The sequence below is a fragment of the Medicago sativa genome, chromosome 8 (genome assembly GCF_051527215.1).
Source record: "Medicago sativa cultivar Bolivia chromosome 8, Bolivia_mono, whole genome shotgun sequence".
Lineage (NCBI taxonomy): Eukaryota > Viridiplantae > Streptophyta > Magnoliopsida > Fabales > Fabaceae > Medicago > Medicago sativa.
Window position 1 is genome coordinate 88,000,895 of NC_140756.1, and position 71,560 is coordinate 88,072,454.

The 71,560-nt window shown below is 33.1% G+C and overlaps 7 protein-coding genes and 1 long non-coding RNA gene across 23 annotated transcripts in view; all 8 read right to left on the bottom strand.

The window, feature by feature from the left end:
- Positions 1–8,951: 8,951 nt before the first annotated feature.
- On the bottom strand, positions 8,952–12,204 carry RAD51 (RAS associated with diabetes protein 51). The gene is made up of 8 exons (XM_085735469.1): positions 11,827–12,204; positions 11,497–11,641; positions 10,887–10,997; positions 10,689–10,780; positions 10,111–10,205; positions 9,917–10,030; positions 9,524–9,653; positions 8,952–9,316 (listed from the first exon to the last, which is right to left on the bottom strand). The coding sequence occupies exons 1-8, from the start codon at positions 11,917–11,919 to the stop codon at positions 9,071–9,073; spliced, it is 1,026 nt and encodes a 341-aa protein (XP_085591595.1). The 5' UTR covers positions 11,920–12,204; the 3' UTR covers positions 8,952–9,070.
- Positions 12,205–13,384: 1,180 nt separating this feature from the next.
- On the bottom strand, positions 13,385–15,679 carry LOC146902877 (Plant invertase/pectin methylesterase inhibitor superfamily). Its single transcript, XM_085732428.1, has 3 exons — positions 14,579–15,679; positions 14,316–14,476; positions 13,385–14,217 (listed from the first exon to the last, which is right to left on the bottom strand). The coding sequence occupies exons 1-3, from the start codon at positions 15,511–15,513 to the stop codon at positions 13,526–13,528; spliced, it is 1,788 nt and encodes a 595-aa protein (XP_085588554.1). The 5' UTR covers positions 15,514–15,679; the 3' UTR covers positions 13,385–13,525.
- Positions 15,680–17,756: 2,077 nt separating this feature from the next.
- On the bottom strand, positions 17,757–20,038 carry LOC146902878 (putative pectinesterase/pectinesterase inhibitor 12). Its single transcript, XM_085734850.1, has 2 exons — positions 18,988–20,038; positions 17,757–18,606 (listed from the first exon to the last, which is right to left on the bottom strand). Exons 1-2 carry the CDS (start codon positions 19,898–19,900, stop codon positions 17,912–17,914), a joined length of 1,608 nt encoding a protein of 535 aa, XP_085590976.1. The 5' UTR covers positions 19,901–20,038; the 3' UTR covers positions 17,757–17,911.
- Positions 20,039–27,851: 7,813 nt separating this feature from the next.
- On the bottom strand, positions 27,852–30,718 carry LOC146902879 (pectinesterase/pectinesterase inhibitor PPE8B-like). 2 transcript variants are annotated; one of them, XM_085738318.1, is made up of 3 exons: positions 30,075–30,718; positions 29,308–29,838; positions 27,852–28,732 (listed from the first exon to the last, which is right to left on the bottom strand). In XM_085738318.1, the coding sequence occupies exons 1-3, from the start codon at positions 30,412–30,414 to the stop codon at positions 28,035–28,037; spliced, it is 1,569 nt and encodes a 522-aa protein (XP_085594444.1). In that variant the 5' UTR covers positions 30,415–30,718; the 3' UTR covers positions 27,852–28,034. The 2 variants fall into 2 exon arrangements, with proteins under 2 accessions (XP_085594444.1, XP_085594446.1); XM_085738320.1 differs by having other exon boundaries at positions 27,852–28,678; positions 30,075–30,557.
- Positions 30,719–33,741: 3,023 nt separating this feature from the next.
- On the bottom strand, positions 33,742–35,438 carry LOC146902880 (uncharacterized). 2 transcript variants are annotated; one of them, XR_015023785.1, is made up of 2 exons: positions 34,857–35,438; positions 33,742–34,511 (listed from the first exon to the last, which is right to left on the bottom strand). It is a non-coding gene; the product is annotated as an uncharacterized LOC146902880 (long non-coding RNA). The 2 variants fall into 2 exon arrangements; XR_015023786.1 differs by having other exon boundaries at positions 33,742–34,755; positions 34,857–35,335.
- An 878-nt stretch (positions 35,439–36,316) lies between these two features.
- On the bottom strand, positions 36,317–39,497 carry LOC146902881 (pectinesterase/pectinesterase inhibitor PPE8B-like). Its single transcript, XM_085738321.1, has 3 exons — positions 39,084–39,497; positions 38,258–38,779; positions 36,317–37,238 (listed from the first exon to the last, which is right to left on the bottom strand). Exons 1-3 carry the CDS (start codon positions 39,421–39,423, stop codon positions 36,541–36,543), a joined length of 1,560 nt encoding a protein of 519 aa, XP_085594447.1. The 5' UTR covers positions 39,424–39,497; the 3' UTR covers positions 36,317–36,540.
- Positions 39,498–49,510: 10,013 nt separating this feature from the next.
- LOC146902882 (uncharacterized) lies at positions 49,511–50,263 on the bottom strand. Its single transcript, XM_085738394.1, has one exon. It carries the CDS (start codon positions 50,261–50,263, stop codon positions 49,511–49,513), a length of 753 nt encoding a protein of 250 aa, XP_085594520.1.
- Positions 50,264–61,975: 11,712 nt separating this feature from the next.
- The window catches only part of LOC146902883 (alpha/beta-Hydrolases superfamily protein), a 16,782-nt gene continuing 7,197 nt past the window's right edge, over positions 61,976–71,560 (bottom strand). For 6 of the 14 annotated variants that reach the window (XM_085739024.1, XM_085739023.1, XM_085739019.1 and 3 more), the window contains 6 exons: positions 67,847–70,450; positions 67,314–67,477; positions 67,070–67,225; positions 65,613–65,844; positions 65,034–65,341; positions 62,121–63,377 (listed from right to left, as the gene is read on the bottom strand). In XM_085739024.1, coding sequence (XP_085595150.1) covers positions 63,077–63,377; positions 65,034–65,341; positions 65,613–65,844; positions 67,070–67,225; positions 67,314–67,477; positions 67,847–70,450 — 3,765 coding nt within the window. In that variant the 3' untranslated portion in view covers positions 62,121–63,076. Of the gene's footprint in view, positions 62,096–62,120; positions 63,378–64,585; positions 64,702–65,033; positions 65,342–65,612; positions 65,845–67,069; positions 67,226–67,313; positions 67,478–67,846; positions 70,451–71,560 lie in introns of those variants that run through there. The other 8 variants (XR_015024094.1, XR_015024093.1, XR_015024092.1 and 5 more) reach the window with 8 other exon arrangements.

Sequence of the window (71,560 nt, forward strand, 5' to 3'; positions counted from 1 at the left end):
TCGTTGTGTCGTGTCGTCATGTTTTCTAGTTAGTAGTTATGTTTTATTATGCGATCATGTTTAACTGACTAACATTGATGTTGTTTTGTGTTTTGTTTGAAGAAACAATAATTAAATTTATTTTCTCTTGTGCTTGAATTTCGAGGACGAAATTCTTTTAAGTTGGGGAGAGTTGTAACGCCCTCCTTTTTATTTAATTATTTTAATTAGTTTTAGAATATATTTATATGATTGGTATGATTTACATGATTTATGTGATATTTTCTTATGTTATATGTTGGTATTTACTAGCATAATATAATTGTTATTTGGTGTAGAAATATATTTGTTATTTGTTATAGATATATTTGTTATTTGGTGTAGAAATATATTTGTTATTTGTTATAGATATATTTGTTATTTGGTGTAGAAATATATTTGTTATTTGTTAGAGATATATTTGTTATTGGTGTATTATTATTATTAAGTGGGGGAGAGATATATTTAATTTAGAAATAAATAAGATTATGAGGAATAGAGTAGTTTTGAGGTGTAAGAGAAATAAGAAGGGGGTTAGAATAGAAAGAAGAATAAGTTGTTGGGCCAAAATAGATTTAGGAAGAGCGTTTAGTATTATAAATAGAGAAACTTAGGTTAGAAAGAGTTTACCGGAAACCGCTTTTTGGAAAAGAGGAGAACAAGAAAGAAGAGAAGAGGAGAGAAAAGTCAAGAGAAGATGAGAAGACCTTAGGAAAGAAGAACGCTGCCGCTGATTCAGGAATTAATCTAAGGTGAGGGTGAGACTATCTTGCATTAATATTAAGTTGTTAAATCATTAGATTGCATCTAACAAGTTGGGGAGAGTTTGTGAGAATTTGAGAATTAGGGTTTTGAGAGAGTTTTGATGATTAGATGATGAAAACTTGTTGAATTGATGTAGAAATTGTATACAGTCCTTAGATAACCCATATGATGATTATTGGATGTAGTTTTGAGGTTAAAACCATGGAATTGGATGAGATGTTGGTGAGTTTAAGAATTAGGGTTTAATAATTGTAATAGGTTGTTAATAGATTTGAGAACCCTTTGAATTTGCATACAGTAAGTTGATGAATGATTAGTGTTCTAATGATAGGGTAATCATAGGGTAAAGATTAGGGTCAAGTTTGGAGAGTATTGGATCGAATAAGAAGTGGAAAAGATTTCCCCAAAGCGAAATCGCAGTTGAACTGCGAATTTGCTGTCAATGTGCAAAACGCGTTTTTATTGTCTCAGTTTGACAAGTTTATGTTCCGAACTGGGTTTAGGTGTAAACACGAAAGTTGTAGGTATGGATGTTAGCTTTCTAATGCCGTTGGTCTCACGTCAATAGGATTTATAGAACTTGAGTTATGGTCAAATTACTGCACGTAGGTCACTGAATTTTTATGGACTTTCAGCACAACTTTTCCGAATTTAAAATAAAAACTGGTATTGATCGGTACAGAATTGGTCTTAGGAGTAAACATGAAAGTTTTAGATAATTTTGTTAGCTTTCTAGTGGCTTTGGTTTGACGTGAAAATGATGTTTGGTCTTTGAGTTATGATTAAAATACTACAGGGAGGTCTTAGCGAAATTGTACGGTGACAACATTCTCTGTTTCATGTTTTTGCGTTTTGTTCATATGTTTCTGTTTTGAATTGATCTTTGTTCTAAACATGAAAGTTGTTGATATTTGTGATATCTTTCCAGTAGATTTGGTTTGACATGAAAATATGTTGTGGATAATTTATTATGTTTTTACAAAGATACATAGTGAATTATTGTCGATGTTTAAATACGATGTTATATGAAGTTGTTTATGATTGATGAATATGATGTTTTAAGATGTTGTTTATTATCATTTGATATTGTTATATTATGATATGACATGAATTATTTATGTGATCCATATGTTGTCAAGATGTTAAGATGTTAAGACGTTAAGATGATAAGAGTTGTTAAGTCGTCGAGTCGTTATGAAGTCATCAAGTTGTTAAGATGTTATGTTGTCAAGATATCAAGATGTTAGGATGTCATAGATGTTCATAAAGCTTCTAAGACGTAAGATGTTGAGTCCATGCATACTCATTTAAAGATGAGGGCTCATGCCCTGGAGCTTTTGCTCAACCACGACGATGGAGCTTTTGCTCAACCACGACGATGGAGCTTTTTGCTCAACCACGACGATGGAGCTTTTTGCTCAACCACGACGATGGAGCTTTTGCTCAACCACGACGATGAGGGCTTATGCCCTAGGAGTATATTTATGCTCAACCACGATGATGAGGGCTTATGCCCTAAAATGGTACCACATGCATTTGCATTTTCATGATGATCAAAGATGGTTTAAGACGTTAAGAGTTGCATAGTCGAGTCTAGATGCATTGTCAGGTCAAGTTGTTAAGATGTCAGGTTATCGAGATGTTAAGATGTTAAGATGTCAAGTTGATGAGCTATTAATGAAGTGCTTTATGAATGATTATGATGCTTAAGATGATGAATGATTATGATGTGTATGATGATTGATTACGAAGTTGCTTATGATGATTGATTATGAAGTTGTTTATGATAAGATGCTATGTGATTTATGATAAGATGCTATGTGATTTATGGTATGATGCTATGTGATTTATGATATGATGCTACATGTTTACTAATGATGATATGTGATGATGTATGTGATATTATTGATAATATAAGATGAAGTATATGACTAATATAGGAAGAATAGTGACACTAGTTAAGAAAGTTTAAGTTGTTAGATATGATTAATGAATTATAAGATGTTTAAGTTGTTGAATGTACTTTATATGATTTATATGCTTTATATTATTGTTTGAGAAATCTCACCCCTCTGCTTGGAAATGTTGCTCTTCGTATGGGTAACTTGCAGGTAACCAGGATTAGTTGCGGTCGTGAGTGGACTCCTCACAAGTGTGTCTTAGGTGCTCTGATACGTAACGGGATGGGATTATGTCTTTACTTTCTGTTCCTTACGTATTACTTTATGAATCTTTCAAGAATTGATGTTGAACTAAGTTTTATGAAACTTTATATTGAGGCCCTTGTGCCAAAGATTATTTAAGTTGTCAAACTATTCCGCTGCGAAGTTTTAAAGATTATGTTGTTATATTTTTGAAGGATAAATTATTATTCCATTTACGTTTTTTTAAGAAATGTGACATTCCGTTTTATGATGAAAAACTCTGATTTTATTTAAGAAATTTTTACGTTGGGAAAACGGGGTGTTACAATTGGTATCAGAGCAGGTCGGTCCGTTCGGCCAAGTAGAAGAGTCGTTGTGTCGTGTCGTCATGTTTTCTAGTTAGTAGTTATGTTTTATTATGAGATCATGTTTAACTGACTAACATTGATGTTGTTTTGTGTTTTGTTTGAAGAAACAATAATTAAATTTATTTTCTCTTGTGCTTGAATTTCGAGGACGAAATTCTTTTAAGTTGGGGAGAGTTGTAACGCCCTCCTTTTTATTTAATTATTTTAATTAGTTTTAGAATATATTTATATGATTGGTATGATTTACATGATTTATGTGATATTTTCTTATGTTATATGTTGGTATTTACTAGCATAATATAATTGTTATTTGGTGTAGAAATATATTTGTTATTTGTTATAGATATATTTGTTATTTGGTGTAGAAATATATTTGTTATTTGTTATAGATATATTTGTTATTTGGTGTAGAAATATATTTGTTATTTGTTAGAGATATATTTGTTATTGGTGTATTATTATTATTAAGTGGGGGAGAGATATATTTAATTTAGAAATAAATAAGATTATGAGGAATAGAGTAGTTTTGAGGTGTAAGAGAAATAAGAAGGGGGTTAGAATAGAAAGAAGAATAAGTTGTTGGGCCAAAATAGATTTAGGAAGAGCGTTTAGTATTATAAATAGAGAAACTTAGGTTAGAAAGAGTTTACCGGAAACCGCTTTTTGGAAAAGAGGAGAACAAGAAAGAAGAGAAGAGGAGAGAAAAGTCAAGAGAAGATGAGAAGACCTTAGGAAAGAAGAACGCTGCCGCTGATTCAGGAATTAATCTAAGGTGAGGGTGAGACTATCTTGCATTAATATTAAGTTGTTAAATCATTAGATTGCATCTAACAAGTTGGGGAGAGTTTGTGAGAATTTGAGAATTAGGGTTTTGAGAGAGTTTTGATGATTAGATGATGAAAACTTGTTGAATTGATGTAGAAATTGTATACAGTCCTTAGATAACCCATATGATGATTATTGGATGTAGTTTTGAGGTTAAAACCATGGAATTGGATGAGATGTTGGTGAGTTTAAGAATTAGGGTTTAATAATTGTAATAGGTTGTTAATAGATTTGAGAACCCTTTGAATTTGCATACAGTAAGTTGATGAATGATTAGTGTTCTAATGATAGGGTAATCATAGGGTAAAGATTAGGGTCAAGTTTGGAGAGTATTGGATCGAATAAGAAGTGGAAAAGATTTCCCCAAAGCGAAATCGCAGTTGAACTGCGAATTTGCTGTCAATGTGCAAAACGCGTTTTTATTGTCTCAGTTTGACAAGTTTATGTTCCGAACTGGGTTTAGGTGTAAACACGAAAGTTGTAGGTATGGATGTTAGCTTTCTAATGCCGTTGGTCTCACGTCAATAGGATTTATAGAACTTGAGTTATGGTCAAATTACTGCACGTAGGTCACTGAATTTTTATGGACTTTCAGCACAACTTTTCCGAATTTAAAATAAAAACTGGTATTGATCGGTACAGAATTGGTCTTAGGAGTAAACATGAAAGTTTTAGATAATTTTGTTAGCTTTCTAGTGGCTTTGGTTTGACGTGAAAATGATGTTTGGTCTTTGAGTTATGATTAAAATACTACAGGGAGGTCTTAGCGAAATTGTACGGTGACAACATTCTCTGTTTCATGTTTTTGCGTTTTGTTCATATGTTTCTGTTTTGAATTGATCTTTGTTCTAAACATGAAAGTTGTTGATATTTGTGATATCTTTCCAGTAGATTTGGTTTGACATGAAAATATGTTGTGGATAATTTATTATGTTTTTACAAAGATACATAGTGAATTATTGTCGATGTTTAAATACGATGTTATATGAAGTTGTTTATGATTGATGAATATGATGTTTTAAGATGTTGTTTATTATCATTTGATATTGTTATATTATGATATGACATGAATTATTTATGTGATCCATATGTTGTCAAGATGTTAAGATGTTAAGACGTTAAGATGATAAGAGTTGTTAAGTCGTCGAGTCGTTATGAAGTCATCAAGTTGTTAAGATGTTATGTTGTCAAGATATCAAGATGTTAGGATGTCATAGATGTTCATAAAGCTTCTAAGACGTAAGATGTTGAGTCCATGCATACTCATTTAAAGATGAGGGCTCATGCCCTGGAGCTTTTGCTCAACCACGACGATGGAGCTTTTGCTCAACCACGACGATGGAGCTTTTTGCTCAACCACGACGATGGAGCTTTTTGCTCAACCACGACGATGGAGCTTTTGCTCAACCACGACGATGAGGGCTTATGCCCTAGGAGTATATTTATGCTCAACCACGATGATGAGGGCTTATGCCCTAAAATGGTACCACATGCATTTGCATTTTCATGATGATCAAAGATGGTTTAAGACGTTAAGAGTTGCATAGTCGAGTCTAGATGCATTGTCAGGTCAAGTTGTTAAGATGTCAGGTTATCGAGATGTTAAGATGTCAAGTTGATGAGCTATTAATGAAGCGCTTTATGAATGATTATGATGCTTAAGATGATGAATGATTATGATGTGTATGATGATTGATTACGAAGTTGCTTATGATGATTGATTATGAAGTTGTTTATGATAAGATGCTATGTGATTTATGATAAGATGCTATGTGATTTATGGTATGATGCTATGTGATTTATGATATGATGCTACATGTTTACTAATGATGATATGTGATGATGTATGTGATATTATTGATAATATAAGATGAAGTATATGACTAATATAGGAAGAATAGTGACACTAGTTAAGAAAGTTTAAGTTGTTAGATATGATTAATGAATTATAAGATGTTTAAGTTGTTGAATGTACTTTATATGATTTATATGCTTTATATTATTGTTTGAGAAATCTCACCCCTCTGCTTGGAAATGTTGCTCTTCGTATGGGTAACTTGCAGGTAACCAGGATTAGTTGCGGTCGTGAGTGGACTCCTCACAAGTGTGTCTTAGGTGCTCTGATACGTAACGGGATGGGATTATGTCTTTACTTTCTGTTCCTTACGTATTACTTTATGAATCTTTCAAGAATTGATGTTGAACTAAGTTTTATGCAACTTTATATTGAGGCCCTTGTGCCAAAGATTATTTAAGTTGTCAAACTATTCCGCTGCGAAGTTTTAAAGATTATGTTGTTATATTTTTGAAGGATAAATTATTATTCCATTTACGTTTTTTTAAGAAATGTGACATTCCGTTTTATGATGAAAAACTCTGATTTTATTTAAGAAATTTTTACGTTGGGAAAACGGGGTGTTACACATTTAAGCCTAAAAAGAATCTCACCTCATCCTTCATTTCTTATTAATTTTGCCAAGCACTTCCTACAACTTTTTTTAAGGGACCTATATAACTTTGTTAACGGCGCATCAATCAACAATTGTAAATTTCATGAGGCTTTTTAAAAACCAGATAAATAATAAATAGGCTAAAATATGCTTTTGGTCCTGTAAATATAGCGAGTTTGAATTTTGGTCCCTGGGAATTTTTTTTTTTAAATTCATCCCTACAAAATTTTTTGTTTTTTGAAATAGTCCTTAAACCCACTTTTTTGCTGATTTGTCCCATTTTTGTCTTTGTGACAGATGCTGACCGTGCAAATTTGACCACGTGACTTCCATGTGTCAATTATGTCATTTAATATATTTAAAAAACATTTTAAAAAATCAAGTAATTTATTTTTTAAATTAAAAAAATCAATTAAGGAGAGAGAGACCCTACCCATCCGAGACCTTCATATTTTCCCGTTTCTTCTTCAAAATTTCATTTTATTCCCTTTCTTCAATTCATCTTTGTAACATAACAATAACAACAAACTCTCTTCACCCAAAATAAACGCCCAAATTCTCATAACCTAACCCTCACGAAAAATCCCAATTTCTCAAAACCTAAACCCTAATTGAATCAAAATCAAATTGAATTGGATATAGATCAAGCAAGGAAAAGCAACTTTTCAATGTTTTTGTTAAGAGACATGATTCACGTTTCTGATCTAGGTGTTTGAAGGCTGTTGTTATTGTTGTTAATGGTGTTGAGGTCAGACCTGAGTTTTCTTAATTTTTCTATTGTTCTGTTCCTTTAGCTGATTGTGTTGTTGTTGGGTTTTCCGTTCTGACGTTTGATGATGTTAAGTGCTGTTTGATTTCCTTGGGAGGAGGGTAGCAACTGAGAATAGTGAGGATGTTTTTTGATGAATTTGATTCGGGATCTTAGTAATAGTGAGTGTATGAATAATGGGTTGATTTGAGAATGGAATCTTGTTGTTATGTGATTGTTGTGGATGCTGATGCTATGGAAGAGGAAGAAGAAGCTGAGATGCAGAAGAACAAGAAGAGGAAATTAATATTCTGTTAAAAAAAGAGGAGATTAATACAAAAAAACAAATAAAAACATTTATAGATTTATTTTATATTTATTTATTTTCAATTAAAATCCACGTGTACAAAATGGTACCGTCAGCAAGTGACACCTAAGCAAAAACCTGCCAAATAAGCAAGAAAGTGGGTCAAGAGACTATTTTAAAAAACAAAAAGTTTTGCAGGGATGAATTTAAAAAAAAAAAAAAAATTACTAGGGACCAAAACCCAAACTCGCTATATTTGTAGAGACCAAAAACATATTTTAGCGTAATAAATATGACAAAGTTCAATTTTAGTGCCCTTAATTCATAACATAGATTTTTAACCATTTCTTTGAATCATAATATTTGTAATGCATGTTTGCTATAACAACAAGTTTGTCAGAATCATGATGAACCACATAATTTTATAGAAGATACAAACTCTACATAAGGAGATGGTTCAATGTAACTATGGCAAACCCACGATTACACCAAACATACATTACTTGTTGAGTGTTTGGATTGACGTTTGCATCATGTTTCTTGCGCCCCAAAGCACTCTAAACGTGATTTTTGTGAAGCTACAATTACAAGCTTCTATGTATTTGCGCGTTTGTGGCCATTTAGACGCAGTTCCAAACAAGGACTTGGTATCTAATCTTTTATTGTGTTAAATGAAGGCAAATGATTAACACCTCATCACTTCTAACATGTTAAACTTAAAACCACATAGCATCTTATGTGGCAAAACAATCCAAAGGTGAAACTCACCAGGTCATTGGGAGGAAAAATGGAAAATGGAGAACCCTGAAGATAAAAGGGTGAAATTACTCAAAATTAGAAGAAAGAATACTTTGCTTCTAATGGCACTGCAGGAATGAAGATTTATGTCCGACTGACACGAGGAAAATTCTAACTTTGATTGAGAGAATGGAGGAAGAGATTTGAAGATACAAGAAGAGAGTAGTTCCCTATTTTGTAAAGAGGTTTATTTTTCTTTATTTTACTAAAATCCTCGTACGAAAGAATATACTGGAAAATAACTTTTAAGATTTTGGAGATTGCAGCCAAACCATAGACCATCACCAAACACAGTTGTTACCTTCATCACCACAGCCAAACTTCTTACAACCATGCACCTGAACCATCATTCCTACTTTTTCAAACCAGCACTAACACAAGTCATTACCTTAGAGCTAAAGATGAAGAGAAACCATTACAGAGAGGGGAAAGAGGATCTCATCTAGATCATTCTAACTTAGCTACACAATCAACCCTGCAACAAACTATCGTTATCACAAAATGCAAAGTGACTGCCAAAACTCAACATTATTGCAGAATTAGACACTAGATACTTGCAAATCATCTTTTACAATTACAACTAGCAAAAGGAAAAAAATCAAACAAAAAAATTATATCATTCAAGGTTCAGACAATGCTAAAATTGGTCAGTCTTTAACATCCGAAACCCCTTCGCCTAAAATCTGAAACCTTGCTTCGGCTTCAGCCAAACAAGGAGAACTAATCACTTTACAGATTCGCTCTTCCCCTCTTCCTTTCCTGAGAGCTAACCTTGTCGTGGTTGCATGAGCCATAATGTTGCCACCAATTGGCTTGGTTTGGGGTCCAGCAAACATTGCAGAACCGTCAACTTGTGAAACTACTTGGTTTGTTAAGACAACAGCCACACCAAACTACAATTACACAATCAAAACAAGTTATTAGCTCCAAACTGATTATGTTTATATGTTTACTAAGAGAACTCAAACATAGTCCTAAATTTACTATCCTAAGCAATATCTTAATCAGCTTATAATCTTAAAAGAAGATATATTTTTTTTTTGAACAAGATCTTAAAAGAAGATATTATGTGCATTACAATAGTGACATGGACTTTTTACCTCATCTGCTAATTTCTGAAGGCTTCTCAGGAATTTCGCTAAATGCATTTGCCGGGCTGAAAGCTCCCCTCTTCCGGAAAAATCTGTCCTATAGAGAGCAGTAGCACTGTCTATTATCATTAGAGCAAACCTGCATATAAGCCATCAAAATGTAAGCCTCAAAAACAATTTCAATATCTGAAGAACATCACCAAATTCAGATCAACCATCACTAGTATAAAAAAATCTTACAATACAACGCAAGGCATAATAAATGGTAAAAAATAAAACCTAGCCTGTTTAACTGGTAATAATGCTAGTCTGTGATTAGCTAAGATGATAAAGCCATATTATAACCTTGGCAATTGCCAGATCTAAACAATACTGAGCAAAAGGAACCAGCAAAAGTCATACCTTGTTTCCACCATCATTGAAGCTGCTTCAAGTAGAAGCCGTGACTGATGATCAGTGTTATACGCTCTAGCATAAGCGACATTTTCCAATACATCAGGACCATTCAGTCCAAACCTGTCGTATTAAGGAACATAAATATTGAATGGACATTTAACAGAAACAGGACAGTAAAATGATATAAAGAGTCATTATACCTATCTGCTATCTGTAAGAGTCGCTGAGGCCTAAATGTTCCCTCGGCATCTATGTACATAGCTTTACCCTCACCTCCTCCTTGATCTAGTGGCAACTACAACATCAACGATGAATTGAATTACTAGGCAATGTTATTAGGCAGTAATGACAAATTGATATGAATAATGAACTTCAACATTTACAAACTGAAAACGTAAGAGAAAGCATTTATTCTGAATGAATATATTCTAATTGCTACAGATAGATCACTGTTATGTCTATTTACATTTCCCCTGGACTATTTTAGTTATTTTGGAACCCAAAAACTTGAATGAACTGTAAGAACACTTTTATTGAGAAAATAAGACAGAATAGGAGAGAAAACTCTCCTCCAAGAATTTCCTCTTCTACAATAGAGTCACTACTTTATTCACAAAAGTTTACAATACTCAATAATGATCTCTATCCTTGTATTCTCCTATATATACAAATACTCAAACTAACTAATTCTCATTTATTCTATCTCCTAACAAGTTACCACTTGGTAGAAAGCACTAGAACAAGAGGTATTGACACAAAAGGGAAACAAACAACATACTTGGCAAGTGACACAGAGAGTGTGACACAACTGAGTCTTCCCAGATCGAAATTCACCATACAACTCGGTGATAGAACCCGTCTCAATTCCACCTGATTGAAACAGCAATATATAAAGTTATTGACACTCAGCAACGAAAATAAGATATCATTTTTCAAACCCACACATAAACAAAGTATTTATGATTGTGAGTCCAACCTTCCAATATCTTGTCAAGCTCTCTTGACCCGGTGGTTATCTGAATAATCGATTCTCGCTGAGCATGAAGCTCACTAGCGCTAGTAAAACCCATAGGCACCAGCTTACCAGCTGTCAATAAACAAACAAAACAAACACCACAGACTCAGAAGACCTTCATCAATGATGGGTATTAAGCAATACTCGAAGAATTACATGAATTGAGTGTTTGGCCAAACAACTTAATAAAGCACTTATAACATAACCATTTATCATATAAGTGGTTATGTATAAGCTATTATTATAACAAAAGATAAAATAAAATCAGATTGTTTCATGAACCATTCTAAAGAGCTTATTAAAATAAGCTGAAAACAGCTTATGGACATGTTATAAGCTATTTAAACTGCCTCACAATTGATTATGTTAATCCAAACAGAGCCTAAAAATAAAGGACCCTGAAAAGAACTTATGTTGTTTTCATGTAAGGACCCTACTAAGTTGAAAAAAGCTTATTGGCATGTCATAAGCTCTTCTAGACAATCGCATAAGTGCTTATGTGAGTAGATAAACTCAAATAAATCAATCCAAATAGACCCTAAAACAAAATTGAAAGTGAATGAATGAATACCTGCTTCAATGATCTTGTCAACCTTGGCATCACTGATACCTTTGATTTGCAAAAGATCTTTCCTAGGAGTATAAGCAACAGATTCAACGGTACAAATACCTGCATCTTTAAGCTTCTTAATGTCAAGTGCCGCTATACCCGATGCCTGAGAATACAATTAAACACAGAACAATCATCAACAACGATAATAGTCAATTGGGTCCTCCATCATCAGAGAAAAAAAGGGTTTTTTTTGCACTTTGAACAATCGGGTCAACCTAAAAAGAAATTAGAAATAATGGGTCACGAAAATTACGAAGAAAAGAGATGAATATAGAGAAACCCATTAACCTGAAGTTGTTCTACGGGTAAAGGACCGTGTTGAATCTCTTCGGTTTCTTGGTCGTGTTGTTGTGCTGTTTTCTCAAGTCGTTGTTGCTCCATGGTTTAAAGATTCGATCTTTTTTCGAAGAGGAATTACGGTGAACAGAAGAAAAAAATAAAAGTGAATTGCGATTTGTACAGTAATTGGGGGTGAAGAAGATGAAGATGAAGATGAAGATTGAAAGAGGGATTCAAAATGCGTCAGAGGCGCGAAAAGTGTTTTCCTTCGCAACTAATAAACCTTTTTTGCTTTATGACGCTACCAAAAAAAAAAGAGAGAGCTACCAACCAAGCTTGCTTCACAAGCTTAGGATATTCATTTTATTCCCAACTAAATTTTAGTTTATTTTTTTTAATATAAATTAATTTCTCCTTGTAATATCATTAAAGTGGAGTGTAGTGTCGTAATTCGACACAATACATAGTTGTTATTGGATATTTGGATGACAGACTAAAATAATTTTACATTATCGGTGAATATACTATTCTTAAAAAAAAAGATATTTAATTTAAAAATATAAAATAAATGTGTTAAGTAATGTGCTAGTGAGATATGATTAATCATCTCTTATTACCACGGAATGCAAGAGTCTCACCCTTTGTCTTGGGAAGCTATGGTTAATTATCTCTTAATACTCACACATAGTTTGTTACATCATTTTTTTTATCACATCTTGAAACAATCATGAAAATATAAGATTTCCAAGATCACATTCTTAAGAAAAAGTTTGTAATATATGAACAATTACTCCTTTGTTCATTTTGGTTAGGATATTATTCCCCTTTTTAGGAAGGTTATTATTCCTTTTGAATTGTAGGTGCGTATAACTTTAAGGATCCTGTTAATCGGGCACATTGATTAATGAATCTAAAACTAGAAAATTTGTTTTAAAAATATAAGCGGTTATTTTTAATCAAGTAATTATTATACCATTTTTAATAAAATCTTGCTTCTTTTGACCGCTTAACCAATGCCCCTAGGACATTTTTAACATTCTCCTTACTTTATCTATGTATAATTTGCTAAATGAGTGAGACTCCTTTGTTATTCATTTTAGAAAAAGTTTGCAATCCATGAACAAACACTCCTTTATTAATTTGATAATTTGATTTAGGTTAGATTTATGTTATAGGATATTAGTTTTCTCTTGTGGATAATTTGTTAATTCTCCACAAACTTTGTATTTATAGCATTTCATGTGCTCATTTATTACTTTTTTAATCAATGTGAAATGAATAGAGTTTTCTCTCTATTGACTTATCAAAATTAATTTTTTTCTGTAAGATCAACCTTGATATCTTTGATCCAGTAATTTGTAACTGTAACAGTAAGAACATAAAATTGCACGTATATAAAAGTCTATATTTACTTGAACATTTGTCATTTGGTGATCATACCAAAACAATCCTAAGCAAGTTTTTTATTAATCCATTATAATTAGTTAATTATTTTACAATATGAAAATTAAACCTTTTTAAGGATAATACCAAAGGTAAAAAAAGAAAAGAAGAAAAAGAAAAAGGATTACAAATAATCCCAGTCAAAATCATTAACTTGAAACATGTGGATTATTACCACTAATAATTATGTTTCACATGTACTCATTGGTTGAATCATGAAACAAACTCACTGAATCAATAATGAAGCAACCAACCAAAATCATTTTTATTTGTACAATCCAAGCTGTGAAGGTACACCTGAGTTTTGAACCCATGTACCTGTCAAGTATGTTCCTACAGTCCATTTACTAGCTTCTGCTTTGTTAATAACTTTGAAAGTAGGCCACTTAACTCTAGCAGTAGTACTAGCACCAGGTCCAGTGTTAGCATACTCAGCATAATACAATGTACTTAAAGCAAAGTTTCCATTCCAAGGTGACCATCCCTCAGGGCTAATAAAATCACCAATTTCACTTTCCATAACAATTGTTCTTGAAAATTGCTTCCAAGGTCTACCAAGGTAACTTTTTACTGTGGCTTTAACAGGAATCAATGCATCATCAGCTTTAATTGTACATTTATGTAGAACAATTGCTGTATTTTGTTTGTTGTCCAATCTTCCTTGTGCTGTCACCGCGTTACTTTGACCTACACTTGGTTTTTTAACAACCAAGATGCAGTTTTGGAATATAACGGCTGCGTCACCAAAGATGAAATCGATTGTTCCTGTTATGATGCAGCTACGGAAGAATTGTCTATGTGCCACTGTGTATAGTGTGTCTTGGAATCCTTCAAAACGGCAGTTGGCAAACACAGCACGGTCTGCTTGGACTCTAGCTGCCACTGCTTGATGTCCTTCAGGACCAGCTGTGTTTCTGAATCCCATTGCTAGACCCAAAAATCCTTCTCCTAGCACCACTGCATATATAGAAAAATAATTCATCAATACAATCTATTTTGAATGATTAAAAATCACTTTTTATATTAATCGAGATCAATTAGTTTTAGACTTTTACCAAAACTTGCGGTGTTGACGGTCGTGACTCCATCCCTAAAGTTTTTACTACCAGTGATGATACTCTTCTGTGATCCATCACCATATATTGTTATATCTTTCATTTTATCTGTTATTGTCACTACCTCATCGTACACTCCTTCTTTAACATAAATCACATACCTGCATAAATATATTAAAAAATTATACATACCATGCAGTGATTTGATATGATGTAAAGTTTTACATTGTCAGTGCATAAAAATGAATCTAATATAAATATACCTTCCACGGAAGTTTGGAGGGATGGCGGCCAAAGCTGCAGAAATGGTTCTAAAGTTACCACTGCCATCTTTAGCAACAACGACATTAGGTTTAGGTCTAATATCAGCAGCCTTCAACACCCTTCTCTCTTCAGATTGAATCCATGAAGGAATACCTTCAGAATCCATAGAAGCAACAGGAGAGTTATCAGACAACAACATACGGGGGGCCCCCATTGTCTGCAATGAAGAAAGGAATGTAGAAACCTGAGACACAATAGCAAGAGAATTGCTAACAAATTCCCTAGAACCCTGAAACAATTTCTGAAGATCAGTCTTCAATTTTCCATCGGGAAAACCATCAACGCAAGTTTCTTGGAAAGTGATAACAGCACTTAACCAACTGTTCAAGTCAGGTGTTTTTGAAGAAAGTTTTTTCATGTCAGCTTCACTAAGTTGATCAATAGAGGTAGCTAAATCATCCTTAGCGTATTGAATCATCTCTTTACAATCCTCAAATGCAGCTTTCTCTTCTTTCGTATTAAATTTGAATGAGTTTGTTTTGTTGAAGGCTTTGTTAACCTCATCCTCTACAGTTTTAAGATAAACTTTGAGAAGGTCTTTAGGGTGTTGAAGTTTAGGATCCTTTTCCACTGCTTTGTTAAGAGGTCCTTCACATTTTTCTTTGTAATCTGCAGAACTGCATACCAATTTCACTACCTTTTCTGAATGTGCAACATGTTTGCTACCACTAGCGGTAGTGTCTTCGGTTTGACGGCTACCACCACCACCACCACCAAAAGGACTGTATTTTGTGGTGGCAACAAAGAATGCGCAACCTATGAGACCGACGAAGACAACGGAAGAAATAACTCCAATGATGATCCTTTTCCTCATTTGTGCTCTCTTCTCACTTTTTCGTCGTTCATTGATGAGGTCGAAATCTTGAAACGCCATTTTTGAAAGAAAATTATTTGTTCTAAGGCAGAGGAGTCTCTGCCTTAGGTATAATCTTCACTCCAGTCACGGGAAAAAAAAGATGGAAATAGAAAGGTTGTGATCAAAGGAGGGTTAGTTTCAACTCCTTATGAACTAATTCTGTTTCATCAACTGCAATTTTAATATTGTTTTTCTGCAAGGAGAAACCAATATTAACAGTGGATGAGAGATCTTTTAGGTGTTCTAATCTTAGAAAGAAAAAAAAAAAGTGGTCAATGTTGTTCCAAATTAATAATAGCAAGCTTATGTTGTTCAATTGTAAGCTTATTTGCCGCAAAATCTTCATACCCTTCACAATGTAACAATAACTTTCAATATCCTTCTCTCTTTTTTCTAAGCAGCTAAAATTAGAATGGAAAAAAAAAAAACAAGGATTAAAAAGTTATTGATATATCATCACAAAAGTAATTAATAATTTGTTTATTTTTATCTTAGTTATTTTAATTCACTCTTAGCTTCCTCCTAAAAATATGACTAGGATTATGTATGTTCATTTTACATCCTGATCCTAAATTTCAGTGAAAACTTCAACATATTAGAAAAACTTGTCTAAAATTACCTTGTATTTTTTTTAGCAGCCTTGGCATTATTGTTCTCTCTTCAAGACAAACACATGCACTATCTATAGCAAGTTCTTTTAGGATTTTGATTCTATGCATTCATGCAATCACACAGTTGCTGACATGATCCGTCAGATCAAAATCGAATGAGTCGTATTTAAACTTTTTATTCTAAAGTCAAATATGAATGTCAAACCGTTTAAAAATGTTAAATGCATGACCCCCTGACAATACTAATCATTTTGAAACAATTTTTGTCAATACTATAATAGTGACATAACTACAACCAATATTATAAAATTGAATATTGCTTATCAAATAACACTTCAGAAATAATAACCACACACCTTTTCATGTTTAGTTAGCCACTGATTGGTCAAATGTTATATTTCAATGCATTATTTTTTTTTTACATATAGATATCCTTTGTAAGAAAATAACAATGCACTATAAATTTTAAACTTTTACATCACTCAATCAAACTAAAACATTAAAATCAACCATGCATTTTCTTTTAACATTAGTAAAGACTAGGTGGAAGCAAACAGACTAAAGCTGCATACTTTTTCTCTCTTTAGAAACTAGACTTAGGTGGTTTGGGCATGTAGAGAGAAGACATGTGGATTCTGTAGTAAGGAGAGTTGATCAGATGGAGGGGAGTCAGATCACTATAGGCAGGGGTAGACCTGGAAAAACTATAAGAGATGCTATTAGGAAGGATCTAGAGATAAATGAGTTGGGGAAAGACATGACTTTTGATAGAACACTATGTCGTCGTTTGATTTTTGTAGCTGACTGCACTTAGTGGGATAAGGCCTGGTTGTTGTTTATGTAATGTTTTTGTAAAATTGTTACACTTTCATTTATTTACAACTTTTTTTAATCTTCGTGAAATAACCTAAAATGACATTCAATATGAGACGTAGGAGTACTTGTTGAGTTTCTGCATACTTATGTTAGTCTTAAAACATTATTCCTTCCCTTTGAAAAACTTGAGAAGTTCTTCTGTTGATGTATGCTTTTGATAGTATCATGATATTAAAATAGTTGCCAACCTCTCTGGTAACTATGATCTGATGGCAGGCGTTGAAGATCGTCTTGGAAACAACTTTATGAAGAGAATCAGGAAGGAAGGGTTCATTGAGTAGAAGACTAAGTCAGGTAACCGTCCATTTAATCAGCCATGTTTTCAAATACCTAACTTGGAGTAGAAGAATCTATTTGAACCCTCAAATTTGCGAATTTAGTACCATAGTTTTATCGAATCTGAACATCATTCAATTTAGTCTTCTTCCAAATTTAGTACCATAGTTTTAACGGTTTTATGTTTGTCTTGATTTAGGAAAAAACATTAAGCTCAATATGCAAGTATTTCATTGGTTTGATGAATACTCACTGCAGGAACTAGATTGATCTACGTTCTTTAATTTAAGGGGCTATAATTTGATATTTCATAAGTTTGACAAACTGAATCGTTGGACCCTTACAATTTCAATGACCAAAAATGTCGATGTACTCAATTTTGATAAATTACAAAGGCGTGCTTAAACGCCTCTTTTACTAGTCACTTAGGTTATTGAATATGTATTTCGTTAGTTAGTTTAGTCATCAAATAACTTACAAAAAATATACTTAGAGATGTATTTGTAATTTCGATTTATTTGATGACTACATATAGACAGGCGGTATTCTTATTTAGGGACCAAAATGATCATTTACTTTTTTACGTTACATTAGTAGAGTGAAGACCAGGCAGAACAAATATGCTAAAGCTATATTCCTTGTTATTTCTGTGATCAAATCCCATCATCATAAGGAAAAGAAGTAGAACCAATCCAAGCATCACCAATAATAAACTCTGAAACAGTGAAATTATTTGCACTATCAAAATCCATTAAATGATACCCTAACCATTTCACTCGGTTATCCGTCCCAGAACCAGGTCCATAATTTGCAAACTCACCATAATACAAAGTGTCCAACCCTTTATCATCATCAGAAGACCACTTAGTCCATCCCATTGGATCAATGAACACATCAACGTAAGATTCAATGAAAACAGTCCTAGAATAAACCCTCCAAGGCCTTCCAAGGTAACTCTTCATGTTGTTAAAGTTGTTATACAAATCAGTAGTAGCTAAAATCGAACAGTTTTGGATTGAAATGCCAGTGTCTTCATCAGGTGAATCTCTTGACTGTGCAGTGATGACAGTGTATTGGTTAGGTAATGGCATTCTTGATATAATGTTACATGCCTGTAAAACTACTGCTGCATTTCCAAATATGTAATCTATTGTCCCAAAAATGTCACACTCTCTATAGAATTGTCTAAATGAGTGAACATAAAGTGTGTCTTGGTAACCATACATTGCACATTTGTAAAAAGCTGTTATGTCTGCATTCACTCTTAATGCAACTGCTTGATGCTTCTCTGGTCCTGCCTTGTTCTCAAAAGCTATATCACGTGCCAGAAAACCTTCACCAGAAACCGCTGACAGAAAAAAAAAATAAGGGACAAATTTCATTAAAACTTTGCAATTTTAGAGATCGTTTTGACATATCGATGATATGAGGGACTACATTGACACAATACTATAATTTCAAGGACTACTTTGAATATTTACTCAATTGTGAGAATAACAACGGACTTCTGACCAGGCTTTCTAAGAAACCAAAATACCTATTACTATCCAAAAATTGAGACATTATTTATATAGGTCATATCTCTTTTGTATATCCAACATTTACTCAATTGACTCAATTTCTAACGAATAAAGGACTAGCCGGTGACACATGAATTTCAACTGTTACAAGTTATATTAGCTACATTAAAACTTAATATAGTCTAAAAAATAAAGTGTTAAATGATTACCTAAAGTTGCAGATCTGAAGGTGGTCCATCCATCAACATCACTTCTATTGGCAGTAATGACAGTGAGATCACTTCCATCACCAAGTAGAACAATATTGGTTTTATTGCTTGAGATTTCAACATTTTCCTCGTATATCCCTTCTTTCACATAGATTATTATCCTAGCATAGCTGTTATTTGGAGCAAAGTCAATGGCTTCATTAATGGTGCTAAAGTTTCCAGTTCCATCTGCAGCCACAACAATCACATTGTCGGTGCTTTGTAAGAACCTGCGGTGATTTTTGCTTGACAACCACATGAGAGAATCCATTAAACGCCGGTTTCCATGTCCTTTAGAAGCTCTTACCTCAGGCTTAGGAAACATTGACAGAGAATTACTAACATGCTTGTAAGTGTTGATCACTGAATCAACTAATACTTGCTTCATTGTACCCGAAGCAGAATCTAAGCTTTCTAAACATGTGTTCTTGTTGGTAAGGGCTGCACTGAGATAAGTTCTTGCATCAACTAACTTTCTATATTTTGATGAATGAATTCCAGATAATGATCTTTTTAGTGAAGATAAGGTAGACTGTTGAAGTTCTTTGCAATCTTGTATAGCTCCTCTTTTGTTCTCTATGATGTTTGAGTGAGCATTGTTGAATTGATTAGATAGCTTTGTGGTTTCAGATATTGATACTTGGAGGGAATGAAGAAGGATGTTAATGATGTTTGGATTTATGTTTATTGAGATTGATAGCTTTGATGAATTGAAGCAAACTTCAGGGTATGGAGTAGTTCTGCAGAAGGATTTTATTGAAGAGATTTTTGCATGCAATGTTGTTGTGGAAGAAGTGGTGTTGTTGAAAGCTAAAGTGTGTGAATGGAAGATTGTTAAGAGAAGAAGAAAGAGTTTAGAAGATAAATTAGCCATGAATTAAGTTGTATAATAAGAAATATTTTTGTTGAAATGTATTCACATTTCACAGGTTTGAGAATTTTAGTACTTTGATTAATTCACTCCTTTAAATAATGTACTCTATGGACATTGATTAGGGTGTGACTATACAATATACTGATTTTCATAGAATTATGCTTTAGGTGAGTCACATGTTTTGTTTTTACATGAAGACCAGCTTGTTATTATTTCCAAAAGGAATCATAGAAGCTAAGACTGAAGGAAAAAAATCTATAGGAACGATCTTTTGAGTTGACTAAGTTGTGGTAGAAAATTACACTAGTATATATATGAAGATACGGTAGACTAAAAGACATTGGATTTGGCTCCTATTTGGTCATTTTTTTTTTTTTATAGGTAGTATAGAGAAAATAATGCAAGGTTCGGTGCACAACATAACAATTGCTATAATCCAAGGGGTCTCAGTAAGTTGACAGTTTCAATTTGAGTTCAAAACTTCAATTCAATCACTGGATTTCTAGGACAATTTTGAGCTCCTAATCTAATTGATAAAGAATATCAAGCAACTTGTTGAAAAGACACTGCTAGCTGGTTTAGTAAAACTATAAAAGAAAGTATTTATATTTTGAAGAGCAGATCAGTAATAATTTTTAAATGAAATGTTTCTTAAATAATACTCCTTCCGGTCCTATATATAAGACAAAATTGGATCAACAAAAGTTAATGTATGTGGTTCAAAAATTTGACCCGATACATCAACTTTTATTGACACAACTTTCTCTTATATATAAGAGAAGAGGGAGTAGTATATTTATTAGTTGGTTAACAATGTCCTTAGATTATATATGGTCATATCCTAAACAAAATACGCGTGATTGATCATATGCTGCTCCACAAAGTCACTTTATATCCACAGTTTTTTGGTTTGTGATTGTAATTAATTGTTGTTAATTTATCCAGACTTTTTCTTGGGATATATTTTTTTAATGGGCATTTTCTGAGGCTATAATTTAGCATTTTCTTATGTTAATTGTTGTTAACATACTTAATTGTGACACCTATGCAGTATGCAGGCGGTAGGTACGACACGGTAGATAGCAGTGGGTGTAATAAACTATAGGGTAGTGTTAACTTGTGCCTTAGGGCACATGTTAAGAACTCCAAAAGAAGAAATATTCTATAAAATTTTGTGCATTGAATTCATTAAAAAGTTAAAGATTAAATGAAATGCACACATTCCAATACATTATTTCTATATTTGATTCCTTAACTTGTGCCTTAAGGGCACAAGTTAACATTTCCCTAAACTATAATTTGACGCAACTTGAGCTAAATCAGTGTATTCAAGTCACGATGTGCCGGTCCAAAGAGCCGGTCCAAAGAGTCTGCCAAAATTGAATCCCGTGATATTAACTAATGTTTTTGAGTTATTTAAAGGAACTTAACAAAGGTTTAACTCAACTTGTATTGTATGTATCCTTGGAAAAGTCATTACCCGTTCACTATCTTACACTTACTACCATGTCTTACCAACTGTGATACGTTATTTACACTTAATATACTACGCTTTCATAATCATGAACTAAGCTTATCTTAACATTCGTTCGTACATTGCTCTGCAACTAGAGGTGTCAATAGAGCCCCAAATTTCAAAGCCCACTTAAAAAAGCCCCCATCAAGCCCACTAAATTAAAGCCCCCTAATTGAAAAGAATTATTTGGGGTCAAGCCCACTATAAAATCTATTTATTTGTGGGCCTAATAAAGCCCCATATTATAATTTTTTTCTTAACAGTTTATTTATGCAAAATAGCTTATTCGAAATAGTTTATTTATGCAAAACAACTTATTAGAATGACTTTTTAAAAACCGCTTATTCAAAACAACTTATGTATGCAAAACAGCTTATTCCGATCTCATTTTAAAAAACAACTTATTCAAAACAGCTTAATTATGCAAAACAGCTTATTCGAAACAACTTATTTATACAAAACAGCTTATTTGTGCAAAACAGCTTATTCAAAACAGCTTATTTATACAAACAGCTTATTCCGATTTCATTTCAAAAAACAACTTATTCAAAACAATTTATTTATGCAAAACAGCTTATTCGAAACAACTTATTTATACAAAACAGCTTATTTGAGCAAAACAGCTTATTCAAAACAACTTATTTATACAAAACAGCTTATTCCGATTTCATTTTTAAAAAACAAACTATTCAAAACAACTTATTTATGCAAAACAACATATTTATGCAAAACAACTTATTCAAAACAGCTTATTTATGCAAAACAGCTTATTCCAAACAACTTATTTATACAAAATAGCTTATTTGTGCAAAACAGCTTATTCAAAACAACTTATTTATACAAAACAGCTTATTTGTACAAAACAGCTTATTCAAAACAGCTTATTTATACAAACAGCTTATTCCGATTTCATTTCAAAAAACAACTTATTCAAAACAATTTATTTATGCAAAACAGCTTATTCGAAACAACTTATTTATACAAAACAGCTTATTTGTGCAAAACAGCTTATTCAAAACAACTTATTTATACAAAACAGCTTATTCCGATTTCATTTTTAAAAAACAACCTATTCAAAACAACTTATTCAAAACAGCTTATTTATGCAAAACAGCTTATTCCAAACAACTTATTTATACAAAATAGCTTATTTGTGCAAAACAGCTTATTCAAAACAACTTATTTATACAAAACAGCTTATTTGTGCAAAACAGCTTATTCAAAACAGCTTATTTATGCAAAACAGCTTATTCGAAACAACTTGTTTATACAAAACAGCTTATTTGTGCAAAACAACTTATTCAAAACAACTTATTTATACAAAACAGCTTATTCCGATTTCATTTTAAAAAACAACTTATTCAAAACAACTTATTTATGCAAACCAACATATTTATGCAAAACAACTTATTCAAAACAGCTTATTTATGCAAAACAGCTTATTCGAAACAACTTATTTATACAAAATAGCTTATTTGTGCAAAACAGCTTATTCAAAACAACTTATTTATACAAAACAGCTTATTTGTACAAAACAGCTTATTCAAAACAGCTTATTTATACAAACAGCTTATTCCGATTTCATTTCAAAAAACAACTTATTCAAAACAATTTATTTATGCAAAACAGCTTATTCGAAACAACTTATTTATACAAAACAGCTTATTTGTGCAAAACAGCTTATTCAAAACAACTTATTTATACAAAACAGCTTATTCCGATTTCATTTTTAAAAAACAACCTATTCAAAACAACTTATTTATGCAAAACAACATATTTATGCAAAACAACTTATTCAAAACAGCTTATTTATGCAAAACAGCTTATTCCAAACAACTTATTTATACAAAATAGCTTATTTGTGCAAAACAGCTTATTCAAAACAACTTATTTATACAAAACAGCTTATTTGTGCAAAACAGCTTATTCAAAACAGCTTATTTATGCAAAACAGCTTATTCGAAACAACTTGTTTATACAAAACAGCTTATTTGTGCAAAACAGTTTATTCAAAACAGCTTATTTATACAAAACAGCTTATTGCGATTTCATTCTAAAAAACAACTTATTCAAAACAATTTATTTATGCAAAACAACATATTTATGCAAAACAGCTTATTCAAAACAGTTTATGTATGCAAAACAACTTATTTGAAACAACTTATTTATACAAAATAACTTATTTGTGCAAAACAGCTTATGAAGATCACTTTTTTTTAAAACCGCTTATTCGAAACAACTTATCTATGCAAAACAGCTTATTCAAAATAGCTTATTTATGCAAAACAGCTTATTATGATCTTATTTTAAAAAACAACTTATTCAAAACACCTTATTTTTTTAATAAAAAAAACAGCTTATTTATGCAAAAACAGCTTATTTGTGCAAAACATCTTATTTATGCAAAACAACTTATTCAAAACATCTTATTTATGCAAAACAGCTTATTACGAATAAGCTGTTTTTTGCATAAATAAGCTGTTTTGCACAAATAAGCTGTTTTGAATAAGTTTTTTTTGTATAAATAAGTTGTTTCGAATAAACTGTTTTGCAAAATAAGCTGTTTTGTATAAACAAGTTGTTTCGAATAAGCTGTTTTGCATAAATAAGCTGTTTTGAATAAGTTGTTTTGCATAAATATGTTGTTTTGCATAAATAAGCTGTTTTGAATAAGCTGTTTTGCACAAATAAGCTGTTTTGTATAAATAAGTTGTTTTGAATAAGCTGTTTTGCACAAATAAGCTATTTTGTATAAATAAGTTGTTTCAAATAAGCTGTTTTGCATAAATAAGCTGTTTTGAATAAGTTGTTTTGCATAAATAAGTTGTTTTGAATAAGTTGTTTTTTAAAATGAAATCGTAATAAGCTATTTTGTATAAATAAGGTGTTTTGAATTAAAAAAAAACTTTAAAAAAAAAACTTTAAAAGAAAATGTTTATAGAAATTTTGGGGCTTGGGGACTTTTGATTTGTGGGCTTGCATGAATGTGGGTCTTTTAATCTTGTGGATTTTTAAGCCCCATTACTATGTGGGCTGGGGCCAAAACTTCAAGGCCCCATGATATTGACACCTGTATCTGCAACTTCCCTCGAGTTTGGGTGTACTCAAGAGAGAGTTATGCGAACAAATTTAATACAATCATCTTATAACAAATTAATATAGCAAAAATTGGGAATAATATGAAATTGTTATGTCTTTCTTTTAACAAGTCCTGTGAAATTGAATAAGTCTTACCTTGGAAAACCTAGTCCAATCCATCAGCCATCTAAAGTATTAGTTCATCAAGGTGTAGTAAGGGAAAAATCGACAAATACTCGTCCAAACATAATGGTTATATGTATCCAAAAAACAAACAGTTTTGGCTTTCACCAATATACCAAGAAGAAACTATCTTCATTTTTTTTATTTCCTACTTCCATATAATTAAAACAGATAAATATATAGTCTTACATTTTTTTCTCCTTTAACCTCTATATCTTAAGTTTCTCATTATCTCCTGCTAGCTTTAACTTAACTAACTATTAAATAACCCCAATTGGAGAAGACTCTTCTCAAATCATTCCCAAACCACCTAAGACAAGATTTTATAATTTTTCTACGATGAGAGAACTGCCCTAATTTTCTCTCTAATGGCTGTATGCCTAATCTTTTATATATTGTGATATATAACCTAACCACTGTGAAATAAAATAAAATAAAATGAAAACTCATTCTCTGAAGGAAAACATAAACTGGGACAGAGATATTAGGAAAACACTTTTTTCGTTGTTCAAGTGAGAAAGTGTAAAGCGTTTTCCTAATACTCCCTCGTTTCACCTAATAAATTCCACAGAAATCCAGTTAAGTCAAATATCAGTAGCTATAGATATATTTCGGAAAGTAGAAGGAACAGTGGTGGCTCCAGGAAAAAACTCTAACAACACCACCAATATTTTCCTGTATACCTTTAATTGACAAGCCATGCTTTCCAACTACAGAGGAATTAGTATTTGGCACGAATGAAAAGAGCAGAAGAAGCATACAGCATTTCCGTAAAAATAATTATGCATTAATCATAGAGGACAATACTCCAAAATTTCAACAAGATATGACATTCATTCACATTCATTGATAACAAAATTACTAATTACAAGGCTATACATAGTGTTTCTACTTACTTAATTTTAATAAGTTTCTTTCTGTTTTTATGCTCTTGCTTCTTCTTCTTCTTCTTCTTCTTCTTCGATTTGTGCTTTGAGTTTCCCTATTCTTCAAAACATCATCTCTCATATATATCCTCCTTGATCAAAACATCATTTTCCTTCCCTTTCTTGTCATTGTAGGTAGGTTTGATAATAATAATAATAATAACCACCTTCGAGTTTTCCTTTCCATTACTTTTCATATTCATTTTATAAACTCACGGGTGTCTTTCACATTATGAAGACACCAACATAAAAATCAAGAAAATCACAGTCGGTTGTAGCTAGAAATATAATATAATAGAATAGAGATTGCAGAACAAAGTAAGTAAGTAAGTAAGTAGAGATTAAAAGAAGATAGAAAATAGATACAACAAAAACAAACCTTTATCAAAGATAATTGGAGCTGAAGGGAGTTCTTGTGGATGATCAGGACTCTGGCGAGAGGGTGAAGATGGTAACAAAATAGTTGAACTTAAGGAAGGGGTCCTAATAACTTGAAGGATTCGTTATAATAATAACTTGAAGGATTCCTTATAAAAGAGTTTATTAACCAATTAAGTTCAACTATTTTGTTCAAATGATTTTTCTATTCAAAAACAAAAGTTTTGAAGAATTTAATTTTTGTTAAGGAATTTTAAATTTCGACATGGATTTTATGTGTATAGTTTATAATTATAATATTTATCAATGTCAAGGAAGAACAAAAATTTATTCAACCCCTGCGAACAAAGACACATAAATTCTTACATTTTAGAAATATTCATAAAGTTTAGGTCAATAATTTTTTAGAAACTACTATGTGATTTATAAAATGAAAAATGAAACAACTACGTACAAAGACGAAAAACACAAAGTGATTCAAAATCACTCATCTCCCCGACGAATAGAGGACGAAAAAGAGTATTTAGAGAGATATTATAACTTCTCTATTTGAAAAATTAGGGTCTCGGAAAATATTTTGTAAGTATAGATAATATATTTTTAGTAGATCTGCTGCTTTTTAGCCTTTGCTTACACATGTGATAAGCACACACCCAAAAATAAAATGATATTTATGACGTTTTTTTACTTTTTGTTGCAAGGATGTCCTTAAATACTAGAGAAGCGTGAACAAAGAACTCAATGTCTGAAGAAGCACCAAGTTTGACCATGAAATCAATACAAGTCTACAAATCTTTGATGTCTTGTGGACGATGCGGAAGAGATAATTCACATGCAACAAATATTTTCTGTCTTGTGGACGATGCAGGAGTGACAACATACTTATAAAATTTGTTAACTGTGGAGATGAATCAGGAGTGACAACATACTTATAAAATTTGTTAACTGTAGAGGCTCATGTCCTTAGCAAGAGTTATTCGTTGATGAATGATAAAATACTGCATGGAGGATGTGAGTTGAAATTCAAATGAAACCTGAAAAGCCAACACACTAAGCACCATTAGACCTTCGAATGATACCACCAAAAACAAGACGAGAATTATTGCCATAATTTTTTTTATAAGTTCATTTGTAAATGTCAATTTAAAATAATAATAAAATGATTAAATGGTTTTCCAAGAATACATATAACCATATAATTAAATATTAGTTTGTTTATTATCCTTTAAAAAATTAGAATTTTTCATTCGTTAACTTAAAAAAAAAGCGCTTTTTATATTAAAAAATATTATCTGAAAATTGTTTTAAATTAAAAAAAATCGTTTTTAATAGTTTCTCATCAAAATAATTCTCAATAAATTCTTACAATAAACAAATACAAAATAATTTCAGCTATTTTTAAATAAAAAAAAATCTCAAAATTACAACTATATTCAAACTCTTATGAGCCTGAAATTACAATTGAATGGTTACAAGCATCTCCACTATGCATTGTACTACCTTGCGGTCCATGCCTAATATACAAACTTCTCTAAGAAATTAAATTTTGCCAAATTCATTTGTCATTGCTCAAACCCATCAATGTTTTTTTGGTTCGAAAGAGTCTTGCGACAAAACTCACACCAAAAGTTGTGTAGTAGAGAATTAAAGGTTCGAAGTCACACCCCTGGCATATCAAATGTCTTTTAGTTATACCACCTGCGGGGCTCAAGCTCGTCAATGTTATTAACATCAAAACTCTTTGATCCGTGAGTAGTCGAGTATGATGATGATGCATGAATTAATGCTAGAGGCGAAACAGAGATTTTAAAATTCACACACACATAGAAAAGCATATTGAAGATCGTATACAGAATAAAAGAACTGAAAATATCTAATAATCAAGTACTTATTAATAAATTGGGGTTAATTAATAATAACCATCTCCTTTTACTTTTACATAGTTTTTCTTTGATACAGTACCAATAACTGTTATGAATTACCACTTGTTTAATCACTAAATACAATATTATACTGAGACATACATGGTTTTATCTGTCAAGTTAAATTTACTTTACACTGTCAAACCTGCAGTGTAAGTTACTCCAGCGGAAGGTAACCAAAGATCCCCCAGAATAAATTGAGCTACAGTAAACTTTTCAGCCTCGCTCGAATCATTCATTACATGGTACCCAGACCATTTCACCCGATTCACTACCCCAGCACCCGGTCCGGAGTTCATGTATTCACTGTAGTACAATGTATCCAAACCAACACTTCCATTGTACTCTAACCACCCTTCGGGACTTATCGCGTTACTCATATAGGATTGCATGAAAATTGTTCGAGAATAAGGCCTCCAGGGTCTACCAAGGTATGTTGGCATGGTTGCAATAAAAGGTAGAAGGTCAAAATCTGCTGAAATGTTGCAGAATTGGAAGGAGAAACCGGTTGTTGTGTTCGGGTCTGTTCGTCCATGGGCCGCGACAGTATTCTTTTGACCTGGCTTCCCTTTCTTGGCTAGTATTTCGCAATCCTGGAACATAACTGTGCCATTTCCAAAGATAAAATCCACCGTACCAGTGATTTTACAGGCTTTGTAGAATTGGCGCTGTGTATGGGTATATAGGCTATCTTGATAACCGAATATCCCACACCGATAAAATACAGAGAGGTCAGAGTCCGATCTTAAAGCCACTGCTTGTTCCTTCTCGGGACCTGCGGTGTTTTTAAATGAAATGTTGCATGCTATGAACCCTCTACCATTTACAGCTGCACATCATGTCCATACATAAAGAAGAAAATAAAATGAAAATTAAGGTGTGAGAATTGAATCAGACTTACATTTCTGCTACTGAAGATTAAGAAAATTATAATTGCAGAACATGATAATATTATGTTACTCATTGCTCTCTTCAATCATATATATAAAAAAAAAGGTTTGATTAACAAAAAATAGATGTATTTGGTTCAAAATTTGGACTGCATAAATCAATTTTTGTTGAACCGACTTTGTAGAATGGGAGGGAGTAGCACTCAGTTAGATGGCATGCATTATGTCAGTTAATGTTTACAATAGTAAGGCCCTACTGAGGTTATTATTGTAAAACAAAAGTTATTAAATATCACAACCACCGATTTGTTCTTTTTCAACATTTTATGTATAACTGTTAAACCACACTCTTGTTTTTATCCTTCCTTTTAACATGGAACAAAATATTTAGAAGCTAATGAAACTTTTCAAATTTCACCATATTTGATGCCTCATTTCCCTTATTACTTTTTCCAAAAGTTTCTAAAAAAAAGGAAAAGAGAAAATAGGTGTGATACTGTAAATGCAATCTTACCAAAGGTAGCTGATCGGAAAGTAGTCCAACCGTCCACATGATTCCGACTACCGGAGATAATAGTAGCATCCATACCTTCACCGATCATCATAATATTCCATTTCTTCCTATCAATCTCAACATTCTCAACATATACACCTTTTTTCACATATATAACATATCTTTTCATGCTGAATTTAGGTGCTGCCAATACGGCATCCATCACCCTAGTGTAGTTCCCACTCCCATCAGCCGCCACAATAGCATCAGCAGTCGTTTCATTTGCCTCCAAAAACTTGTCTTTGTCGTTTATCCACGAAGGAAATCTATCCTCGTCAGTAGCAGTTGCAAACTGATCGTTGCTGAGGACTACTTCAAAAAGATTCTTCTTCACCAATGACATCACATGATCAAGACCGCTTGATACATCAACCTTTGCAAATGTACCTTCTAATCCTTGTAATCCTTCTAAACATGTGTCTGTATTCACAAGAACAGCACTCAGCCATGTTCTTAGATCAGAGCTTAGATTTCCAGTACTGTTATTCTTCCCTGTACAACAATTAGTTAGCTACAGAAACAGAAGATAGAAGAGTATAAAAAAAACACAGGATTTTGTAGCACATTTATGTTTTTTTACAAATTATTATTACATTACATGTGTCAACGTATTAGTTTTAGTAGTGTATGTTACTTGTGTCTGTCTGGTGTGTTTGTCTATTTACAGTGTGTTGTCTAGTAATAGTATGTGTGTATCTGTGTTAATGTTTTATAGATATTAATTGTACCTTTGGGATTACGAGTAGCGGAAACAGACCAACTAAGTTGGTCGGAGGACATGTCGAGTAAATCGAGGCAATCGGAAATGGCATTTGAGAGAAATGAGTGATTGCTGAAGGTGTTAGTGAAGGATGATAAAATGGAGGTGACTTTTTGTAAAACGATGATAACTTCATTGGCAGAGTTGGCAAATTTGGTGGGAGAAACTCTGAGGGATGAACCAACAAAGTCATTAGGAGAAGAAGCAGGTGTGGAGTGAGGGAGTGAGAGGAGGAGGAGGAAGAAGGAGATGAATGTGGTTATTGAAAGTGTTGTTGTGGATGGTTGTTTTGAGGAACATAGTGCCATTTTAGAAGTAATAGACACGACGAGTGTCACTAATGCTATGGTTTTTATTTTGTTGAGAGGCAAATAACAATTGAGAAATGTTGAGTTTATTTATAGGGGAAAGGAAAAGATTAGAGGTTCGACCTCTCGCGGTCTCTAGCATTTTCCTTTTTGTTTTGGGTGTACACTTTGAGAGAAATGTTGGAATTTGTGGAGCAATTCTTAAATAGGCACCAACCTAAATCAAAATTATTTGAGCGTACACACACGATTGTAAAAAATTAAAAGAGAAATTATTTAGTCAAATCATTTAAATCTATTCTCTTTTAATTGTTTTTCATTTGTGAGTGTATACCTAAATAAATTTGATTTGGGTTTATGTCCAAGATAAAATTTCTCGAATTTGCGATATGATAGGAAGAGAGAGAAAAAGTGATAAAATGATGTTTTGAAAAAATTGGATATTCATAAATCAATGGTTAAGAAAAAATTTATTTCAACTTTTCACATGAAAAAATCTTGTCTAGTTTTTTTTTTTAAGGAAAATCTTGTCTAGTTATGAGTAACTTTAGTTATGAGGGCACTAATATTATGGAACATGATCTTTTTCTTTTAATGGCAATATATATATATATATATAAACTCTCGGAAAAGTACAAGATACGCCACTAGGACTTTCGTGGAGACCCAATAAAAAACAAAACCCCCAGCCAACAAAAACACCCCAAGAAGGACAAAAGAGCCCCGACCCGAGCTAAAAAGCCAAGGGAGGCACCAACGGACCCAGCAAGAGGAGGACACCCAAACAAAGCCGCGAACCACCTGCAAGAACCAACAAAAACAAAAAGCACAAAGAAAAACCCCAGGAAGCCGGGCCGGAAAGGAGGAGCCAGCTGACCCCTACCCAACCCCCCACCATAAACATGATCTATTTAAAGGATTTATGTTCAGATTGTTGTTCATCAAACTAAACTCATTGTTTAGGATGTTCAAGCATGAAGAGAGAAGGGTTGTAAATTCTACAGTAAGAAGAGTGTATCAGACAGACAATAATCAAATCACTAAAGATAGATGAAATCTATAAAATAAAAAAAATTAAAAGATAAACTTTTTTTTTGGTCAAGACAAGATAAACTATTTAAAAAATACTTGAAGATTAATGAGTTGGACTAACCAGAGATAAATCAAGTGAGATATGATTGGATGGAGAGTGTGGTTAATACTTATTTTCTACGGGAGCAAACTAATAAACTTTCTTCTAATTAATGCCACAGCCATTCAATTGCCCTAATTACTTTCCTCTGATTAATTCATTGAAATGAAACTGCAAGCAAATTGTACTCCAAAATAAAATTATACAGTTAAAAAAAAAATTAGCTGACTTAAAATTGCACATGTCTGAATTACAAGAGAGGATCCATTATTTATTTAGAGCATGTTTGGCCCTACTTATTTTCCACTTCTCTTCTACTTCTAAGAAGAAGTGGGGCCAAACACAATTTTAATAAAGCTCTTAATAAAATAAGTAACTTTTTCACAAAGAAGAAAATCCAATAGAAGTCACTTTGAAAATAAGTTGTGAAAGTGAGTTTTGGGACAACTTTTCGGAGGTTGAAACTTGCTTCTGCACATCGATTCCCGCACAGGACTATATTGCTCTTTTTTTTTTTTTATTTTTTGGTAAAATCCCGCCAAACATTTTTTCCCTTTTCAGGATGATTGTATTTCCATGGTAAAAGCTACAGCTTTAGGCCTCTTACTTAGGGACGGGTACATTATTTGCTTACTTTGGATGATTGTATTTCCATGGTAAAAGCTACAGCTTTAGGCCTCTTAAAAAAAAACTGTTTTTATTATGTATTATTCTTTTTTGAAAGATGTTTTTATTATGTATTATAAAAGGCATAAATAGTACAAATATTTAAATATAACAACTAAATGACGTCACAAAGAATAAAAAAAGTACATCAATATATATCCTCAGTTCTAAAATATTTTGCATCTCAAGTAAGAAAGGTAAAATTACAATAAAATATTGTTATTAACTTAAAGAAGGTCTCTATCAAATATTGTTATTAACTTAAAAAAGGTCTCTATCATTTTTGTCAATCATTTCTTAATTCTTTTAGAGTTTACAAAGTCTATATCTTAAAAATGGCTCTATCATTTTTGTCAATAATTTCTTAATTCTTTTAGAGTTTACAAAGTCTATATCTTTTTTGTCAATATTTCTTTTAGAGTTTACTTAGGCGGTTAGGCCTTAATAAGTGTGGGACCGGTCCTAATCTGATCAAACTTAGAATACTGTTATTAACTTAAAAAAGTTCTCTATCTTTTTGTCAGCTACTCTCTCCGTTTCAAAATGAGTGTCGCTTTAGTCAAAAAAATTGTTTCAAAATGAATGTCACTTTCGGTTTTCAATGCAATAATAACTTCTTTTTTTTCAATTGTACCCTTCAATTAATACTATGTTACACTACTTCCAAAGTATTATTTTTTCTTTAATGAAAAACAAACCAATAGTTGATTAGGATAATTTGGTAAAATTGCTATGACATTTGACTACTTTATTTCATTCCTTAATCTGTGTGCAATTGGCTAAAGCGACACTCATTTTGAAACGGAGAGAGTATTTCTTTTAGGGTTTATTTAGACCTTAATAAGTGTGAAACCGGTCCTTCTCTAAAAAAAAAAAAAAAAAAGCGTGAAACCGGTCCTAATCTGATCAACCTATATAGATTTAGATAATACCCTTTCCTTGTATTAATATTAGTAGTTGTATTGTCAAAAAGAATAATATTAGTAGTTGTTGTAGGAGGAGGAGAAATTGAAATGAACTTTGCTAAATTTATAAAGTTAAGCTCAAAATAACAACTCTAAACAAGTTGGCATCCGTTGAATTGTTTTTTAATATAAACAATATTGCATGAATATGGAAACCTGCATGGTCAAGTTTTGTAAAGTTCATATCTTGATAAAAGCCTGCCGTCCAGCTAAGAAAAAGTCAAAAGAAAACGTGTGAAAATTAGTCTTTCAATCTCATGTTATCTATTATGTTGTATTTGATTTAATGGAGTGTTGGTTTTTTCAATTTCATGTTGGGTGGTACGAATTATGTATTTCATGTCACCTAGTGTGTCCGAATTATACAGCCAGAATGTGGAAAATACTTATTTTTCTCCTTAGAATGATTTGGTCTCCATTTTGATTCTAGAATCCGGAAAAAAAAGCGTCCGGGTTTTAAAATCAGGATGGAGTATTTTTGGAAATTTTTAAGCCCTGCATTATTCTGCAGTCATATCTTTAACATCAAATACATCTCTAAAACAAGGAACCAATGCACTTAGCTTAGTAAACCCATAGTAACTAAGGTGTGGTTGGGGACATCCAACAAATGCAGTTGGGGACAAAACAGAACCTACGAGTATCCACATACAATAACACAACAAGGTCTTCCTCATCAATAATTACTTGAATGTGCAATTAAGATATTATGGACACCATCACAAAAATCTAAACACTGACGCAATTTACTAATTTCTATCAACATTCATTTGGAAGCGTCGTGACCAAGTGTCAATAGTCAAGCATGACTATCCGACACAAACTTTAAAATAGAAAAGTGATCTCCTATCATTGAAAAAATATTAGTACCTTCTGCTTTCATTCTTATCACATCCTTGTCTTGCACTTAGTTGTTTTGCAGTTCCTATATTTCCAATCTTCTCAGACGTCATTGATGCCAGTTACCTTGTCACATTGAGACAGTGCACCATCATGCCTTGCCTCTAAACGCCATCTCCAAGTTCTTCCCCGGAAACAAGCTTACTCTTTCTAGTTCAACCTCAGCCAACCCAGACTCTTCACTTTCAGATAAAGGCGCCGAAGGTGAAGGTTCGCCTTTTAATTTAGTTTGCTGAGGAGAACTGCCAGCTGAGCGTCTCACAAATCCTAACCCAATATCATAATCAGCCACATGTTGGGGGAAGCTCCTGAACTTGACCGTGGAGCCCGAACAGCGGTATTCATTTTAGTACTTGAGTTGAGGTAGGGCTAGATGAATTGAATTCATCACGAACAGCTGCCCTGGGCATAACATACTATAGAAACTTGATCAACTGCAGAAATCAAATCATAAACATGAAGTGTTTTGATCACTAATCACAAGGCTCATACAACACGAAAGAAACTGTTCAGAGCCATGATCCTAAAAACATGATTTCTTCCATCAAAGTTTAATTAAAGCCATGGTCCTCAAAATAAGAAAGAACATGCCAAAATCCCTCACAATAGAATTCTTTCTTTGAAGTAAATCTTTTCACCATTTATTGACATGTTTTAATATCCACCCACAATATTAAACTGAAAAACGAGACAGTAAAGATAACACTAATTACTTAAAATATTCATACAACAACAACAACAACAATTTCAACTGATATCGTTACCCAATACTTCCATACCTAAAAGAATAAGAATAATTACTCAATTTCAACCGAGAATCAGTAGCAAGCCGTTGTTGCATTCCCTGGAAACCATTAACAGGTTTATTCAATGTAGTATTTGGAGAAACATCTAGTTTGATGCATGAAAGCTGCTTCTTCATTTTTGAGGTTTCCCAACCATCACCTACAATAGGTAAGTTTCACTCTGAACTACACCGTTATTGGAAACCTGTACCTTTTCTTTATCTCTATCAATAGTCACCGATGGCCTGACAAGAGAGTTGATGCGTACATATATCTAGAATTTATCAAAAGACTATCAATATCAGTTTTGTGTGTACCATGTTGATCTTAAAACTTACTAGACATATAAAAGAAATAACATAAGTTTAAAGCCACCGACGCAGACCCGTGCCTCTTAATATAGGAAGAAAATCTATATTTCGACATTTCACCACTTCCAGAAAAGAAACAAAGGGAGGTAATGAATGATACACAAAGCAAAGCTTAAGGATAGAATGCAAATTATATACAACAAATATAGCATAGTTTTTTATGTAGAAAGTAATATCTACTAGTAAACAAGTGGGGAAATATTCTAGCATGTATGATTTGAAAATACAGAATTTAACCAAAGTCAATTCTCGTGTCAGTTGGAGGTATGGGGAAAAAAAGTCAAACACGTACCTTTACATCAATCATAGAAGTTCGAGTCGAGGGCGCTTGTTTGGACCAAGAATCTTAGTTCAAAACCACCAGTCACTTGAACGCCGACCTTACCAATGCTGGACGGACCCAAGACGGAGCAGTCATTGGAAAATCCTTCAATTGTAGATCTCTTCTTCACAATTACAGTTTGGATAACAGAACAGACTTCATTGAATACACAGATAAGGCCTCATTGAACATTTTTACATGCATGATTATGCAATGTTATTTCTCAATTACACAAATCTATCTTAAATGCAAAGGAGGAAGGGAGATTGAATTGATGTGAGTGAGTGAGTTCTTTTTTTGTTTAGGAAGAAAACGGGTCGGAGCAGTTTGTGATCCAAATATTCTGGGCTTTTTAAATCTTTTCCTTGTTGCTGCTGCTGCTGTTAAATGCACACACACCCCTACTCTCAAGTCCGCACCCACCCACCAAAGTCCCCGTTTTCATTTTTATTTTATTTTTATTTTTAGATATATTTAGTTTTTGTTTTTGGTATTATATTTTAATATATACCTTGTCTCTCTCTTGGCCACCATGCCGTCCACGCCTAATTAATAAACAAAATCCTTCCACAAATTAAATTTTGCCAAATTCATGTTTCATTGCTCAATCTCATCCATCATCAATGTTATTAATATCAAATTGATCGTGCATAACTTAATGCTAGAGGCGAAATTAAAAGATATTTTAAAATTCACACACACACCATATACAAAAGCATATTGAAGATCATGCTCAAAATAGAATATCGAAGCACTTAGAATAAACTTGAATGTGAATGTGTCCCTCTTGTTGCACAGATTTGGCTCTTTTCAATGTGAACTGAAATTACATCCAATAATCAAGTACTAATTAATTGGGGTTAACAGCAACCCGTGTCCTTTTGCTTTTACATACTTTTTCTTTGATACAATACCAAGAACCCTTGTGAATTACACCTTTTAATCACTAGACATACATGAATTAATTTGTCAAGTTAAATATACTTTACACTTTCAAACCAGAAGTGTAAGTTACACCAGTGGAAGGTAACCACAGATTCCCCTCAATAAAGTGAGCCACAGTGAATTTAGTAGCCTCGCTCGAATCATTCAATACATGGTATCCTGACCATTTCACCCGGTTAGCTACCCCAGCACCCGGTCCAGAGTTCATGTATTCACCGTAGTACAATGTGTTCAAAGCAAAATTACCGTTCCACTCTAACCACCCTTCTGGCCATATCACGTCACTCATGAAGGATTGCATAAAAATTGTTCGCGAATAAGTCTTCCAGGGTCTACCAAGGTATGTTGGGATGGTTGTGACCGATGGTAGAAGGTCAGAATCTGCGGAAATGTTGCAAAACTGGAAGGAGAAACCAGTTGGTTGGTTCGGGTCTTTTCGTCCTTGAGCAGTAACAGTGTTCTTTTGTTTAGGCATCCCTTTCTTGGCTAGTATTTGACAGTTTTGGAACACAGCCGTGGCGTCTCCAAAGATGAAATCCACAGTACCGCTAATTTTGCATTCGCGATAGAACTGACGCATGGTGTGAGTATATAGGCTATCTTGATAACTGAATATCCCACACCGGTAAAATACTGAGAGGTCAGAGTCTGATCTTAACGCCACTGCTTGGTGCTTCTCGGCACCTGCAGTGTTCTGAAATGAAATGTCGCGTGCTATGAACCCTCTACCACTTACGGCTGCACATGCCCATACATCAAGAAGAAGTTGTAATGAAAATTTAGGTATGATAATCGGGTCAGACTTGCATTTCACTAATGAAGATTAAGAAAATTATAATTGCAGCACATGCTAATTTAATGTTACTTATTATTAGTTAGTTAGATGTATGCATTATGTTAGTTAATGTTTACAATAATAGGACCCTAGTGAGACTCATGATTGTTGTGTTGAAATTGTATTTAAACACTTCCTTGAATTTTATGGGGTGATTGTTACTCATCACAAATCTTTGACTCATGGAGTCCATGTCATCAAGATGATCCTTTCATAGGTACCAATTATATGCATACATGGATTATGACTTAATTTGCTTAATACAAGCCAAAACTGGTATCATGGTATACAAATTTAGATCACTTGCAGTTCAAATTAGAAAAGCACCACATGTTGTAGCAGGCCTAAAGTTGGCACTTATTGGGTCATATTTTCTTTCAAAAAAATTGTACGTAAAAAATGTTTATGACAATCAAAAGTCCTACATTATGAGAAAATGAGTGCAAATGATCTTGATTCCTATAGCAAAGCAATAGTTTTTTTCCTTAAAAATATTATTATGTTAATTATTACTATTAGTTAAAGCCAAGTGAATTTCTTCATTAAGTAAATTTTCATTGTAGTACATTAGCCAATAAATTTCTTCATCAGAAAAAGCCAAGTAAATTACCAGTTTTTCATTATACTAAAATAGCAAATAAATGTTTAACAGCTTATTAGAATATCTTATGTAAAATAAAAAAGTTAGTAAAATATCACTACCACTGATTTGTTCCTTTTCCACATTTTATTATGTTTAGCTTTTAAATCAAGCTCTTGTTTTTAGCTTCCTTGAACATGGAACAGAATATTCTATCATAACCCAATGCAACCTTATTTTTTTCAAAAAGTTCTGCAAAGAAAGAAAAAGAAAAAGAAAAAGAAAAGCAAAAGAGAAATTAACATCAATACTGTAAAGGGGTGTGAATGTAATCATTCTTACCAAAGGTAGCTGACCGGAAAGTTGTCGAACCGTCCACATAATTCCGACTGCCGGAGATAATAGTAGCATCCATACCTTCACCAATCAACATGATATTCCATTTCTTCTTCTTAATCTCAACATTTTCAACATAAACACCTTTTTTCACATATATTACAAATCTTTTCATGCTACTTTCAGGTGCTGCCGATACGGCATCCATCACCTTAGTGTAGTCTCCACTTCCATCAGCAGCCACAACAGCATCAGCCGTCACACCATTTGCCTGCAACAACTTTGTGTCCTCGTCTCTGATCCACGAAGGAAATCGATCCTTGTTGGTTGCGAGTTGATCATCATTGCCGGAAACTACTTCACCAAGAAGATTCGCCACCAAGGACATTACATGATCGAGACCAGAGGATATAAGACCCTTTACAATTGAACCTTCTAATCCTTCTATACATGTGTCTGGATACACAAGAACAGCACTCAGCCATGTTCTTAGATCACAGTTTAGGTTTCCAGTACTGTTATCCTTCCCTGTGGAACAAAACAATTAGCTAAAGTGATCATAATCGAAAGAAGAATAGAATAAACAGAGGAACTGATACAGCTAGCACCACACAGACACCGAGTATGACACTGACACACTCATACATACACACATGTAATTATTGGGCCGTGAGGAGAGCATAGACCAATGTAATGATTTCTGCACTCCCCTCATGACCCAACAGTAACAATGTTAAAAAAAAATAGAAGCAATTGAATAAAACTATATGTCACGTTGTATCAGTGTTGTGTGTCATGTGTCTGTGTAATGTTGTATAGATATTAATAGCACCTTTGGGATTTTGAGCAGCGGAAATGGACTGGTTAAGTTGGTCTAAGGACATGTCAAGTAAATCGAGGCAATCGGAAACTGCATTTGAGACACGAGAGTGACCGAAGACGTTGGTGAAGCGTGATAAAATGGAGATGACTTTTTGTAAAACGGAGATAACTTCTTCAGCAGAGTTGGCAAATTTGGTGGGAGAAACTCTGAGGGAGACTGAATCAACAAAGTCATTGGGAGAAGAAGCAGATGTGGAGTACTGAGGGAGAGAGATTAGTAGGAAGAAGAAGATGAATGAGCTTATTGAGAGTGTTGTTGTGGATGGTTGTTTTGAGGAACACAGTGCCATTTTAGAACTTTGAAATATAATAGACACGATGAGTAAGTGTCACTAATACTATGGTTTTTATTTTGTTAAGAGGCAAATAAGAATTGAGAGATGTTGAGATTATTTAAAGGGGAAAAAAGGAAGTAAAGATTGGAGAGATGCTAAGAAACTATATATTTCAACTTTTATTTTTTTATTAAGTTTTGTAGATAGACGAAGTGACAAATTTAAATAAAAATAGAGACGTATAAATCAGACATCATAAGTCAAATTCGTGTAACATATTTCAATTTGTAACATGAAAAGTTTAGTCACTCCCTCTCATCTCCAAAACAATCTATGTTCATGTATATATGTGCATATTTCAATCTAAGTTTTGATTCATCCGTTATATTTTCATACCACACAACATCTTTTAATTATATAATTAAAGGAAAATGCTATTTCAAGCGAATGATATGTTTCCCGAGTATTTCGCGACGCAAGTGGCACTTATTGATTACATGGTCAATTACTTGTTGTGTTTTTCACCACTCCTTGTATTCAAACAACAAATTTGCATTGGTTCATCTTTAACTCGCGGTGATAGTGGTTTTCGCTTTATCCAGCATTACTCATAATTAAATCAACCATTCTTTTTGGCAATCATACTATTTAAAACTAAGTTGATCTCAAGGTTAAATTTCTCTACCAAAATACATGAGGTTAATTCACAATTCTAGCCCTAAAAAAAAATCACAATTCTTTTAATAAATCTATCACTCAAATGAATGGATCGTTTACTAAAATAAACAGTTATGTTATCATGTCATCGTGTTTTTATATTACAAGAAAACCTTCATAAATTACCAAAATAGATAAATCTAAAAGACGGTTATATGTTTATGAGTTTCTTCACGGTGATATACATTCTAAATTTTTTAAAGCATCTCTAATACCTGTAATTTTCACCTTTTAAGCACTTTGTTCTTTAGACTTTCGCTCTCTATATGAACTCTCTCTTTACAACTTCTACCATAACACAGGACCGACTTACATGAAAAGGTGTTATGGCAAGTATCCCACTATAATAAATTTTCAATAATTATTTTGTTAGCATTATATTTTCAACAATTCTTCTTCAGAAAAAAACATTATTACTTTATATTATATATTATTTTTTTATAGAATTATATAAGAAGAAAGTTTGTAAACAACCAGTCTAGAATTAATATTCCAAAAAAGAAAAGCCTCAAACCCTAACTTGTATGCTTGCATTTTAAAAGTTAGAGGAAGTAATAATCTTTTTATAAAGCTTGTGGATATCAAAAATATATCTAGAGCCATCTATTATTAAAAATAAATTTATATACATGATTTTACATACCTCAAAAAAAAAAAAATACTGATTTTAGTAATTAAAATATCTGGATCAGTTCACTAATCATAACGAACACATACTGAAGTGTAGAACAAAATACATGAGGTAAATTATTCTCGACACCGTCACCCACCCAATGTGATTATTACAGCTTGCTGCCTCAACATAGATGGCTCTAGATATGTTTTGTTTTTTTTTCTCTCTTAGTCCATTTCATCAAATTAAAAATGTTCACTTTAGTATATCTTACGCATTCAATTTCACCATTTTTTATATATATGAAATGAAAATGAAAATGAGAGGAGAACTTTTCATTTTTATACAAGCATCACATGCTTGTCCAAGTATGGCAGGTTTCTCAGTATGTTGTTTTCTTTTATTTTCAATTTCAACTTTCCTTTTCCGCGTCCATCTCTTATGCCAATTCTTGTATGCAGGCCTTGTTTTTTAATTATTTGGTTTCAGTAATTTTAGTAATAATTTGATGCTGACACGCACTCTAATCTAAGTTAAATATTCAACTTCTATCATCTTAGTGATATAAACTTCTTTTTGTTTGGTTTAACGAAGGGGAGGGAGGAATCTTAATAAAGAGAAGGAACGATGAGGAATTTAAATTTTTATGTGTTTGGTTTGACGAGGGAGAGAAAAAACTTAATAGAGGTAAATTGTCAAATTATATTTTTTTTCACAACAGTGATGTTAAAGATGTGACATCAAATAAAATAATATTTTTATTCAAGTGATAAAGAAATGTGTTGCCCTTCAAATCTTCTCATTTTAGAGGTGAGTTAAAATTGATTTTTTGGAGAGATTTTACACTTCTTGCTTCCTTTTCCTTTTAATAATTGAACTAAACACTTCAAATTTAAAATTATGTCTCCCATCCCTCTCCAACCAAATACAACCTATGTATATTTGCAGATAAATTGATTTGCATATGGTATCAAGGTAAAAAGTATGTGTGTATGATGTCGGTATTCACATGGTAAAATTAATTTAAAATTTAAATTCACATTTAAAATATAAAAATAATACATTAACATAAAATGATTGAACATTCAATAGTGTTTATCTAATATTTTTAAACCCAAATATTTTATTTTCTTAATTTATAACAATTGTAACTATATAAAATATATTATTCCATGAATTTCAACGAGCAAGAAAGATTAATTTACGTTTTCAACTTCGGCAATTCATTGTTGATGACCGTCAAGAATCAAGTTTGAAAAATTTATTTTTAGGCTCACCTGAACCTTTTGTTTTGACTCCACCACTGCAGAATGGACCTTGGTAATATGGAGTTCAACCGAATGTAAGTAAAATATGATTATTATTGTTCCACCTAAAAATTAAACTTAAATCCTCTCGAGCGAGGTATTTTAATCTCAATTTTTTATCTAGATTTTACGGATAATATTACATCTTCACTCTCACTCTCACTCTCACTCTAACGGTAATATGGAGTTCAACCGAATGTAAGTAAAATATGATTATTATTGTTCCACCTAAAAATTAAACTTTTTTTTGTTGAAGAAAACCTAAAAATTAAACTTAAATCCTCTCGAGCGAGGTATTTTAATCTCAATTTTTTATCTAGATTTTACGGATAATATTACATCTTCACTCTCACTCGCACTCTCACTCTAACTCTAGTAGCATGAAAATTTGAATGAAAAACGTAACACAATTCTACCTGTGGGAGCTATTTTTTAAATGTGTCACGTGTAAAACACATTTTCATCCCTAATAACTTTTTATTGGAAAACAAAGATCAATATATGCTTTGAATTTCTAATAACTTTTCATTGTTTGAAACATAGAGAAAATTATATAATGCAAAATATTTGATTGACGTTTTTTTAGTAGAAAATACTAAAACATAAATAACAACACTTGATTTTTTCACTTTATATGTTAAAGGATTCAAGTCATATTAAACCGAAGGAATTGAGAAGCTTCCGAATAACAGTGTAACAAGAGTAAATTAAAATTTTAACAATTGACATTGTAAATGCCGGTCAATTTTCCTTCAAATTTACAAAACAATTTAGTCCCTTAAATTTAATAATGTTAGTCAATTCAGTACTAACTTTTGTTTTCTTTCAAATTTAGCACTATAATTTTAATGGATCTATGTGTGCCATGATGCCGCAAGACACAATTGAAATCAATATATTGGTTTTAATGAATGTTTATTGGAGGGTTGGGTAGCTCAAATTGAGCTAAAGGAAAAAGAGTTAGAGATTATGAGTTCAAGGAGAAAAACTAATACTAACAACTAATTACTATAACATTTGTCTTTAAAAAAAAGAATGTTTACTAAAAAAACACTGCCATAGAGGAATTAAATTGATTGACATCATTTAATTTAAAAAGAATTATTTTCTATTTTGTAAATTAAAATGACAAAATTGCTCAACTATTACGATGTTGAGAATCAAAATGCTAATTTGCTCAAAAAAAAAACATAGAGCTAGGTTGTTTGAGCATTTAAGTGTTTGCAAATGTCATGGAGCTCCACTGCCATCCTCTACATAAAGGAAAAGAATGCGAGTAAATTGTACTCCAAAATAAAAAATAAATAAAAAATCATAACTTTTTTTTTTACTAAAAAAAGTCTGAACACAGGGGAAGAGCCATTATTTATTTAATTTAAAGTGATCGAAATTTAAATTAACCCATTTAAATTTAAACATGGGTACATGAGTTATTTGCTTACTTTGGTTGACTGTTTTTCGATGGTAAAAAACCGGATTTTAACCTATATATAAATTAAATCCTTTCCGGGTATTAACATTAGTAGTAGTTGTAGGAGGAGAAGATAAAAACAACTTTGCTAAATTTATTAAGGTCAAAAAAACAACTCTAAAGAAGTTGGCATCCGTTGAATTGGTTGTTAATAATTTTTTTTTGCATGAAAGCGGAATCCTGCATGCTAAATTTATAAAGTTAAGCTTAAAAAAAGAAAATCTAAAGAAGTTGATATTTGTTGATTTTTGTTGCATGATTACGGAATCCTGCATGGCCAGGTTTTGTAAAGGTGAAGGCCATAACATGTCATAGTCTTGGAAAAAGCATGCCGTCCAACGAAGAAAAAAATAAAAAGAAACCGTGTGAAAACATTATCGAATTAATAGCAAAAGAGAATTATCAAAATTTGCACTTACACGTTATTTTCTAAATAAAAAAACTTGCATTTCAACCAATTACTGGTTGAGTCATGAGTGTAAGTGATTCATGTATTTTACTTAGGGTTTAATTGAATCATTGGCGTAATATCTAAGTTTGTATTGGGTATCGTTCATATTGTAAATTTGCATTCATATTTTCATTCAAATTATGATTTTGTGCAACCTTTTGTTGAGTTATTTTTTGTTAACAAATTGTAGAGTTGTTTTATTTTGTGATGATATGATTTCCCGATACAGTTTGACATAACTGACAATCAAATTCAATGCCAAATTGTAAATATACCTAACTAATAATGAGAAGTTGATCAGAATTAATAAAAGATTATGTTAATTAAAACCTAGCTAACAACTTCTTAGTTAAGTAACATGCATTAACTCATTCCATCTATGATCTGATATATTAGAGAAACATCACCATCAAAACAAAAGCAAAAAAACCACAAAAGTAACTTGCTTTAGATAAGTTCAGATGCTATTAAAACAAAACGCGTTTACAGCTAGCATGTTCTTGTGCCATTTTGCTTTAAGAATTATGATCTCAATATATATGCTTAAAGCATAAAGAGAAAAAAATGGTAACGGGATTAGATAGAAATTAATCTGAAAAAACGCGGAATTCTAGGTCTATGGTCTATTTGTGGATCCACCATGTGTTGTGGCTGAGGATTTCTCTTTTATATATGCTACATTTATATTTTTTAGTCAAGAATCTACCTCCTCAAATCAAAATCAATGTGCCATTTTGACTTGCCCTTTGGACTTGGATTGTAAAGATGCTATGTATTTGACTGTTTACAGAAATTAATTTTGGGGTTATTTTTGTGACCCTTCATTCATATTTTTAGCAATCTTGATTTTGGGATATATTACCATTTCAATATAGAGTGATAGTACTCTTGTAACTTCCGCATTTAAAATCACAAATAATTACATCACTGGTTGCATGTAATGTTGAAGTGCACTACCTCCTCAACTCTATTTATAAGGTGTTACAATTCTCTCTATTTCTAAAAAAAGAAGGATTTAATTTATAAGAGAGATAAAAACAAGAGTAATTTATTATAGTCACTTTTTTTTAAGAGAAATTTTTTTTTGAAGACATAAAAATGGAATATATTAACAACGACAATGGAACACCTACGTACAAGATGTACTAAAAGTGCCACCCCTAATAACAGTCAGACATACAAAGAATAGACAAAGCAAAAGTCAGTCGATACCCAAACATAATAAAGGGTCCGACCACTATCTTTGAGTACCGTACATAAAATTGGCTTTGTTAGCTTTAAGCCACCATAAAGAGTGATACCTTACTTTATCAGCTAGTTGTTCAACAGTGGTTTGGATATTATTATAAAGTCTATTATTACGTTCATTCCAGACCGTCCATACACAAAGTAACCAAATAAGTTGGAGAAAAGATTGCCGAGCCTTTGTGTGACCTGTAGAGTGAGTAAACTGTATGAAATGATCATCAATATTAAGGGGGTCGACACCTGACATTCCGATCCAAGACCTGATAAGATGCCACAATGAACCAAAAGTAGCACAGTGAATAAATAAATGGGACGCAGTCTCTGCCATACCGCACCCTGAAACACAATTAACTGCTTCGCCGTTGATTATGCCACGCCTCAGAAGTTTTTTAAGAGAAATTTGAATTACACTCTTATCTTATTTTATGTTAAAATAGATATTCTTCTCTTTTGAATAGTCTAAATTTGGTCAAATGTATTCTAGAATCTTTTAAGTTTAGCGTTTGTAACAAATTGGTCTTTTTAGTTTTTATAATTTTAAATTGGTTCTTTATGTTAGTCAAATTGTGCACATAGTCCTTTAAGTCATAAACTATATGCAACATTGCCCTATTTTTTATCAAACTCAATTAAAATGTGCTAGTGGACGTTTATTTGGCAAAAGAACTCACCTCTCTCTAAACTAGGATTCATAGGTGTATTAATCGGTCTTAGTTTGTAACAAAAATCATTCGATTACGTGATTTATGATGTTGTTGATGAAATATTTATCTCTAAAATTAAGATTGAATTAACAAACAATAAGAAGAAAATGTATATAAGTAATTATTATGTTTGATTTGTAAAACTGTTCTTGGGACAGGACAAACTACAACACAACTATTTGTCCCAGATACAATTTATCTAAAATACAAAAATAGTTTTTTGTCTATAAAAAAACGTATAAGACCAAAAATTATTCAATATAAAAAAAATTTAACCTGTGTTATTCTGTCTTATATTGGGCTGATATGTTTTATATTGTTATGTTAAGTAACAAATCAAACATACCCTAAGACCAAAACAATCCCTACCTACACCTGATTATTTTTCTCTGAGTTATGCTCCAAAACAATCCCTACCTACCCCCTGATTATTTTCATTCATTCTAAACTCCACATTTCCGTACTCTGTCCCTTCCATTATAAGTTTATAACCAACACCCGTCTTTCCTTATATCCAGCAACTCTTTTCTATTCCTACATAAAAATAATATTTTCTTCCTTTAAAAAAATGCTTCAAAGTCGCATTAGTTGCCGCAAACTCGTTAAAAGACGTATTCAGTCTGAAGTCACATGTAAGCAACTGAAGAATGCATAAAAAGGTGTTTCACGACTGTACCTTGAAAGAAATTTGTTTGCTCCAATGGACCATTTGATGATGAGCAATTGCGAGATTCATTTTTTGTTCGATTAGAATGGAGTAGAAATCCAGAATTCTACTTCCAGATTGGTTTAATCAATCTTAGTCGACATATGTTCAATCTTGCAAATGCAAAATACTATCTGAACATTGCATCATCAGAAGGTCACAATGGAGCAAGATCTGCATGCATTAGGTACATTAAATGTTTTGTCAGGGAATATTGAACTGCTATCTTTTCGTAGAGATTGCATTTTAAGATTGCATTGCATTTAAAAAAAAGAAGTGTATATTGAACTCAACTTGTTGGATGGAGGATATATGAACTCTGTCGAGTGTATCATGTGAAACACATTACGCCTCATATACCTTAAACAGATGTTCTTGTTCGTGAGAATTATATGATTTTGAACTTGATGGTATTTTGAATTTTTTGTTTCTTTGCTTTTTCACATTATATTCAGTTTATTTTTTTAAGTTTTGTTTTCAATTTCAGCACTTCAAAGTGATTCCCGAGAAGGTTTGTCTACTTACAACTTTACACCGTATTTATTTTAGATTCATTCAATAACTAATTGAGATTGGAGAGAGTAATTTTAAATTTTTTGGTTACCCTATTTTTTGCTTTACGATGTGTTCGTCTCGAGTCTCTATCATCTCCGTCTTGACTCAAACTTATTTACAAGTTTCTTTCCACTCTCATTCTCAACCCTAGTTTTGAAGCATAGCATACAAAAGAAAGATCAAATGGACAAACAAGGATTGAAAGAGAACCAATTTGAGTCCTAAAAGGACCCCAAACACACATAGACATACATACGTACATGCACGCACACACGCTCGCATGCATGCAAACATCTTAAACTTAATTTCAACATTTTTTGTTGTTGTGGCCGGCCTACACATGTATACTTTCATGAATATCACATTCATCTTTTTATTTATTTTTAAATCTCTAGATTCAACATCAATAGTAACTCACACATTCATACAAGTAATAAGAAATGAGAATCTACTAAACTATAAAAACCAATTAATTGATGAGTTATAAGATTCTCGATATTTACATTTACTTTAACTTGGTCAACCAGGATTTCTCGCATCGTATTGCCGCCAGGATTTGGGTGGGAGAAGTAAGTAATTCTATACCTGTAACCTTTTATCTTATCACATTTTACCCATTTAACCTTTATGATTCTATTTAAAACACTATGGGGAACGAATCACACTAAGCATGATTTTGTTGGGTGGTGAGTGTTATTTAGGCAAATAGTTTTTTTTTTTTTTAGGGAAAGGCATATAGTTTTTGGGTAGTGATAGATAGACCACCTTATGTGGCATGTACTACTTGTACACCCACATACAATTATGACATGTGTTCATGTGGTCCTCATACACACAAAAAACTCACCTTTTGTGTCTCTCACACACTGTCACATAGGAGTGGTTTAAGGTGTGTATGGAGAAAATGGTGTTCATAAAACATTATCCTATAGTTTTTTAGTACTCGACTTATCATTTTTTGACATGAAATTGTGAATTCATTTTCAACCGTGTCATTCATATATATATATAAAACATATTGTATCACAGTCTTGTATCATCATACTCATTGTCTTAAGAAACCAAAAAAATACTCGTCTTAAAATATAAGAATAATCAAACATGCATAACATTGCAATGGAAAAGTTATTTTATGGTTTTTTTTTTTTCCCTTTTATCGTTGAAATTGAGCATAGCTCAATATGACTACTTCACTGTCAAAAATGGGCCGGCCAAAAAGCCCATATTTTTGGGCCGAGCCGGGCCTAAAAAACTAGCCCAAAAACACACTCGGTTTTTTTTGGCCCAAGCCCATTTGGCACATACGAAAATTGGGCTGGGCCGGGCTGGCCTATCGGGCTTTGGGCCGGCCCATTATTACTATTTAATTTGATTTTTTTGTTAAAAAAATAGTATATTTTTGAAAAAAATTATCAACTATTTTAAAATTTATCAATAAAAAAATTTAAATAAATAAACTTAATAAAAATGAATGAATTTAGCTTAAAATTTTAAAATTTTAAACTTTATAAACTATTAATTTGATTTAATTGAATGAATAATATAGAGTAAATTAATATTCAGTGTTAATGTAAAAATTACTTACACTTTTATGTTCATCCAATCATATTTTAGGAAAAAAATAGTGGTGAGTGACTAATATATAAAAAAAAGTGAATAAATTTTAAAAATAAAAAATAAACGGGCCGGGCCGGGGTCGCCCATAGCCCACACAGGCCGAGGCGGGCTCTAGAATATGCGGCCCAATTATAATTGAGCCTGGCCGGGCCAGCCCATTTGACACCTCTGGCACTGCAGTGGCAACTTGCTTTATGCAGGAACAATAATGGAAAATGCGTGAAGCAGCCAATTAGCAGTTTTAGTCTCATGGAATTTGGCCTTCAAACTCTACAAACCCTCATCCACGAATGCTCCAACCTTAGAAAAGTGACAAATTTAACCACTGCAATGGTGAGTTATTTATATTTAATTATAGAGATAGGACTATCCAGCTTTGGTTCAATTAAACTTAGTGAATTGGCTTTGCTAAGTCCATGTGTGCACGCATGCGTGCACGACTTGTAAGTTGTAACAAATAATACGGCGCCAAATTTTACTTTAATTATATATATATATATATATATATATATATATATATATATATATATATTCTATATTCTATATCCATATCTATCTATCTTTTTTTTTTGAAGAGGCTAAAATGAATTATATTACCACATCAAAATGTCCTTCTTAGCACAAGACATGCCAGGAAGAGCAGAGTTTATACAATAGATACAACGGTTACCAGAACCGATAAAAGCAACAAAAAAAAAACACACAAAAAACAATTAACCAATGCCCAACATAGTGAAAGGTGAGAGCCACCAGCCATGATAGTTGAGGTGAAGAGAAGGGAACTTCGCCTTCAACCACATAAAAGACAGTGACTTAATTTTGTCCACCACCTGTAAAATTGAGCATTGTTTACCAGTAAAGATCCGATTATTTCTTTCTTTCCAAATCTCCCACGACGTTGCAAACCAGACAACCTGTAAAATGGATTGACGCGTCTTTGCAAGACCACCAAGAGAGGTAAATTGAAGAAAATGATCCCCCACATCAAAGGGAACAACAGATAACACATTCAGCCACCTATAAATAAAGTGCCAAATCGTACCAAAAATATTACAATGTAAAAAAAGATGATCAGAAGTCTCCTCAGAACCACATCCAGTAGCACACAAACGGCCATCAATAGTAATCACTCCACGACGAAAAAGATTATTCTTCGTTGGTAACCTGTCACGAAACAAACGCCAAGAAAACAAAACAACCTTAAGTGGGACGTCTTTATTCCAAAGAGAGGAAGCAGACACCACACTATCAGACGGAGGTTGAAAAGTAAGCAACTTGTAAGCACTACGGACGGAATAAACATGAGATGTTTCCAAATTCCAACGCCACATGTCTTCTTTGTCAACCTGCAAAGTCACCCTGTGAAGTAATAATATAAGTTCCCCCACCAACTCCTCTTCCCACACGAACAACCCCCTCCTCCAACTCCACGCCTGACCACCTTCCCCCCACCCTAACTGACACATCTCCGCCACTGACGCCTCCTTATACACCGACAGAGCATATAATCTAGGAAATCTAACACAAAACGACACCTCACCTGCCCAAACATCCGTCCAAAACAACGTATTAACCCCATCCCCAACAACCCGGTCGACACTGTCCGTAAACCACTCCTCCCTACACATCACTTGTAACTCCCGCCACCACGCAGATGCATGGCGCCCCCCATCCCTCAACCTCCCATCTGTCATACCATACCTGGCTGACAACACCTTAAACCACAAACTATCCCGCTCTACTAACAAACGCCAACACCACTTCCCTAGTAACGCCACATTAAACTCCTTAATTCTCCTTACCCCCAAACCTCCAACCTCCTTACTTCTACAAATAGAGTTCCAATCAACCCATGCTATTTTCCTGTGGTCCTCACTCCCCCCCCAAAAAAAAACAATTTAAAATAGATTCAACAGAGGATATGATACCTGAAGGAGCTTTGAAGAAAGAAAGCGCATAAACAGGAAGAGATGACAGGACAGACTTCAATAAAACCAGACGACCACCAAAGGATAAATGTTTGGAATTCCAGCTTGACAATCTAGATTTAATTCGGCACAGAAGAGGTTCCCAGAAAGCCAACCGTCTCGGATTTCCCCCAATGGGCAGCCCCAAATACACAAAAGGAATAGAACCAACCTTACAGTTTAACACCAAAGCCGCCTCAGACAACCAAGACGCATGAATATTTACCCCAACCAATTGACTCTTGGAAAAATTCACCTTCAAACCAGACAAAGCTTCAAAGAGAAGAAGAATCGCCCTCATGCCTCGGATATTAGCCCACGACTTCTCTCCCAAAATTAAAGTGTCGTCCGCAAATTGAAGATGAGACACTACCACAGGATCACCACTTCCCACTCGATAACCGCGAAATAAATTATTAACACACATCGATTTCATCAAAACATGGAATCCTTCTGCCGCCAAGAGAAACAAGAAAGGAGAAAGCGGATCACCTTGCCTCAGTCCTCGCCCCAGGGAGAACTCATCAGTTGGAGAGCCATTGACCAACACAGAAGCTGTAGCTGTCTCTGTACATTCCTTAATCCATTTCCTCCAAAGAGTAGGAAACCCCATTTTCTGCATCACCTCTTGTAAGTAACCCCAATCAATAGAGTCGTACGCCTTTTCAAAATCAACCTTAAATAGTAACAACTCCTTACTATGTCTATGAGCTTCATCAACTATTTCATTAGCCACCAATATACCATCAAGAATCTGTCGCCCCTTAATGAAAGCCGATTGAGAGTCTGATATTACCGAACCAATTACCAAGCGAAGACGGTTAGCAAGAACTTTAGCCAAGATTTTATACATGCTTCCCACCAAAGAGATGGGACGGAAATCATTCAGACGTTGAGGACTATCGACCTTAGGAATAAGAGCAATAAAAGTGCTATTTATCCCCTTAGCCAATTTTCCATTCCTATGAAATTCAAGTAAAAAGCGCATCAAATCATCCTTCAAAATGTCCCAAAAATCTTTGATAAAGCTAAACGAAATTCCATCCGGACCCGGACATTTGTAACTTTCACAGTCCCAAACCGCCGCCTTCACCTCTTCGACAGTAAAGATTTTTATCAAACCATCCCCTTCTCTAAATGACAAAGAGCGAAACTCCATATTGCCCATAGAGGGGCGCACAACACTTGAGGTACGAAAATGCGATTGAAAGTGGGAAAATACAGCATGTCGGACATTATCGACACCTTCAACCAACACACCATCCACCAGAAAGAATGGAATATTATTTCTTCGTTTTCTACTTGACATAATACCATGAAAGAATTTAGAATTTGCATCCCCTTCCCGTAGCCAATTCATCCTCGATTGTTGCCAACAGATACTAGAATTAATCCGGGATAAAGAAAACAGCTCCTCCATAAACCCATGAAGATCCTCGACCTCTTCGTCAAGTAAAACAGATGTTTCCCCCTTTAAATCAAGCAAAGAAATTCTATCCTTCAAAGCCAAAATTTTGGCTGGTAAATTTTGAGCGTGACTCTGATGCCACTCCCGCTATCTATCTATCTATATCTATATCTATATTATATATATTTTAAGGTTTATTTTTCAAATGTATATATGGCAATTGCAAACCTCACCCAAAGCATGCCATGTGGCATCATGAAACAAACATTGCATTCTCATGCATTTGATTTTAAATTCTATTTCGAATTGATTTTTGTAACCCTTTATATTTTTCATATTATAAATTAATGTAATATTATTTTTCTCTAAAATCATGTTATATGCATTCTATTTCAAGACGTGATGTTTTAGGAATATTAAATGTCATGACGTGTTAGCAAAGAATCAAAATTGGCATTTTATTCAATATGGATTAAAATGTTAGACCATCTACAAAAGAACACTCTATTTTAAGTGGGTCATGCATGTACACGTTTTATAATTTTCAATGATATTAATTAATAAACACCCAATTTTTCCAACCCAACACTTCACAAAAAAGTTACTAAATACGTCATATTAATAACTCAATGTCATTGTATTTCAACAAATTTTTTTGATTTGTGTACAATTTATTACGTATGACCCACAAAAATTAAAGAGAAAGAGGGTTGCTTCATAGTCACCGTTCTCTATAAGCACCAAACATTTTCTCTCCACAATGGGAGTGCTCATTTATTCTGGTGCTAATTAGGTGAATGACCTGTCATTGTAGATGCTCTTATGATTTGACAGCTAAAATTGAGACGGTAACTGAAAATGGCATTTAATGGTACAGTTAAAACTCTATAAATTAATAATGTCAGGACCGGAGGAATTTATTAATTTAGAGAGTTATTAATTTATCGATAAATTAATAATTATAAATTTAAAGAGTTTTTGTACCAAACAAAAAGGCAAATTAGTCTCTGCCTCTTAGAATTACGTTGCAGCGAACCTTGAGACTCAACGTAAATTAGTAACTACTGTGTTCATATGCATTGGAAATCAATAATGACTTTTAAAGTACAGTAAATGTAAACAAGAGGAACAAATGTGTTCAATGTATTCTTAATATATTTTTTTCAGTTTCTATGAATTATTAATTTATGATTTTCTTGGGACCGAAAATTATAAAGGGATCTCCCGAAAAATTATTATCTTATTATTTTATCGAGTTTTTCAATTTTTTACATTGGCCCAAGTCGGGACCGGACAAATTTATTATTTTAGAGAGTTTATTAATTTATCGAGTATTAAATTAAAGAGTTTCTACTGTATAAAGAGAATATGACACATATTAAAATGTTATGATTTGATCAATAATTATGCATTAAAATTACTTTAAACTAAAAATAAAAGTAAAACCGTACCATCAGAAATTGCCTTGATCAGGGATATCGCACGCCCCACTCTTGTTTTCTTATAATATTAAAAAGGTAATAGGTAAAAAAAAAAAGTAATTGGTCAAAAAAAAGTAATAGTTATTTTACCAAATTACCCTGTAAAATAGGTCTATAAATTAAACCAACGAGCTAGCATAATTTCACGCCACAACTTTTTTTTAACCTTTTTTCCTATTTTGTTTAGTTTTTTATTGTTTGTTATTCATATCTCTTTTCAACCAAATGACACTCAAATATTTCGTTGGTGATATATTGAAATATAACGGTTTGAACCGTTCGCCTTTGGTTTATGAGAGATATGAATAGAGGTAAACTCCTTTACTCATTCACTACAAAAAAAAACTCCTTTACTCATTGAAAATTGTTTCGATGGATAACAAATTCGTTTTACAATTTTCAATTCGTTAAAATTACACCCATATTATAGTTTTTTTTAGGATACTCATATTATAATTGTTGATTAAATTTTACTTTTTGTGTATATTTTTATATTGTTAATTTGTTTTTCGTCGCTCAGTACAATCAAATGACACTCAAATTATTGATTTCGTTCCCGATATATCATGTTCGAAAGAAATTTCGAGTATCATTGTTTGAATCATTTGCCTATGATTTATGAGATCTTTTTTTATTGTTAATAGATTATACGTTTTTTTTAATTAAACTCGATCATCATTTATTTTTTACTAGACTTTTGACCCGTGCGTCGCACGAGTTTTCTCGACTATAATAGAGACCAATAAATAATCTTTAACCCGTAAGATCATTGATATGGTAGAAAATATTTTCTTAAAAAAAAAAGGGTTAAATATGTTTGTAGTCCCTACAAAGTTACAAACTTTCAAATTTAGTCCCTACAAAAAATTTATTCACTTTTAGTCCCTATTTGTATTTTACAGGGACTATTTTGGAGGACTAAAAGTATCCATTTTTTGTAAAAAGTTTTCAAAATAGGGACTATTATTACAAAGTACAATATTTTGAAGGACTAAAATTACCATTAAAATTTTACAGGGACTAAACTAAAAAAACTCATGATTTTGTAGGGACTAAAAACATATTCGACCCAAAAAAAAAAGGCAAGAGGATAGGAATGAAATTGGTGTGCATTGCATTTTTTTAGATGGAATTTGTTAGGTTAAATAATTGCAAACCTAATAAAGCAAATGAGCGGGAAAAAAGAATATGTTAGGTTAAATAATTGCAAACCTAATAAAGCAAATGAGCGGGAAAAAATTAGGTTAAGTTGCTGTAGACGTAACAAAATTAATAAATAAGAATTTTAGAGGAAATTTGTTAGGTTAAATTGGTGCGCTGCATTTTAGATGGAATTTGTTAGGTTAAATTGCTACTAACCTAATGCAGCATTTTAGAGGGAAATTATTAAGTTAAGTTGCTGCAGACCTAATAAAATTAATAAATAAGGATTAGGGTAGCCTATTTTGCATGGAAATTAGGGTATTCTGTTTGTAAACGTATTAAATAAGTGTACAAAATATTGTCAAAAAAAGGCAACATGATAGAAATGAAATTGGTGCGATGCATTTTTTTAGGATTAAATAAGTGTACAAAATATTGTCAAAAAAAGGAATGAAATTGGTGCGATGAATTTTTTTCGTATTAAATAAGAGTACAAAATATTGTAAAAAAAAAAGGCATGAAATTGTGCGATGCATTTTTTTAGTATTAAATAAATGTACAAAATATTGACAAAAAAGGCAAGAGGATAAAAATGAAATTGGTGCGATGCATTTTTTTAGATGGAATTTGTTAGGTTAAATTACTGCTAACCTAATACAGCAAATTGGAGGGAAAATATTAGGTTAAGTTGCTGCAGACTTAATAAAATTAATAAATAAGGATGTAAAAAAAAAAGGCATGAAATTAAAAAAAAAATCCAAAAAAAAAGTGTAAAATTCTTGACCAAAAAAAAAGTATAAAATAGAAGGATCATACGTGATCATTGATATGGTAGAAAATATTTTCTTCAAAAAAAAAAGACAAGCGGATAGGAATGAAATTGGTGCGCAATGCATTTTTTTTAGATGGGATTTGTTAGGTTAAATAATTGCAAACCTAATAAAGCAAATGAGCGGGAAAAAATTAGGTTAAGTTGCTGCAGACGTAACAAAATTAATAAATAAGGATATCGGTTAATTTAACTGACTAATTACACTATCCACGTATATGTCATAAATAAAATCTGTCAAATAAACAAAAGGCTTATGGGAGAATATGCAAACTTCTATATTCATAATTTTTTAAATCAAAAACTTCATTTTTTTTATATAGGTTATACAATTATTTTTAGAGTAAATCATTAAATTAGTCTCCGTGTTTGTACTAAATTCTTAAATTGATCTCCGACTCTATTAATAACTCAAAATGGGTGTGGTTATGGTGCATAAGCCAAACTTATGCACCATGCATAAGCCCTGTATGGGTCCAGCCCATTAACACCACCCATTAATGAAATTGCTTTCTCCACCACAGAAAATTGCTTTTTCAACGCTCCTCTCTCTCTCTACTCATTCTTCTTCTTTGTTCATGACCTTCAACATTTTCCAGATTCCGGCACGGTGGCCGGCCGTTTTCCGGCGCCGGAGCCACGGTGCCGGAAAGTCAAACAATTCTTTTTTAAAAAACAATCACAGTTTTAGATATCCTTTTTCGCGTAGAGTTCAAATCCGAACTTAGTTTTTCAAAATCAAGCTCACAGCATCCTAGATCTACAATTGGATTTCGAAATTCGGACAAATTGCATAGCAAATCTGTGCTCAGCAATCTGGAACTTGGAGTTGTTGCAGCTGATGATGCTCGATGTTCTGCTATTGGTGTTTCAATGCTTAAGCTTGGTGGACATGTTGTTGATGTTGCGTTTTGCGTTTTGCTGCTATTGGTGTTGTTTTTCAAGCTTCAGTTGGCGGAATAAAAATATTTCTTCAATGAGATAGCCTCACTGCACCACCTCATCCTCACCATGAGATTATAGATAATCTATTTCTTCAATGTAGTATGATATATGTTATTTCGGATTGGAATGTTTTTATTTTATTTTATGTGGATTAATCCATCCATATAAAACATTATTTCATGCTATGTTATTGTTTTCTTTTATTGTATTTGCATGAAAAGATGATTGAACATCCACCCTGTTGAAAAATTCTTCTGCATATGTGGAATAACAAGGGTCGTATCCCCCAAAAATTCTCATCCTCTTCATTCTATAATCATTTTTCACCTGCAATAACCAAATTTTCCCTCAATTTAAACAAACATATCGTTTTGTAAATTAGTTTTTTTGAGTGCTTTTTGTAAATTATTTAATACCTGATTCATATTAAGTTTCTTTTGTAACATTTGAGTTCTATTGAAGAAAACAGAATAAATTACATGGATTTAGTGAAGAATCTAATTTCAATCGAAAGAAGTTACAGATTCTAAGGTTCATGCTAAAACTTTGTACCTTAAAAGGAAACACGAGTACATTTTACTCATTTTTCACCGTCTGACAGCTCATACAGTTGGGTTGCAACTAAAGTGCAACAAAACCACAATGGAACTAACAACTCCACAATTATGGTTTAATGGTTTTGATAGTCTTGTATGTGAAACCAAAATAATTGTCTAATAGTTTTGTAACAAAAGAAAATACTTTAAACCATTATTCACTAACTTCAGGGTATAGATTACTGAAACCATAAGTATGGTTTAATGGTTTTGATAGTCTTGTATGTGAAACCAAAATAATTGTGTAATGGTTTTTAATGAAACTATTATTGGTACATGATTTTAAATAATGATTAAGATGTTATACACTGAAATTATTACTGAAACCATAAATATGGTTTAATGGTTTTGATAGTCTTGTATGTGAAACCAAAATAATTGTGTAATGGTTTTTAATGAAATTATTATTTGTACATGGTTTTAAATAATGGTTAAGATGTTATACATTGAAATTATTACTGAAACCATAAGTACGGTTTAATGGTTTTGATAGTCTTGTATGTGAAACCAAAACAATTGTGTAATGGTTTTTAATGAAATTATTATTGGTACATGGTTTTAAATAATGATTAAGATGTTATACACTGAAATTATTACTGAAACCATAAGTACGGTTTAATGGTTTTGATAGTCTTGTATGTGAAACCAAAACAATTGTGTAACGGTTTTTAAAATAATTGTGCTGGTACTCCAAAACCATTTTATTGTGGAAATGGTTTATGTGAGTTGTACTTCAAAACCATTAAATTTCTCACAAAAACACTTTCTCACAAAAACACTTTCCCAATTTCTTTCCCATCATTATGCCAAAACCATTTTGTTGTGAAAATGGTTTCTGTGAATTGTACTCAAAAACCATTGGATGTATTTAATGGTTTTCAGCAGGTAACACAAATTCATCGATCAAAACAAAACCAAAATTAACTCGTAACAAATATCAATTAACTCGTAACAGCGATACTTTATATCAAAAACATTTTTGTTTTTTGACACTAACACGACACCAACGCATTTAATTATATTTAATCACTTTGATTTTTTTCAAATTATTATCGAAGGTCGCTGTATGTCCATTGTTCGTGTATCTGTTTGTGCATATATATATTGATTTTTTTTCCTCTTCATTTGATTGATGGATTAATTTTTGGTTTGTGCATACATGAATATTGCAGTGTTCAAGTATCCCGCTCCAGGAAATTCCATGGTTGTTTCCAATAATTTACATGTCGCAGGCAACAACAACGCTCGTATTGCATTGGATAACGAGGTCACCATCCTTGTATAATTCATACAATCAAAAAACAACCTTTGTAATAAACTGAATCAAAAAAATTCGAAAATCATTTCTTAGATCTAGGATTTTCTTTAAGCTTTCTTTGAAAAACGATGTTGGATTCATACTCAGAAGGAGAAATCGATTTGAAACATGTAAAATTTTGTAAAAAAGGTCGACGTTGGAGCTCCGGCCACCGCGCCGGAGCTGTTTTCCGTCGCTGTTTTTTTGGTAGGGATGACCGGAAGTTGCAGAGAGAAGGAGATAAGAGAGGACCGGTTGGATGACAAGATTAGGACACGTGTCCCTGATCTGACGGTTGTGATATGTTTGAGCTGAAGCACCAGATTATAACACATGTCCCTCATCTAATGGCTGTGATTAGCTTATGCATGATGCATATAAAAATCCTTATGCATAATAACTTACACCACTCAAAATGGTCACTGTCTTTGCAAAGGTTTCTCAGATTTGTCCCCAACCCTATTAGTTGTTTTGTATTTTAAGCCATTAACGTACCAAATAAGATACAAAAAACATTATGTTATTAACCACTAAATAATATCTAAAAGACATCGAGTCATTAATACTCAAAATACAAAACAACTAATAAAGTTGGGGACCAATATGAGAAACGTTTGACAAAGACATGAACCATTTTGAGTTATTAATAGAGTCATGGACCAATTTGAAAATTTGGTACAAAGACAAGGACCAATTTAATTATTTACTCATTATTTTTATTTTGGCATTTAACTGAATAGAGATGCCAATTGTAATAAAAATTATTCATTTTTTTTATCAAGAAAAATGATATGTTTTTATCATTCAACAATTATAGCAATAAACAGTACCAGAAAACATCCATTTAAATTTTTTCATTTTAACTACTTTTTATTAAAGTAGACAAATATCAAAATTAAAACCATACATCACAATTGGGGATGTGATCATACGTGTGCATGTTTTTTGCAATTAATACGTCATTTGTTTTTTCAGATTAATTTTCAACCCAATTTTTTCAACCTTTAACGTATGCAAAAATCAATAACCTACATTCAAGTGTACATTTAAGTCGTACTACGGACTGGTTGATGAAATTTCTATAAGACATCGCATCTTAGAAAGTGCCATACCATTTTTTTTAATCAGCAAACATATTATTTTTAACAAACAAAAATGATATATATTAACACCGACAAACAATCTCTTCTGCACAAGATGTATCAAAGAGATCACAGAGAATTTACAAAGTCAGCACTTGAAAACAAATACAAATCAGCCGATGCACAAACAAGCAAGCGGGCTCGATCACCACATATGAGTCTCAAGCAAAACGAACTTTCTTAGCTTTAAGCCACCATAGTATTTTCGTTTTGCTCAAATAATCTGTTGTTACGCTCATTCCACACAATCCAAGCACATAGTTACCAAATCAACTGAAGAAAGGACCGCCGCGATTTTAGACCACCTGTGTAATAAATGAACTGCTGAAAATGATTTGTAATCACCTAAGAATCCACACCATCAAAACCGATCCACGACCGCAATAGCTGCCACAAAGTACGAAAAGTGCTACATGAGAGGAACGAGTGTTAAACATCCTCCTCGTGACCGCACCCAGCCACACAAAACGGATCTGCTATAAGAATGATACCGCGCTTCGCCAAATTCGCCTTAGTCGGCAAACAATCATGAAGCAACCGCCACGCAAAAATGGAGACCTTCAACGGAACCTGTTTGTGCCAAATAGAATCTAAGTCTGAACACACATGCAGGTGCTCCTGAGTAGTGAGCATATCATAGAAACCACGAACTGAGTACCCCCTGAAGGATCCGGGAGCCACTGCCAACCATCTGAGAAGGTAGACTGCATAGAAATATCAGATAATAATAATCTACACTCCGCTAACATCTCCTCCTCTCACACCCACAATCTTCTCCTCCAAACCCAAGCTTCCCCTCCTTCCACCCACCCAAGCAAAAACATACTTCTAACCGTAGTTGATTTATCAAACAGACGGTAGAAACACACACTAAACGAAACACCACCAACCTAACAATCAGCCAACATATTAAAATCCTCTTTTTTTTTTTAAGGATATTAAAATCCTCTTAATGTTGCATATATTGTAACAAAAATTATATTCCTCAACAATTTGAAAAAGGTGATGACTAATAATGATTATATAAACTGATTGTCGTCATTTGTAATTTATGGAAATTTTATTTATGAAATTTACATAAATTATGGATTTTTATTCTATTAGAATTTATGGAAATTTTATTTATGCGATTTTTTATTCGAATCGTATAAATTATTTTTTATCATAAAAATAATGCATTTTTTATTTTATTTTTAAACATTTACTTTTTTGTTATCATAGTCTATAACATTTTTGTTATGATGTTGATTTGTTTTGTTTATGCAACTTTTTGATATATTATAATCATTTTTATAACAAAAGTTTTTATTTTTTACGGTGACAAGATCCAGGCACATGTTAGACGTACTCCCACGTACAAGCATGAAAAAGAATTGAACTAAGTTAGATGTACTCTCATAAAACTATTTCTGTACCCATGTTGTGTGAAAGTAAAGGAAATGAAGTTAAAATAACAATGAAACAGCAAGCTTGATTGAGATGTTAACTCGATTGAGGGGAACAAGTCAAGTGATGAGGTTATAGAAGGTTTTGGATTCCACTGTCTTTGGAGAAAGCAACTGCAAATGAATTGGAATCTAGGAAGGAAATGGAGAAAAACAATTTTTGTAATGCACATGCACAGACACATATGTGGTCATTTATTGTCAATTTTCTATCATTTGATTTTCTTACAAATCTTATAGCAATATCATTCTTATTTATACATTACAGGAATACATTTACGTTGTTATTTTTCTAGATTCATTTTATTAGGTTAGATGATTTATCAAAATCACCGTCACCGTCATTTTATTAGTTTGATGATTTGTGTTGAAGAGCTATATTTTGATGTGCTATCGTTTATTTGTCGCGGTAAAACTGGTAGAAATATGTAAAGAAATAGGTAGGTGTCAAAACTTCTTTTAACCTTACAGGTATATATGTATCATGAGACTTGGAAATTATTTCAAAATCTATCCCCTTAACTTTTGAACCAAACATATATGTAACTAAAATCCCTCCCCCTTCTTTTCCATTAAGTCTCTTCTCTCCCCTCCTTCCAAATGAACCAGACAAACCAGAACCTAAAATATACTAGCCAGTTAATTAAAACTTATTAGACAACTGATTAATTAGCTAACCATGTAATAACTACTTACACATGTATACCTTGCTCTCTTTTGCAGTTTGCCCTATACTATTCCCCTTTTCTTTTACAGGTTTGTATAGAATTGTGTGTTTTGTTTTTATGCATTGACTGAAGCTTCTAAAATTACGGTGCAAGAACTCTAGATTTATGGTGGTAGTTGCTTATTGCTCAACCAAACACGCGTTAAATACATCAAAACTTTAATTTACAATAAAAAACAATAAACAATGTACTAGGAGTTCTGAAATACTGCTCATATATTTCATCTGCATGTCATGCTGCAAGGTTGGTTTGTGTTTATGCAAAGGAAAAAGAAAAAGGAACAACAAATACAAATTCCATAACGATGCCAACATTTTCTGCGGAAAAAAAAAACACTAAACAACAGCCTGAAACAACATTTCTGTGAAGAAAAAAAAAGAAGCCTGAAACTACATAAAAGAAAGCCTTTGGGTTTGGGTTTTACAATAAATGACCACATATGTCCTTCCAGGAAAGAGTTCCCACAGGCAAGTGCATATGGAAAACTTTGCCTCCACTTTCTAGTTGTTCTTCGAGCTAGAATACCTAATTGCTTTGGAAAATATTGGATTCACTGTGATTTTATGTTACAATACAACATTACATTATGTACGTACCTATAAAAATGGCAAAGAAAATATAAAAGTAAACGAGTAAACAGAAAAATGGATATGCACCTAGGATCCTATACAGTATACACTAACTAACTCCTCACTATTTTATTAAGTTTGGATCGTCTCCACTCTCAAAAACTTGAGAGGTCCATTTGAGGAGAGAATGAGAGTAAATGATTTAGTGAATAAAAATTAAATACATCAATTCACATTTTTTTTCTCTTTATATGTCTCCAAATGGACCTCTCAAGTATTTGAGAGTATCAAAATTCCATTTTATCATGTTCCGATAAATAATGACAGAACTGCTGTACATTTTGATTGGCAAATAAACTAGTAAGGTATAAAAACAAAATATACAACTCTATACAAACCTGTACCCTTCTACTTACAAAAAGAACCTTGAATTACCTTCAAACTAGAGCCCATGACACGATTGGTGCCGACCTCTCTACATAAGCATTTTGCATGATACTCGAGAGAACACTGAAGCCTTTAATTTTCCGAAGATTCCTCTTTCTTTGTATGCCTCAACTACTAACATTCCCATTCTTAACTCCCCAATTAACTACAAGAAAAGTTTGTACCGTGTATAGTAGAATCAAAACGGTCCACCAAAGTACCAACTACTTCCAACTTTGGCATATAACAGGGCTGCATCACTAAATTCATAACTGTAATGCCCTTCACTGATGATTATTTCACTCATTCCTTAGATTCATTTTTTTGTTTAGTCAGTCTGGGGTAGAGAAAGATTGCTAATGATAGAGAAAACACCAAACCAACTAAACCACTAAATGGTTGAAATGGATGAGACCCAATCATCCAAAGAGGAATGTTTCCTTTATAATTATATGTTAAAAAACCACCCTTTTGCAAGATAAAAGTGGATGCCAACATCCCTGCACGTAGCCCAATAGGGATAGAGAGGCTACCTCCATTTCTCTGTCGGGCACCTGACAAAGACAAAGATAAAAGCAAAAGTCCTGGTATTGATTGTAGCGACCTGAAAACCCCAGAAAAAGAAAAGAAAATTTTTAAAATGGAAAAAAAGACTCATGTCGATTAATATAAAGCATTGCAATCATGTCTGGTAAATACAAACACAAGCCTAAAGAAAAAGAAAATGAAAATATATTTGGTTAAAAGGACATATCCAACATTAAACTCAGAGATCAGAAAACATTTCAGCACATTTTGTTGAAAGGACATATCCAGCGTTAGACTGCAAGGCATGTATAAAATTCTAAGAAGATAAAGGAGTTCTGGTTTACTGCCTTGGTTAGGTATGCTTAGTGTTTGCCTACTTTCCTTTCTGTTATTCTGATCTGGCATTAATAGAGCTGTGACTTGCAGACCAAGGCACTAGTAACAGAATACGAGTTGAGTCATGAGTGAGTACAATGAAGCGAAGACATTGAGATCACTGAAAATGGCAGAGGGATCACTTAAGTGTTGTGAAAGACCCATCTTCCAAATTTGAGAAAAAGGCAAAAGGGTTCACTCAAGTTTTTTGAGCAGAAGATATCTAAGACCTATCTTCCAAGAACATTGTTAGGGATAACACATTGTTGATGGCTTTCTTTTTTAAAGTTTTGTGAATTAAGTAAAGAAAGTGAATAGCATTAAATATGAATTGAGGCGGGCTAGTGTGGTTCATAAGATGTGCTTTGGCATACATCCTTTCTGTGCTAACTAGCACAAATTGGTTTTCTGAAAGTGTTAGAAACCTTTATAATCAAATAGAATAGGGGGATTATTGTAGTACTGGAAACTGTCAAGCTTTGCTTTAAACGAACTAGGGTTGTTCCCCAAACACAAGGTCCAAGCTTGTCTGGTTTATTTGGTGTGGGCCCGTTTCTAAGACTTTTGATATGAAAGCCTACAAAAAGATTTAATTCTTACTAATAAGGGTTTTGTACAGGCTAACCGGCCTAGACCTTTAAATAGGCAAACAAGCATAAACTTCAAGATGGTCCATCAGGCTTAATGAATCTTGTGAATGATACCTCTTGCATGTTTTGGGGAGTGTTTGAGCTCCCTAAATGTGAGTAAGACAAGCTTAGGCTTCAACCAAATATCTAACATGTTTTCACCCCTAGGGGATTAGTAATATGAGAGCAGGGAGAAAAATCATGCTCCCTAAGTGCATTTCTAACTCTTTAAAAAAACATATATATAGAAGTTTAGGTAAGTTGAGTCTGTAGAACTCACTAAGGGTCAGGGAAAGCCCCAAAGCTCAAAAAGCAGTTACAAATGTACTTCCATAATATCACTCACCAGCAAGACCCTTATATGAGCTGAATCCTTACCAACTCGATCAACCTTCACTGTGTGCCAATGCAAGAAAATAATTATATTTGTTACTAAATTTCCCTTCTATATATCTCACCTCAATCTCTCACTCTTTCAAACACTTCTATCCTTAATTTACTTTTCAAATACTTATTTTCTCTCCTTAATTTTCCAATGGAACAAACAAACTACAAGGACAAAAGGAAAGAAAGACAGACGAAAAACAAAAAATGAGATATTTTAACATTTCTTGGGGAAGGAAGAACAAAAAAAGGCAGTTAATTGTCCTTTAAAACCAAAGTGTAAAGCAACGATAATACACGCATGAATAGCATAGGCAAAACATAATTCTAGAAAGAAGACAAACCTCTGCAAGAAAGAAAATGCCAGCCCTGAAATTATGATTCCACGATGATATCCAAGATCAGCTGCAATTTCCTGGGGCAACCATGACCTGAAAAGCAATTCTTCCACAAATGAAACGGCACTTGCCATTACAGTTCCTTGTACAATTAGCAGACCCATTTGTCCACAGAGTTTTAGCCAAGCCATGACATCTAAAGAAGGTGGAATATGAGGCCAAGAGAAACTTGCACAACCAAGAAATGCATTCGCAACATGGATTGAAAAAATGAACATGACTCCACCGACCAAGCTTTTCAAAAATTCAATTAACTGCAACAAGGATCCAAAATTAGCTTATCTTTCATGAATCAAGACAAGTATTGCAGGAGAATAATATACTCAATAAGTATTTCAGATTTTCCTGAAGCTCCCATCACCCATCCCCAAACATAAACAACAAATAAATTCATCTGATGCGTATTGAGCTAGGTAAGTCCAGACTATAGTTATACCAAATACATAATACTTTTTTGTACTGTTACTGATATGTGGTATATCACTCGGTCAAATACATTATGTATAATGTGTATAATTTTTTTACCCTTTTTGAAGTTAAGTCCAACCCATACTGCTCAAATGCATTTTCATATCCACGGATTCTTTTCCCCCATATCATAACAAGTATCATTATAGCAATGTACAGGCCAATAATGCAGGCAGCCTCAGCTATTTTGGAAGGAGTGTTTGTTGTCCAACCCTGAACAATTGTAGGAAGCAACGGAATAGCAACTGGAGACCATAAAACAAGGATCATGCCAGCAAACCCGAAGATCCTAGACAAGAAAAAACAGTGCAGTTTCAGAAGATGCAATTCACACACCAGATATAAATACCTAGGGAAGATATACATCGACAACCATGTGTCCTATATGGGAAAACCATCATTCAATGTTCACATAGGAATATCTAGAGTAGAGTAAATAAATTCAGACCTTCATTTTGTGATGTCACATACAGACCTGGCAGAGTTCCAGCGACGGGCTATTTACTATTTAATCACACTGATGACTATCCTAAAATACCCCTCAATTATATAAAATTTATTTTCTAATGACTCTTTCATTCTCACTGAACAAGTTCTCATGAAGATCAAAACGATTAATTACACTAAACTAAATTTTTTAATGAGAGATGCCTCCCACTTCTAAACAAATTTTCAGACACATTGTTGGCTCTCAACAAGAAGTCACAAGTAAATTTCCAATATTATATAACAACCCACAAATTACTAAATCATTTGAAATTAATGATTTACTGAAAGGGCTCCCTTGAATATTATTTAAGAAGACAATATTATTTAAGAGGGGGTTGGGTAGCTCAACTGGTTTGAGCTAAGGGATAAGTAGTTCGAGGTCCTAGGTTCAAACCCGGACAAAGGAGAAAAAACTAATCTAACAACTAATTACTAACATTTGCCATTCAATATATAGGAGTGTCAGTGTCAGTGTGTGTGTGTGTGTGTGTTATTGCATGAAGTAGATGTTATGCTACCCATTAAAAACAAATGGATACTGTACCAAAAAAAATGGATAGAAATATTAATGTTTGTGTCTATAAAAAAAAAAAAGTATTAATGCTTATCTAAATGAAAAAAAAAAAAAAAAAAAACTAGCCCAATTCACAGTTTGAGTGTAGTTAAACAGGGCCTTTTAAGCCCCTTCACTATACATTTCAAATTTGCAAGTTTTAAGAAAGAATAGAACTTATTCTCTAGTTCACCATTGTGCCATTTATTGCAGTCTTAAATTTTGGGTTGGGCTTAACTCTCTTTACAAAATCGGCTTGTAAGATGAGAGATGCCTCCCACTTCTAAACAAATTTTCAGACACATTGTTGGCTCTCAACAAGAAGTCAAACAAAATCAGCGAGTGAATCAATTGTGATAAACTGAATCTAAATTAACACAATTTCTATTTTCTGCTAGGTATTTCCTAATTGGAAAGCAGCAGCAGTGCAGGAAAACAGAGAATGGAATGAACATTCATCAGCTCAAGTTACCTCTGAAACAATGGACGCTCAGAAAAACGGAAGAATGAGATAAGCTTGTCTGTCAAACTCATTGCACCACGGATACCACCCCATAGCAAAGCAAATTTCCCAACTAGCCTCAACAAGCCACCTCTCTGTCCTAAATCAGCTAGCATTGCAACCAGTCTGATCAGAAAGAGAAGTTGTGTGTCAAATTATTAAGACAGAAAAAGAACAGTGGAGTGCTTGTATAGTGGTAATATATGTGTCTGACCTATCTTGATCCACTCCTCCATCTTCTTTGGTAGGTACAACTGGACCAGCAACCGACATGGCTTTCTCAGCAAGGCTTGTGATTATGTTATTCTGATTATCGGAGACTTCTTCCTCAAGCCCTTCTGGCTGATTTTGGTGATTTACATTTCCTCCTTGTGAATCCTAGAACAGAGCAATTTAAGTAAAAAAAAAAAACAGACACTTTTCTTTACTAGTAACTGCTAGTTAAATTTTAAAGTTGCATTTTAACATTTCTCCCATCTGTTTGACCACTTTCGGTTCTCGCTTCTCTTTTACACAACTTAAGTCAGTCTATTATCAAGTTGATTCTTTCAACTTTTAATAATTGGTACTCAGGTCATTTTTAAATCAATTTTTTTGAAGGAACAGTCTGACAAGCCTCAGTACCAAATCTATATTCGGAAAGCGGTTAAGTAACCAAGTGATAAAATACAACACTTGATTCATATCCTACACAGAGGTGTTAACTGTCGAGAGCACTGAAAGCATGTGAAGAGACTGAAACCGTACCTGCTGTTGCATGAGAAGCGCAGAAGCCCCGATAGCAGATGTAACAGCACCAACCATGACAGTATTTTTGCTTGAATCTTCCAATTCACTTTCTACAAACTCTCTCTTGATGGGATGGTCGAAACTGGTTTTCTCATCTGGTACTTGATCTGCCTCTGTTGCATCAACAATGACATAGTTCTTTTCACCAGGTTTCCTCCCATCACCAAGAGCCAGAGATTTTCCATGGCCATTTTCTTGACGTGGAGCTATATTAAAATATTTCCTCAAGGAAGCTAAGATGGATCCAACAATAACACCAACTGGAATGACTTTTCTTAGGCAGCTCGTTTGCTGAACAGAGGATGAAATTGCTCTAATGATATACTCCCCGTCAAGAGCGCCAAATTTTCCTACAGAACCCTCAACATCATGACCTTGACTTTCAAAATGTAGTAGTTGTCGCCCCTTGCTAGTTACAACAGCCAGTGAAACGGCATTCGCCACATGTTCCAGATCTTCGGTAAGTTTTGGTTTCATTTCTATCACTTCCGCAGCATTCAGCTTGCGACCAACTTCCATCTTCAAAGAATCTAGTACTTTGTTTTTCACAAATTGGATAGACTTTTCTGACCTGTCATCATCAGTAGGAATCATTCTGTTCTCAGTGTCTGTAGTGATGAACTCTTTAACCGATCCTTGTTGCTTTTCAGTATCTAATATCACATATGGTGGTTCAATATACTCTTCTTCATCAAAAGATTTTGCAGATGCGCGGTCCTTCATCTTGCTCCCAACCTCTTTATAAATTTCAGTATCAGCAGAAGAAATTTCCATTTTTCGTGGTTGTTCAAAGAGTTTCCATTGACCTTGTGGGAAATAATCAAGAAATAATGCAGTTGTTGTGTCTAAATCAAGTGATTTGGTGGGAATCTCCGAAACAAGATGTTTATGGAGGTACTTTTTGTACGGAGAGTTCCCGTATCCATATGAACCTGCAACTATGAACTCTGGCATGCTATTTACCTGTCTGTGTCCATCCCATTCATCATCGAGAGATCTTTTGTCAATTAGTTGACTGTTTGTATTACTTGGCTTCTTAACTGGGTGATCGTTAGAGTTATAATTTTGAGAATCACATACACTGCTTCCATTAATGGTGCTGAGGATTTTTAGTTGTTCTTCCGTATCGCAAGAATCATTCCTCAAGGATATGCCGCCATGGTGATCATCTAGAGAAGGATTGCCAGATGTGTTCGAATCATTGCTTTGGCTATTACCTTTTTGTTGTTCTTCTAACTTGTGTTCAAGAGTTTTTTCATCCTTGACTTTAGCTTCATTACTTTTTTGTTGCTCTTCTAACTTGCCAGATGTGTTGGAATCATTGCTTTGGGTATTACTTTTTTGTTGTTCTTCTAACTTGCCAGATGTGTTGGAATCATTGCTTTGGGTATTACTTTTTTGTTGTTCTTCTAACTTGTGTTCAACAGATTTTCCATCCTTGACTTCATCTTCATTGTCTGAGCTCTTCTCAAGCTGAGACAACATATTTTCTATCACACCAAAAACACTATTAACAGCTATTTGAGTTGAATCATCCATCCCTGTCAAGGCTTCAAATGCTTGAGAAACGCTGACGCCAGGGGCACCAGAATCTGAATTGGAAGAGTTAGTTTGTGGTGAAATTTGCTGCATATTCTTGTCATCTTTATTCTCAATAACATTACCCTCCCTTTCCACTGTCTGGTTCTCAGAGGATATAGGAGAAGTAGGTTCTTCTTTTGCATCAGTTGAAGCTGTTTTACTTTGATCACTAGAGAAATCTTCACTTTTCTGGTCAACCTTCGGAATATCAGTTTTCTCATCAACATTACCCTCCCTTTCCACTGTCTGGTTCTCAGAGGATATAGAAGAAGTAGGTTCTTCTTTTGCATCAGTTGAAGCTGTTTTACTTTGATCACTAGAGAAATCTTCACTTTTCTGGTCAACGTTCGGAATATCAGTTTCCTCTTTGTCTGTTTGAGCTATTCCACCCTTTTGGCTTTTGGGTTCAGCAACAGCTTCTGCTTCAGAGCCATCTGCTCCATCAGGACGGTCGGGAGTATATGATTTAGAACCCGTTTCCAATTCCTTCTTGCTATGATCCATATCAGGAACAACTTTTCCTTTTAAATCCTCATTTGTATCACTGTTGTCTCTAGACTCACCAGTTTCCTTCCTAGAAGAACCAACGTCATTGTTTGATTCTTGAGATTGAGCTGAACTTGTAGAATGTTCATCTACACAAATAACTTCTGTTTCTGCTCCATCTGCAGGCTCACCCATGCCACTTGGAACGTTATCAGAGCCATCTATAGAACTACTAGTATTTTTCATCTGATTTGAAGAGGACTGGTTTTCACTAACTTCTGCACTTGATGCTCCTGGTGATTTTTCTTGGTTTTTTTGCCCTGGTGACGAATTAGGAGACTGAGCAGTGTTAAGAATTCTATCGAACTTCAAGTCAGAGCCTCGTGCTTGCAAAATTCCAGCAACAGCATCTTTTAACTTTCCACGAACATCTTCTGGAACAGCATCTTCCAAAGCATTCATGAGTGTCTCTCCACGACCTACAGCAGCTAATACCTGGAAATTTGTTACAAGTGTCACTACAATTGCAAGATTTAAACACCAACCCAGAATTTAGATAAACCAGTACAAACTTGACATGATAATAAAAGTAAGTACACAGAATCAAGTGACCCCATGCCAAAAATGAGGATATATAAGACAGATTCTTCTCACAAAAGTCCAGCAATTGAGAATGTACATGTAGCACATTCACACATGCAGTAGTTGCTAAAGAGACCGAAAGTGTCAAAAATAAGAACTGAATCCATCAAACAAGTAATAATTTTCTGACTTTCTTTGTTTCTACTAATTTTTGACAGATAAACTTATTTGGGGTAGTTAAATATATTTATTGTGGTGGCTAAATATAAAATATAGATACTTATTCAAATAAAACAATATTTGTGGACAATAAGTTCTTACAAATAACCTATTGTTTACATTGAAAAGACATTAATAATCTCTTTGTTAAACAGTCAATTATGGATAAAATTGACTTCATAAAACACGTTTTGCCCAACTTTTTTAAATATTTGTTGTCAATTTTTATTTCATTTGTTTTTGCTTGAATTTACATTTCATATAAGTAAGAGTTATTGTGATAGAGATTAACGCAATTTTTAAGTTAAGTTCCTAACATTTTGTTTAATTTTAGTCCTTAATTTATTGTTATAGAGATTAATGCAAGACTAAAACACTTTTTTTTTTTGTAAAATTATAAAAAGATGAGACAAAAATTGAATAAATTTTTTTAAGGACCAAATCTATAAAATTATAATTTATATATTTTATCCTTAAATTTCATATGCTAGTTTAAAAAATATATATATATTTGGCCCCCGCGTAGAATTTTCGCTAGTTTCGCCGCTGCACGGAGAGTACTTTGTTTGGGGCTCTGCAGGCGGAGAGGACAGGGGAAAAAAACTCCCTAGAGGGGATAGGATCCCCCACACGGAGGAGGCTCTATTCCTTACAAAATTACAACAAAACCCTTAAAAACATATGTGTATGTATATACTACCTCTGTCCTTATATTGTAAGTAAGACCCCATTGAATAAAAAACAAATTAAGACAACAACTTTTTACATATAACTTTTGTCAAAAAAAAAAAAAACTTTACATAT

Bases quoted from the DNA above. Each gene is read 5' to 3' on its own strand.
- LOC146902878 (XM_085734850.1), bottom strand. From the start codon at position 19,900: ATGGCTAATTTATCTTCTAAACTCTTTCTTCTTCTCTTAACAATCTTC. The intron at 18,607-18,987 runs GTAATCATTTAA...TTTTTCTGTCAG, and splicing joins CTTCAGATCTGCAACTTTAG to CGGTTTCTGGTGAAGGTTTT.
- RAD51 (XM_085735469.1), bottom strand. From the start codon at position 11,919: ATGGAGCAACAACGACTTGAGAAAACAGCACAACAACACGACCAAGAA. The intron at 9,654-9,916 runs GTATGACTTTTG...GCTTATATGCAG, and splicing joins TCAATGATGGTGGAAACAAG to GTTTGCTCTAATGATAATAG. The intron at 9,317-9,523 runs GTAAAAAGTCCA...GTGTAATTGTAG, and splicing joins TTCAGAAATTAGCAGATGAG to TTTGGTGTGGCTGTTGTCTT.
- LOC146902881 (XM_085738321.1), bottom strand. From the start codon at position 39,423: ATGGCACTGTGTTCCTCAAAACAACCATCCACAACAACACTCTCAATA. The intron at 38,780-39,083 runs GTGCTATTAATA...TTTGTTCCACAG, and splicing joins CGCTGCTCAAAATCCCAAAG to GGAAGGATAACAGTACTGGA. The intron at 37,239-38,257 runs GTAAGAATGATT...GGGCATGTGCAG, and splicing joins TTTCCGGTCAGCTACCTTTG to CCGTAAGTGGTAGAGGGTTC.
- LOC146902879 (XM_085738318.1), bottom strand. From the start codon at position 30,414: ATGGCACTATGTTCCTCAAAACAACCATCCACAACAACACTTTCAATA. The intron at 29,839-30,074 runs GTACAATTAATA...ATTGTTGTACAG, and splicing joins CGCTACTCGTAATCCCAAAG to GGAAGAATAACAGTACTGGA. The intron at 28,733-29,307 runs GTAAGATTGCAT...CATGATGTGCAG, and splicing joins TTTCCGATCAGCTACCTTTG to CTGTAAATGGTAGAGGGTTC.
- LOC146902882 (XM_085738394.1), bottom strand. From the start codon at position 50,263: ATGTGTCAGTTAGGGTGGGGGGAAGGTGGTCAGGCGTGGAGTTGGAGG.
- LOC146902877 (XM_085732428.1), bottom strand. From the start codon at position 15,513: ATGGCGTTTCAAGATTTCGACCTCATCAATGAACGACGAAAAAGTGAG. The intron at 14,477-14,578 runs GTATATTTATAT...ATATTTATGCAG, and splicing joins CCTCCAAACTTCCGTGGAAG to GTATGTGATTTATGTTAAAG. The intron at 14,218-14,315 runs GTAAAAGTCTAA...CTATATATGCAG, and splicing joins CGTCAACACCGCAAGTTTTG to TGGTGCTAGGAGAAGGATTT.